The 60,948-nt window shown below is 48.1% G+C and overlaps 1 protein-coding gene across 1 annotated transcript; it reads left to right on the plus strand.

Annotated features, from left to right (window-relative positions):
• The first annotated feature begins 15,249 nt into the window (after nucleotides 1-15,249).
• LOC140898849 (antigen WC1.1) lies at nucleotides 15,250-60,049 on the plus strand. The gene is made up of 18 exons (XM_073313377.2): nucleotides 15,250-15,309; nucleotides 15,764-15,900; nucleotides 21,294-21,608; nucleotides 35,701-36,015; nucleotides 36,256-36,570; nucleotides 41,890-42,207; nucleotides 42,287-42,601; nucleotides 45,668-45,977; nucleotides 46,551-46,618; nucleotides 46,694-47,007; nucleotides 47,460-47,484; nucleotides 47,910-47,945; nucleotides 48,315-48,452; nucleotides 50,990-51,085; nucleotides 54,576-54,659; nucleotides 57,860-57,949; nucleotides 58,916-59,059; nucleotides 59,901-60,049. Exons 2-18 carry the CDS (start codon nucleotides 15,837-15,839, stop codon nucleotides 60,047-60,049), a joined length of 3,096 nt encoding a protein of 1,031 aa, XP_073169478.2. The 5' UTR covers nucleotides 15,250-15,309; nucleotides 15,764-15,836.
• The last annotated feature ends 899 nt before the right edge of the window (nucleotides 60,050-60,948 follow it).

A 60,948-nucleotide genomic window follows, 5' to 3' on the forward strand; every position in this document is an offset into this window, starting at 1 on the left:
ATTTTTTCTTATTCACATTATCCAGCACCTCCTGAGCAACAGAGTCTGAGGACGTTGGTGTTTCTGGGGGTTTGGCAGTCACACTCTGTTCCTCTTCCGGTATTTTCCCTTTGTCCACATTGCTCTGCTTCACATACGTTAGGTACCTTTGAAGCACGGCACTGTAAAGTTCAGCCTTTTTGTATTCGGCTAAGTCAGTTCTTTGAAGAACAGACTTCATTTCAGCATCCAGGAAGTGAGTTGTGGTCGTTCTGATATTTTCCTCCACAGGAAGGGAAGCCCTTAATTGCTCCAGCTGGTGGCTGGGCACCAGGTAATTTTTTTTTCCATACTCCATTATCAATTAGTCAAATGCCCCGTTATCAGAGAGTTAGCAAAACTTAACAGAGTTTAATAAACCCCCCACACTGCTTCACCAGATGCTTCTTTCTTTTAAGTGAAACCCTTTGATTACACAGATTTTTTATAAGCACACTTGATCTTGTGTCAAAGGTACGTTTCCTTTTAAGGTATTGAGTGCTATTTCTGAGATGGCCGCCACTAAATCGTCAGAAGCCGAACACAGTGTACCCCTCCTCTGCTGCAGGGACGATTTGCTAAGTAATTTTCAAAGGACCAGGTTTCTCTTCATGCAGCTAGACATGTTTTTGGTCAGCAACCCTGGCTGTTAAAAAGGGGCCTGCTTATAATTCATCTCTTTTTATACCTGGCTGTTGTTCTTTTCAAAGTATAAACCGCCGGCCAGTCTGGAGGGAAAAGATCGGTTCTTAGTCTCTACGCTTCTGGTGTGGAAGCGTTAAAATCCACCACCAGGTAGCCATAAGGTCTTTTGGTAGCATCCTCAAAAGCTTCCAGAAAGAACTGAGCTTTACTGGGATACAATTGCCGAGCTAGCATAGCAATTTGTAATTCATCCCTGGGGTTTTTGAACAGAACCATGGACTTTGTGTTTAGGTTAATCGTACGACTCTTTTTTCCCTGACAAAATACATTCTGGACTATATACATAATGCTCAGGTTCCTGTGATGCATGTACTTGGAAAAGACGTTCTCGATTTCATTGCTTTCAAAAGCAGAGTTCATCAGATCATCCGTGATAATCATATTTACTTTATTGGTAGGAAACAAACGGTCATCCTCAAAAGCATCAGGTAGCCCCTCCACAAAATTGATAAAGGGATATTTACAGAGCAGTTCCTTATACAAAGGTTGCGAACAACTGTAACATCGCACAATAGTCTGGAGGGAGAAGAGCTACCGTGTTAGGCTTCAAAAACATAAACCTGTACATAGCCATGCAGACAGATACCAGCATTATGTACCGGAAAGGACCTAGACACGGTTTTATCTCGGTGAATTTACCAGGGCCTTTCTCTACTATATTTCCCATCTCCATCATTTTCATAATCTCTTTTCTGTATATAACCCTTCTGCCTGTCAGAGTTGGCAGCAACAAGGGCCGGGTTCAATATCTAGGGGTTCCATTCCAATAACACAATGCAAACCGGCTCGAGCCCCCACCCAGTGACCTGGGAAAAATATATACCACCCCCACTGGGCGCCTCCAAGAGGCAATACTTCCCCTCTCGCAAGCACATAGTCTGAGTGTAGCAAAAAGCCTTTTAATAACAGAGAGAAACAATATGGCATTATCTTGGGGAAACACCACCAACAGGATTCATAACACAACCCATGAGCAAAAAACCCACCCCAAGCAAATTGGGGCATGTCCTTTCCCTTTGGTTCTTGAGTCCAGCAACCCAAAATCGCCCAAAGTCCCAAAAGTCTACGTCCCTGGTCAGGGCAGCCCCAGAGTTAGAAAGTTTATCTGCAGAGTTTTACCTCCCAACCTGGCGGGGGGCATGGGTGGTTTAAGGGGCACCTCATGTGGTCCAAAGCTGATGGCCCCACCTCTCCAGGGGCTCCGCTGTGCCAGCCACCCCATGAGCTGCTCTAGGCATCCGACAAACTGCTCTGTTCTGCTCTACAAGCCACTCTGCTCACCATCCCACAAACTGCTCCACCCTATATCTTCAGGCTCCCCCACTACTTTACACAACACTCAGTGATTTCAGCTCTTAGTAAGTTTAGCTTCTTTGTGACTTCAGCTTGTAGTAGGGAAACCTCGGTGCGGGTGCACCATTAGCCCAAAGTGAATTCAGCTCAGCAGCCTGTAACGAAACTCTTAATGAAATCAAAATTAGTTCTGATATTCCACAGTGGAGAGAGAAAGAAGTGCAATTAGCATGTAAGGCCCTCATCAAAAGGCCCATGCCAGGAAATATTAATATCTGTCCACAACCTGTCTTCATTCACAGAGTTTTGGAACTGATGTCCCTTGCCTAGAGAGTGCTTCTTAGTTGATGGCGAGTTCCTCCATCATAACAAAAGGCCAAGTACAGTTCCACTGTCCTTGATTCCCATAATCAGGGTAATAATTTATTCTTCCTGCCCCAATAACAGAGACACTGGGGATCCCACAGCAGCCAAAGTGACCATTTGGGCAGCTATGGGCTCATTCTAGGTAGGGTGGGTGTGCCTATGCAAATGAGATCAGCCCCTGAAGTTCTTTTCCACAACTTGCCACACCTCACCACCAGATGTCAGGGTGGAACTCATCCTGACTCTGCTTACATGTATAGGATACAGGCCTGTCTCAAAATTTTGACATCCTGCTGACAGGAATACGTGGGATCTTTCTGCAAGTCAAATGTCTCACATCTGTGGTCCTGATACCTGTCGAGAAACTCTGCTTTCTCCCTTGGCATTATGCTTTCTACACCATAGTGCTCAACACTGGGCATAGGCATAATTTTGATTTTCTAAAGTGCTAAAAAAAAGTGGAAAATACCCTTTACACCCTTCAAACGCCATCGCCTGCGGGAGCTTGCTAAGCTTCATGGGCAAGAAGTTATAGAGTCTATAAAACCAGTGCCCAGGGCCTTAACTTCCACAGACATTAGTTTACTACCCTAAGTGATGAGTTCTATGCACATCTTTTCCTTCAGTAACTGTCTAACGACAAAGTACACATTATAACCTTTGGAACTGTGCGCTAGGAACGTGTAGTCCCGGAACTTTTTGCCAATAAAGATCTTAACAAAGATAGAGAGACACTCACAGCCCTTAGATTCCCAGGATTTTTCCGGCTTTAGGGACATAGCAAAAATTTAATTGGGCACATGCAACCGCGTCTCCTGCGTGCATTCAAAATCGTAAAAAATATACTTTTGGGCTTTCTAATGCAATCCATAAAACAGAGATGGCTGTGTACATCACCAGCGATCAAACCCTGACGCTGCTTACAGCGCCTCCCTTTACACCCGTGCCGCTTGTCCACGTAAGACTGACACTTATCACACAAAGTTTTAGACAGGCATTTGACTTGTTTTTTCGATGCAGAGTCAACGTGTCCGTCTAAACTCTCCTTGGACCGACAATACAATCGCCAGCTAGGACACCTCAGCAACACACCCACGCTGTCTGAGCATGTTACGCTCAAGCAGAGGCGGCAACGATACCTGCAAGAGTGGTCGTGCCTGTACACCGTGTGGCAAAACTCACAATAACTTATTGCACCCAACAACTTTTTCACGTCCAGAACCCCATAGTAATGCTCATCATACAACAGGATCAAAAAAGTCTTGAGGTACACCGGACCCCCCAGTTTAAAAAAGCCCCATCCCCCTTTCGCCGCATAAAGCACCACCTTTATGTTGACTCCTAAATGCTGTTCAAACCTTGCTACATCACTGAGAAGAACCTTTTTTTGATGTGACCGCCCCAGTTTCTCATGCAACTTTCTCGCCCCCACTAACAATTCCGTGTCCGTAGGTTTACAGTCAGACATGATGGCCAAGAACCCACCCACAAAACACAGGTTGGTACCGGTGTAAGTCAGGTCTACTAAACATTGTCTCTTTTTATGGACGATTTGAGTACTGAAGATAGAATTTAAAGCTCTATGAGCGCCCCCGCCATGTTTTTACAGCTGTCACAACGAGACGCAACGTCCCATCAACATGAAGCTCTCTATTGCTCTGTAGCAGCTTTGAGGTCTCATTGAAGAAATCCTCAGCAGACAGCTCATCCCTAGTTCTGACCGAAAACAAAGGGTTAGTTAAATTACGGCTCTAAACATAACTGAACATCATCATCCGGGCCTACCCTACCATTAACATCATCGAGAACTAACTGTACCCCCTGTGTATGGCTTCAACAACCTGCTAAACTGAATTTATTCGCTCAAGATTGACACAACGAAATTCCTCACAATACACTGACCCCCCAAATCTAGGTCATTCACGTTGCCAACTTGCACTCTCTCACTATATACCTCTGCATTTTCAGGGTTACTTTGGGGTTCCTCTATGGGACTGTCAGTGGCATCTTATACATCACATGCTATTGACAGTCAGATACCCAGGGACCTCCATGAGGGTCATCAGGAGTAGACGGGGACCCATCTAGAGAGCCTTCTGGGGAATTTTCTAAATCAGACTCTGTGTGAGAGTCACCACCACCCCGCAGGTCAGATTCCGTCTCCCCATTTTCAGACAAGCCAGTCTGAGAGCCTCCTGTACGGGGCATCTCTTTGTTTTGTATTTTTCCTCATTACCTCTTTAGCCTTTTTAAAATTTTTACAGTGACCCTGGCCTGGAACGTTTTGGCAGCCATCTGTTTATACCCCCAGCGCTGTGCCCCCTTTTGTTCACACCTTAGCTGATGTGTACCCTTGAGGGTGCCCCTTTTACCCAAGCCCCTTTCCACGAATAGTCAGGCCTGCTCAGAGCCACCCTTTGGAAAAATTGAAGTATTTTTCAAAAAGTCCCCCACAAGAGCTTTTGGATTTTTGATGTAGTTTCCAGCCCTCCCTTCTTTTAGAACCCCCGAGGATACAGCGTCCATCAGTTTTCTGAATGACGCGTCATATTTTCTCCAAATCTTTTTAGAATGCCATTCTTTTAGAACCCCTGAGGATACAGCGTGTCATCAGTTTTCTGAATGAAGCATCAGACTTTTCCCAAATACTAAGAAAATGGGGGAGCTTATGGTGTTGGGAGAATGGTTTGTCAGTCCTTGGTTTTTTATTGAAAACCCCTAGAGCGTGTGCTCCACGTTTGTGAATGTGGGCGCATTCGCTCACAGTTTTCTGAGGGCTTGGTGTGATGGTGACCACTGAGGAACTGGAGTTGTGTTTGCATGGTTGCAATACCTCAGCATCGCAGCTTTCAGGCCTTGTTTTTTTTAATTCACAACCCCTAGAGCACGTGCTGAAGGTTTGTGAATGTGGGCACTTTCGCTCACGGTTTTCTCAGGGCTTGGTGCGGTGGTGGCCACTGAGGAACTGGAGTTGTGTTTGCGTGGTTGGTTTTTACCCAAGTCTTTTGTTTTGTCCTGGGGTTTGACGTATATGAGGTTTGGACTGCCCTGATGCTTCATCTGCACTCTTGTGCTGTTTTGTGTTGGTGTTGGTAAAGGTCTCAAAGCAGATTCCTGGCTCTTTGGCGGGTCTGCTGGAGGTGTCCCTCTAGCTCTGACTACAGCATTGTCAGGAGAGCTGCACATGCCTGATTAGGGGGAAAAAACATGTTACAAAACTTAACTTTACCATGTTTCAGAGTAACAGCCGTGTTAGTCTGTATTTGCAAAAAGAAAAGGAGGACTTGTGGCACCTTAGAGACTAACCAATTTATTTGAGCATAAGCTTTCGTGAGCTACAGCTCACTTCATCGGATGCATACTGTGGAAAGTATAGAAGATCTTACTATATACACACAAATCATGAAAAAATACCTCCTCCCACCCCACTCTTCTGCTGGTAATAGCTTATCCAAAGTGACCACTCTCCTTACATTGTGTATGATAATCAAGGTGGGCCATTTCCAGCACAAATCCAGGGTTTAACAAGAACGTCGGGGGGGGGAGGTAGGAAAAAACAAGGGGAAATAGGCTACCTTGCATAATGACTAAGCCACTCCCAGTCTCTATTTAAGCCTAAGTTAATTGTATCCAATTTGCAAATTTATTCCAATTCAGCAGTCTCTCACTGGAGTCTGGATTTGAAGTTTTTTTGTTGTAAAATAGCGACTTTCATGTCTGTAATTGCGTGACCAGAGAGATTGAAGTGTTCTCCGACTGGTTTATGAATGTTATAATGCTTGACATCTGATTTGTGTCCATTTATTCTTGTACGTAGAGACTGTCCAATTTGACCAATGTACATGGCAGAGGGGCATTGCTGGCACATGATGGCATATATCACATTGGTGGATGTGCAGGTGAACGAGCCTCTGATAGTGTGGCTGATGTTATTAGGCCCTGTGATGGTGTCCCCTGAATAGATATGTGGGCACAGTTGGCAACGGGCTTTGTTGCAAGGATAGGTTCCTGGGTTAGTGGTTCTGTTGTGTGGTATGTGGTTGCTGGTGAGTATTTGCTTCAGGTTGGGGGGCTGTCTGTAGGCAAGGACTGGTCTGTCTCCCAAGATTTGTGAGAGTGTTGGGTCATCCTTCAGGATAGGTTGTAGATCCTTAATAATGCGTTGGAGGGGTTTTAGTTGGGGGCTGAAGGTGACGGCTAGTGGCGTTCTGTTATTTTCTTTGTTAGGCCTGTCCTGTAGTAGGTGACTTCTGGGAACTCTTCTGGCTCTATCAATCTGTTTCTTCACTTCCGCAGGTGGGTATTGTAGTTGTAAGAATGCTTGATAGAGATCTTGTAGGTGTCTGTCTTTGTCTGAGGGGTTGGAGCAAATGCAGTTGTATCGCAGAGCTTGGCTGTAGACGATGGATCGTGTGGTGTGGTCAGGGTGAAAGCTGGAGGCATGTAGGTAGGAATAGCGGTCAGTAGGTTTCCAGTATTGCGTGGTGTTTATGTGACCATCGTTTATTAGCACTGTAGTGTCCAGGAAGTGGATCTCTTGTGTGGACTGGACCAGGCTGAGGTTGATGGTGGGATGAAAATTGTTGAAATCATGGTGGAATTCCTCAAGGGCTTCTTTTCCATCTTTCTCACCCACGCCTATGTATTTACTTAAAATACACAACCTCATAAAACAACCAAAACAATAAGCAAACTATATTTACTGGGCTTCATCCATCCATCAGTCACTGATACTGGTGAATTTTCCTTTTCAGCTGTCTCTTCCCTTTTTCTTTTGAGCTTGTTTACCCTCTGGTCTAAGGATCTTTCATGTTTTGACCATACTGTGGAGCAGACAACATGATTATTATAAAACACATGAAACTGTCTTGTAAACTTAAAAAATAAAATACTCATTAGGGTGTTTTTCTATTTAAAAAGTCATAGCTTTAAAACAAAATAATCCATTTCTGGCTGTACAACAAACACAGGTTTTGAGTTTATTTCTACCACTTTAAAATACATCTCATTTTGCAAAATGAAAACCAAACTGCTTTAAAAACCAATTTTTAAAATCTATTTTAAAACACATTTTGCACAGAAACTCCTGTTAGTTTGAAACACACCAAACCAATACTTTGCAGCCATATACATTTTTTAAAAAAAACCACTTACGTTTTGCACAAACTCAGTCTCACACCCACACCCCAGCAGTTTAAAACACCAAACCAAATACCTTTTTAAACACTCATACTTATCTCTAGCTTAGGACCCTGAATCACTAACAATTTAAACATTAAAGCCAACTGTTTTAAGAAGACAAACAACCCCATTTAAAAAAAATCTTATTTTTTTTGCAGAATAAAAACCAAACTGCTTTTAAAAAACTAACTTTTAAAAACCATTTTGCACAGAAAAACACTCTGTTAGTTTGAAACACACCATACCATCAGCTTGCAGCCATCAAATGCCAGCAGTTTAAAACCAACAGTTTGCAACAATATACTTTTCAATAAACTCACATGCATTTAAAAGCCAATTGCAGAAAATTACCTTCTACCACAGGACGAAGGGTTGCTACCACATGGTTGTTCTGTTTTCCCCCATGTGTGTTTGGGCCTTTGGGTTAAAGAACAAGCAAAAATTTTAGTTCATATTATTCCCTAAATGCATCAACCCGCTATACAACCTGTCTAATACCTGAAGTTTTTTAATTTAACAGTATTAAGCACAACTTTTGTTAAAAATGGTTTTTGGCTTTTACCACCTTGGTTTCGTGGTGAAATCAGCTTAAAGTTGCTAGTTCTATGCTAAACAGATCACACTGCAATTAAGATAGGTACCATTATCTAGTAAGGACAGCATGGCCAAAGAGTGACATTATCTACGTAACCTTCTGCCCACCTGATTTGGCAGCAACAAGGGCCAGGTTCAGTATCTAGGGGTTCTGTTTCAATAACACGATGCAAAACCAGCTTGAGCCCCCCCCCCCCCCCCCAGGGACCTGGGACAATTACATACCACCCACCCGGTGCACCTCTCAGAGGCAATACTTCCCCTCTCGCAAGCACAGAGTCTGAATGTAGCAAAAGCCTTTTAATAAAGGAGGGAAACAATGCGGCATTATGTTGGGGAAACACCACAAACAGGATTCATAACACAAATCATGAGCAAAAGACCCAGCCCCAAGTACGTTTGGCAGCGTCCTTTTCCCCTCAGGGTCTTAAGTCCAGCAACCCAAAAGTCACCCCCCCCACAGTTTCTGTCCTTGGTCAGTGCAGCCTCCAGAGTTCAGAAGTTCATCTGCAGAGTTACCTCCCAGCCTGGGTGCAAGTGGAGGGAGGTATGGGGGGCATCTTACATGTTCCGCTGCTCAGGTTGATGGCCAAGTACCACGCCTCTCCATGGGGTCCTGATGCAGTCTTCACCTCTCTGCTGCTATCCGCTCTGCACGCCTCTCCACCAGCCACCCTGCTGTCCACTCCACTCTGTGTGTCTCTCCACCAACCATCCTGCTGTCCACTCCTCTTTGCCAGCCACCCTACTATCCGCTCTGCATGCCTCTTCACCAGCCACCCTGCTTTCTGCTAGCTACTCTCTAACTTGTCCTCACACCACCCCACTTAACACAGCTCTCAACAAGTTTAGCTAATAGCAGGAGAGCTAGTGCACCACTAGCCCAAAGTAGATCTAAAGCTTAGACCTAGATATCAGTGGTTTCAGCTCTATAGCATAATATAGGACTCCTAACAGAGTCAAAATTAACTCTATTATTATATAACAGGAAAAGAAAGTTACAATAGTGTTTAGGAACCTCAAAAAAGCACCCACACTACCCAATACACTTGCTTATCCCCAATATTTCTCAAGTCATTGGGTTTTGGAACCCAGGTCCCTTGCCTAGAGAATACTACTTAGTGGAGGGCGAGTCCCTCCATCATAAAATGCCAAGCACAGTTCTACTGTCCCTGATTCACATAACCAGGATAACAACCCTCTATTACTCCTGCCCCAATAATAAAGAGACTGGGGATCCACAGCAGCCAAAGTGACCATTTGGGCAGGCAGTCCATCATGCTAGGCAGGGTGGGTGTGCCCATGCAAACGAGATCAGCCCCTGAAGTCCTTTTCCACAGCTCACCACCAGATGTCAGGGTAGAGCTCATTCTGACTCTACTTACATATAATATATATTTTCAGAGTTAAAAACAGGGAGCATACCTCCTCTTGCAGTCCAGCAGCAATTCAATTCAAGATAGTTTCTGTTGAAAGAGGACAGTCTCCAAAAAAATTATGTTTTTTATAGCATCCTAACTCTTTGTTTCAAACAGACTTCAAAAGTCTGTAGTTAGCAGGTTGATTTGATCACCACAACTCTGAATTAATAGATACTTAAGGACTTTATCCCCCCGCCCCTAACATTCCCTTTTGTGATCTGGTGTGGGGGAATTAAGTTCTCTGCACAACTGGGCTGCTTTTGGCTAATTTTTTTTCTTTTAGTTAAAATACATTTTTCTGTTTCAATGAAAAAAACAGTAAATCACCATATACAACAATCCTTAATGTTACTGTACCCCGTTCCCAAACTGGGGTTCCTTGCAGATATCAGTGAATATCTTTGGGCTTGTTTGTTTGTTTGTTTGTTTTTTAAACATGTTTCTTTCATGCTTAAAGTTTGGGGGTTGTTTTTGAAATAAAATGGGTGCATCACAACCATAGTAAGCACCCTACAAATACCCAGAGCTTTTAAATGTTTGATTGTCTTTACAGCACATGCTTGTTCTAAAGTATGGTGGAGGTTTGTGAGCCCTTGAAACATTTCAGTTTTGGGTTAGACCCTTGTTTATTTTTGTGACTATATTATTTTAATGACTTTGAGTTGCTAGAAAGAGTGACCCATAGCGTTCAACTAACTCCTGGGGATATATTTAAGCTGTCCAATAGCATCTGCGATTTTCTGAGGTTTTATTTCATTTCATATTAATCAGAGCTCACCATCCTCACCCACCCACCTCCCTTGCTGTGTGTATACACCCGTCAAATTTAATTACTGATCACTAATATGATTAACCCTGATGGCAACAAGGGTGGGTAATCTCAGTCACCCTGGCTATTCCGTGGGGGGTTGGTTAAAACTATTCAGTTCAATACAGTGGGTCAGCTCTATTGTACTCAAACACATGTCTGAACTATCCCTGTTTTTTTAAAATTGTAAATATTACCCAAAATTGAGCCAGCTAGTAAGCTTAGGGAGGACTAATGACCCACCAGAGTTTAGCATTAAGCAGCACGTTTATTATACTGATAGCTAGGCTCAAAAGAAGGGATGGGGGTGGGGTGTCACACTCATACTCTCATACTCACGCTCCCAGGACAGGCACGGCACTGGAGATGTCAGGATCCTTCAAGGTAAGTGTCCCACAGCGCAACGATGGACAGTGCGATGAAGGTAAGTCTTCCCGAGGCACGATGCAATGCAACACGGCGAACCACTGGCCAGGCGGTCTGGGTGAAGGGCCTTCACGGGAGGTCCAAGCTTGTAAGTGCACTCCTGAGCACATGGGCCCTTCCCCTTTTCAGGACCTGCTCCTCATGGCCTACGACTAGAGATGACTTTGCTGTGTCTGGTTGGTCACACTCCACCCAAGCCAGTGTCCATGCAGTGTCCATGCAGTGGCTGTGGGAGCGCTGCCTAATTAGAGTCCCGGACACCTTGTCTACCTGGGAGCTCTTCCGATCTTCCAGCTGTTCCAGCAACCCATTAATCCCACAAGCATTCCAGGAGGGACGGGGAGTGGGAAAGCCACTTCACGGGTATTCAGAGAGAGAGAGGAGACACAGGGGCCGGGGGGAGTGTAACAGACCTTTTGAGCATACAGATTATACGTAGCATAGCCATACAGAGCATACAGATCACTGCTGCGCCTACAACAGTAAACACATTTTTAGGGTCCCCCTGCCACACACAAGATTCTACAACATACATTTCAGCTTTTTGCTGTAAATGTGTCTCTTTTACACAAAGACACAAGAGCTAAGTTCTCACAAACTATTTTTTTTATTTAAAAGACATACAGCTCCTTGAAAACAAACCAAGATACTCCATTAAAACTATTAGCTCACTCAAGGGCCACAGAGACCTTCTAACAGAAACACAGATAGCCCCAAAGCCCTATTCAATAGATTTTTTTTTAAATTTACAGCTATCAAGTTTTATATGGCATGTTTGTCCCCTCACCATTCTCTAACTTAATCCTTTTAGATTTCTTAAGCAGGGTTCTGTAACATTTTGTGCGGACCAGATGATCAATATAATGCTTTATATATATATATATAAAACACATAGAATAGAATCATAGAATATCAGGGTTGGAAGGGACCCCAGAAGGTCATCTAGTCCAACCCCCTGCTCGAAGCAGGACCAATTCCCAGTTAAATCATCCCAGCCAGGGCTTTGTCAAGCCTGACCTTAAAAACCTCTAAGGAAGGAGATTCTACCACCTCCCTAGGTAACGCATTCCAGTGTTTCACCACCCTCATAGTGAAAAAGTTTTTCCTAATATCCAATCTAAACCTCCCCCACTGCAACTTGAGACCATTACTCCTCGTTCTGTCATCTGCTACCATTGAGAACAGTCTAGAGCCATCCTCTTTGGAACCCCCTTTCAGGTAGTTGAAAGCAGCTATCAAATCCCCCCTCATTCTTCTCTTCTGCAGGCTAAACAATCCCAGCTCCCTCAGCCTCTCCTCATAAGTCATGTGTTCCAGACCCCAAATCATTTTTGTTGCCCTTCGCTGGACTCTCTCCAATTTATCCACATCCTTCTTGTAGTGTGGGGCCCACAACTGGACACAGTACTCCAGATGAGGCCTCACCAATGTCGAATAGAGGGGAACGATCACGTCCCTCGATCTGCTCGCTATGCCTCTACTTATACATCCCAAAATGCCATTGGCCTTCTTGGCAACAAGGGCACACTGCTGACTCATATCCAGCTTCTCGTCCACTGTCACCCCTAGGTCCTTTTCCGCAGAACTGCTGCCTAGCCATTCGGTCCCTAGTCTGTAGCGGTGCATTGGATTCTTCCATCCTAAGTGCAGGACCCTGCACTTATCCTTATTGAACCTCATCAGATTTCTTTTGGCCCAATCCTCCAATTTGTCTAGGTCCTTCTGTATCCTATCCCTCCCCTCCAGCGTATCTACCACTCCTCCCAGTTTAGTATCATCCGCAAATCTTCCGGTTTGGTCATTTTCTTTAAAACACTTCAGAGTCTCCACTGAATTGCACAGCATTTATCAAGGTCACCCCTTGCACTAAATATTCTTGAGTTCAGCACAGACATTGCATAGCATCACCTATGGCAATAACAGTGTTTAAGAAGCTTTCCAAACACAGCTCAGCACACAAGCCCCGGAGCTTGCAGTTCATATCCATTGAAGTCCAGGCTACACAGTCCTGGTGCCGCTGGCCTAGCACGTCTATGACACAGCTCTCACAATCTTCAAAAATCTTTCCCTAAGACAGTGATTAAGGACAGCATAAACGACAATGCGTACAAGAAAAGTATGTCTTTTTTACGCTCACGACATGGCACTGGCTCAGTTAGTTCCATGCCAAGCCTCCTCTTAAACTTCTCATTGCCGTCATCCTCGGAGTCCTCTTCAACAATTTGTACTGGTGTTGAGCAAAAACAAGGTGGGCCTGGTTCATCTTCATTGTTTGATGCAACACTCTCCAGGGCCCCTAGAAAGGCATCGTTGAGCTGTCGAGAGTCTTTCAGAAAAGAAACAAGGTTAAGTTGCCACTGCTTGTTTTTAGATTTACACAACACCAGTTTCTAACCCCATTACACACATACACACACACAAATCCTCTAATGTTACCTCTAAATTGTTCATTTACCTGAGCGACATCTTTTCTGTTCACCTTGTCCGCCGGTGACTCCCCCCGAGCTGCGTTTGCCTTCCTCCTCCAGGGGGGTGGACGACGAGAGGCCAGCACACTTATTGGGGTGTCTCATGAGCAGCTGGGTTTCGGGGTCAGGTTCCAGCATATCCATCAATGGCTGGGCCAAAGGGATCCCCTTGGCTGTTCCCTCCTCCTCCTAGGAACTGACGCTGAAGTAGCGGTTTCTCTGCGGATGGTCGAAGGCCCTCGGTGCTAAAACAAAGTCCAAAGTTTTCATGGGGGTGGTGAAGGAGTCCATGTTTCCTCTCAGCATTTCCACGATTTCTACAACACGCATTCTTAGTAAGAGATGGCCATTTCTGCCCAGTGCTGGGACTTATGGGGTAGTGGTGCTGCACTCTGATTGGCAGAGGGTGGTGGGTGGAGTTGTTAGAGAGGTCACATGACCCTCTGCTGGGCAGTTCATTCTGCCCCAGAACCTGCCCTATTTTGATCAAATCTGTTCTTGTCGTGGTCCTCTGTGGACAAAAACCACCCCAATTGGTAGAGGGTGGTGGTGGGAGTTCTTAGAGGGGTCACACGAACCACTTCCGGATGGGTCACCGTGACCCAGAACTCCCCCAATAGGTCAAATATCCTCTCGGGGGTGGTCCCCAGCAGCTGAAACCCATCCTGACTGTTAGAGGGCGGTGGGCGGAGTGGTTAGAGGGGGTCACATGACCCACTTCTGGATGGGTCAACCCTCCCTGGAACTCCCCCTGATTGGTCAAATCACTTCTTGGGGCAGTCCTACCAGGGCAAAACCCATCCTGATTGGTAGAGGGCAGTGGGAGGATTTCTTAGAGGGGTCACATGACAGACCTGGCTTCTGGTCATGTGTCCAGAATGACCCCGGAGGTAATACCCCATAGGCGGGACCTTTGGTGACAAGTGGGCGGGGCTTAAGGGTGAAGGGGCGGGGTTAAAGTTTGATTGATGGTACGCCACTTATACTACTTTGGTGCCATTTCCTTTTTGTCATTACTGTTTGTTTAAGTAGTGGGAGGGGAGAGTGAGGGGGAATGGAAGGGTTGGGGCACAGAGTTTCTTAAAAATAAGGAGACAGAAGGAAGGGGAAGAGGCACATAAACACTTTCCCTTCCAAGCGAGTCACTCACTGTCAAGTGTTTTTCCAGAATCACAACACAGCAGAGTCTCAAGGAGGGATTCAAAGGAGGATCAGGTGTTGGTTGCACAGATTTTCTCAGGCAATTTTCTCCATACAGATAGGGCAGCAGGGGAGAAAATGCAAAGGTAAAAAGTTAAAGACGTTTCCCTTAATCCAAGTATTTGTAACAGTTCTCTTGAGGAAGAGCAGGAGGTAGGTGTGGTGCCAGCCAGTCATTATTCTGTGCTATTCCCTTGCCTTGTGCCTGTTCCTTGAATTGTCTGTGTCCCATGAATCAAGTAAGCTTGTTTCCAAGGAGCCCTCCTGCTGCTGATAGCACTGATGGGCATGGTGTGTGCAGGACCTCCTGCTACTGCAAGAGAGGGTCATGGCCTACTCAGGAAGCCCTATGCTCTGCCTCTACCACTAAGAATCATGGTCTAGACAGGAAACCCCAAGGCTGGGGTGAAGGTAACATTAAGCACTTACCAGTACAGGGGCCTGACTCTGGGCCCCTGAAAATGATGGGGCCTTGGGCAGAAGGGGTGGGGCTGGGGGTCAGCCTTCCACAGCCAGCCCATCTGCGCTCCCTGGCCTGTACTGCCCGGGGCTCTATCGGTGATTTAAATTTTAAATTGCTGGCCCTGGGGCAGCTGCCCCTTTTGTGCCCTCCTTTGGCAGCCTGAGCGGGGGGACAATGATGTTAAAGCGCTGCCTAACATAGTCTGTGTACGGGCTGCAACTGGCAGCCACTTTTTACTGGTATGTTGTACCGTCCCACTTTCACCCCTGCCCCAAGGCCTATTAATAGAAGAACTGTCAATATTTCAGATGCTGCTGAGTAATTCTTCTTCTATCAAGCTGATCTGAGCGACTCAACCTGGTTCTAGTGAGTTGTCCTTGTCTGAAATTGGGCATGTCCTATACTGGGAATTGGTCTTGTAATTATCACCTTTGGCACAAGAGATTTCTTTCCTAGTTTATAAAATAGCCTGCCTCTAATGTCTCCCAGTTCATGTTTAATATGATATAGAATCTATCAGGGCGAGAAACAGCACGGCTACAGTTTGTGCAGAACTTTTTCTTCCGGCTCCGGAGATTGGGGGTTACCCGATGATCTGAGGCTGTGGTAAACCTGACATCAGGAGGGGGCTCATCACTCATATATGGTGATGTTTGTTGCTTTCGAGTTTTATTGGATGTTTTAGCTGCATAAAGTCACAGATAAAACCACTGATAATAACTAAAAAGGCAGATGGGTTTGCTATTGGTTCCTTCCCGCAGCTGATGCCAGACTCTGAATCTATATATTTCCCTTCCACTGCTTTGTTGTTACTTGTCAGACACAGAGGAGCCCTGGCAGGTGTTTAGGGGCAGCCAGTGCAGTGAGTGAGGGGACAGCAAGTCAGGCTGGCAATGAAGGGACATCTCTCCACTCCGGTGCTGTGGCTTCTTCTCCTCACAATTCAGGACATTGCAGGTAAGTCTCCTCAGTGTTTCACCAGGGGAGCTGGGTCAACTGGAACAAGGGTGGTAACTTTTACAGTCCACTTTTTACCATCGGTACCTGGCTTGGACGTTATGACTTTTCCTTTCTGGATTAGACCTTGCCACTCTAATCAAGGCATTTGTAACCTTGAGATTGGATGATTCAAATGAGCCTAATGTGGGGCTGTACCTTAGAACCATTCAGAGAACGAAGCTGGTGCAAATGGCAGCGACTCACTGATCAGCACATCTGGCTGGGAGCATGTTACAGCCGTGCTGGAGGGTCTGCACTAGCTGCCCATCTCTGGGTGGAGGTTAAGGTGTTGGTGATGATTTATAAAGTCCTGAATGGTCTGGGATCAGCCTCCCTGAGAGATCCCCTCTATCCCCGTGATGTACGGCCACAGCTCTGGTTAGCGGGGGCACCTGAGCTGGTTTCCCCTTTTTATAAAGGAGAGGGGTGGCTGGCAGGGTGCTGTCTGTGAGGCCTCCAGGACTCTGAAACTTCTTGTCCCCTTTGGGCCAAAAGAGCCCAAATCTGGTGACCTTCTGGGTACACTACAACAGACACTTGTTTGGGAGTGCGGGTGGGAAGGACCCAGTCTGTGCGTCACATAATGAGAAAAGGGTGGGAAGGAGTTTCTGTGGGTGTCTGTCTGTCTGAGTTCCTGTTGAAATGGTCACTTCATGCTGCAGGGATTTGAGTGTTATCCATGCCGTCCGCATGCCTAGAGCCGTGGCTGGGCATTGCTTTAGTAATTTCAATCCCAATAAATACCTCAATAATTTGGGATCCAACAGAAATGTCTGTTTGGTCCAGAATCCAACAGCTCCAAGGGCCAAGTCCTGGCTCCTCACTGCCCCATTCACTCACTGAAGCCAGTAGAAGTTTTGCCATTTTGAAGTGAGCAGGATTTATCCAAATAAACCCAGAGCTGATTCCTCCCAGAGAAGGGGGGTGTGCATGTGTTGGGATGCAGTGTGCAATGCCCTGTTCCCATGGGGGTATCGGAAGCTCTGCCTGCAGGAAGATTTATCCTGCAGGAGCCCTGCCTCCCTCCCCCAGGGTTTCTGCTGAGCAGAGAAGCTTTGAATCCTAGTTGGAGACAAGAGAAGCTCGACCAGCACAAGCTGCATGGCAGAGGTGCTGCATCAGGGCCTCTCACGGAAACATTGGTTTCATTCCCTCAAGGCTGCCCCTGCCCAGTTTCAGGGCTGCTCTCATTCCTCCAGCATAGAGGGGGCTGCAGGCTCCTTGCCATGCAGTGTCCCAGCTCCAGGAAGACTTAACAGCAATGGGGGAGAGGGGAGCAGATCATGAGGTACATCAGCATGTGCTGGTACATCTTGGGGAGTGAATCTGGCCCAAAGACTCCAAAACTGATTAGCAATAGGATTCAAATTGAATGTGGGACCCAGATATGATTCAAATAATGCAGTGATTGGAACCTGCTGGGCTGGTGTTAGCAGCATGAGACTGATCCATGTGTCTGGCAGGGCAGTGAACTGCTCAGCAGTAGCTGGTTCATGGGAACCCGATGTGCTGCTGCGCCAGCCTGAGAAACTGACCCTGACCTTGATAATCAGCAAGGTCAGTCTCAATTATTGTCTTAGAGAAAAACCTGCCCTGATGTATATTTCACAGACAGCTCAGTCACTGTGCAGTGAGTAGGGGGCTGGTACCCAGAAAATCCTGACAAAACCAACCATCTACCAGGTGACTTGGACTTTATATTTCAGATTCCCAAGAAGTTCCTATATAATGTGCCGGGATTAGAGCCCATGACACAGCTGTACATGACCGGAAAGCATGGAATTCTGTGGTGACTTCTGCTGATCAGACTGACATTGCAGGGGATGGACAGTTATTACCACATGCGGGATAAATTACTGCACGATTGTGGGATGGTGTCATATAGTGATGCCAAGCACATGTTCAGCTCAGTGTATTTTTGTTGGATTTATGAGCAAATGTGCATCATCGCCTGAATATTTTTTATTTTCTATGGGAAATTTGACTGCTTCACATGATGCAGACACAGTGACATGGGGAGCATAAAATACTCTCCAGCTATTTGTGGTATAACGTCCTATAGTGATGCCAAGCACATGCTCAGCTCAAAGTATTTTTGTTTGATTGCTGAGGAAATGTGCATCATCTCTTTCATATTTTTTTTATTTTCTCTTGGAAATCTGAGTTTGCTTTACATGACACAGACACAGTGATGTGGGGGAGTTTACAATATAGGGGATATGACCATGTAGCTACTCTTCCATTTCCCTCAGTGCCCCAATTCTGCTCCTTGAGCTCTAAGAAGAGGCCAGGTCAATCTTTGCCAGAAGATCGTGTTTCACAATTATTGACCTCTTTACATTGTGTGGGAAAACAAACTTGTAAAATTCAGTGGGATTCAGGCCAACAAATGAGAATATATCAGGGATGGGCCAAAGCTGCAGGTTTCACTCCCAAACCCAGATCTGAGCTTCCCCAATGTTCAGAGTGCCGGGTAGGGTCATTATTCGGAGTTGGGTCACAGAAGTGGAGCCAGCATATGAGAGTGTTATCCTGAAAGGTGCTGATGGCTGCCATTGGGGAGTCTTCGATCCTAAGACAATCACAGACCTCATGAAAGCCAATGGCAGGGCGAGAACTCTCTTTTAGGCTCAACAGACGGAGCAATCAAGATCCTTTAGGTAGTAAAAACAGCTGCAGACAGTGGGGGCTACTGCCAAAGGCACAGGGCACATGGGCAGGGCAGAGCTAAGCCAGGGGTTTCCATTGTTGCCAATGCAGGGGCAGGATACTGGTCTCACACTGTGTCTGTTGCGGGGAGAAGCGAGTAGAAGGAGTTGTGACCCGGATCTTGGAAGCAGAAAGGAAACAAAGCCAGTTGGAGCTCACTGGAGGGGCAGGCTGAGGGATTTCTGAGCAAGGAAACTGCCGGCTGTTCTTAGTTTCTACTGGGTGCAGGGAAACAGAACTGTGTGTGCACTTAGCTAGAGCAGTGTTACAGCCTTGGGTCCTGCCACAAGTGAATATCATGGAGTTAACTCCATTGAAAAAAAGCCCCTATTTTTCTTAGTGCAGACCAGCCCCGTGGGTTCCCTGTGGGACTGCACGGAAGTGAGCTGTACCTGAATAAACACCCCTGTGGATTGCAGCAAAGTGAGTGTTTTGTATTTCCTTGGCATTAAAGGAGCAGGATGGTCTGTCCACGTACTGGTGTGAACTGCACTGTTCTCTGAGCTCCAGGGAGGCTCCATAAATACGGTGTCCCTGGCTCAGCCATCCACCGCTGCAACCAGCCTGTTCCAGGGGTCACAGTGGAACTCTGCATGCAGCTGTAACTCCTGGGCATTTTAACGATCCCCACACTTGCTCCCAGTCTCAGGGACAGTCCTGGCTCTTCACACTCTGTCCTGTGGACCAGTTCTCCCAGCCAATATCCCAGGATTGTGTGGCAGGCAGTGGCCCTTCCTCTCATTCCCTGTTCACTGCCTCCCTCCCAGCAGCCAGCTTTGCCTCTCCACAATCCCCAGAAATGCAAACAGCTGTAGAGACAACTGAGGGCAGGGGTGCAGCTCAGAGCTACTGGGAGAAAAGCCAGTGTCAGGGAGTGGGGGCAGAGTCTGCTTCTCATGTGGGGCAGGAGCAGCCTGTAAATGCAGGGCGGAGAGGCCAGGTAGAAAGGGGAGAAGAGAAGGGGGAATAGCCCAGGGGAGGCGGGTGGGAAGAGACCAGTGGAAGAGGGAAATGTGTGGGGAGAGGAAACTCCTTTGGGGAGCACAAGGCTGTAATGCCAAGCTCCTCAGAACAAAAATTACGGGGTTATAAAAACCATCCAGTCATGTTACTCAGTCTGTCTTTGGACTGTAGAACCCCCCCCTATTCCTCGGCCAGCGTGGGGGTGAGAATTGCAGACTGAAAAGTCACCATTTAATGCACCCAAACTGCACGACTCCCCCTGGCTGCTCAGCTGGAGACTGTGCTTACTCTCCCCTCACCCCTGAGATGGGGAACTGCCGTCCATTGCCCAGCACTGCCTTCGCTCTCCCCTCCTGGTTCAGTTCCTCCAACAGACGAAGGGCTGACTGGGAAATAGCTGGACAGCCACTGAGCTAATTCATGCAGCGTAGTTCACACTCGCACACAGAACTTCTGTTCCTGTTCAGGGGCGAGTTACAGATATTGGAGACCTTCACACTGACATCAACCATTCACATCCACTATAATGTCACCGTAACGGGACAGGGTTGATTTAGCCATTTACAAACAGCAACTCTTCCCAAGCTTCCCCCACCCCACCCCTGCAACTTCTTTGCCTGAGGCGGGAAAGCACTGCCCCCATTCTAGAGCCCCCTCCCCTTCTCTCCTTTGCTCCTGCCCCCTCCCACTCCTGACCCCATCCCCTGCCTACTCCAGACTCCAATACTCCCTCCTGCCCCCCTGCTCCAGAACCCCTCCCCTACCTCCTGCCTACCAGCACCAGACTCCCCACACTCCATCCCGATTCTTCCATCCTCCCCAATTCTCCCTCATCTCCCCCTGCTCCAGGCTACCTCCCCTCCCTCCCATCCTCTGCTCCACACCCCGCCTCACCCTCTTGCTGCCCTGCTTCAGAGTCCCTCCCTCCTCTCTTACACATGATCACCCCTCCCCACCCCTACCTCCTTCTTCCCCTCTTTTTAGAACCCCTCTTCTCCCCCTGCCTCCTTCTGCCCCCTCTCTGCTCTATCCCCCTCCCCCTCTCTCCCTCCTGCCCGATTCCTCACCCCTTCCTCACTTCTCACTCCTGTCCCCCACTCCAAACCCCTCCTCTCTCCACCTCTCCATGCAGACCCGCTTCTCTAAACCCCCTTCTCCTCCCTCCTGCCCCCTGCTCAATAACCACTCCAGCCCTATGCTCCCTGCTCCCCCATCCAGACCACCCTGTGCTCCATCTCCACTGCTCCCTCCTGCCCCAATTTCAGATTCCTGTCCCCTCACCTCCCTTCCGACTTTCTCTCCTGCCTCCCTGTTACCCCACTGCAGACCATCTCCCCATCATCTCGCTGGCTTCAGCCCCAGTGACAGTGACAGGAGATGGTGCCATTTGGAATAAGGGAAACTCCATGAGTTGGCGCCTTCCATCGTGTTCTCACGAGACAGGTAAAAACTCCCCAAACCACCAGAGTGGGGATAAAATGGGGAGAGCTGCAGCAGTGACAGCCCCGAGTGCGAGGCCCTGAGACGTGAGAAGGTGGCGCCATGAGGCAGCTCTGGGCAGGTCCCATTCTACTGGTTCTGGGCGCGGATCCCCTGCTGTCGAGCGCGGACTCTGCTGTGATAATGCTGAGGAGGGGGCTCCCTGCTGCTCTGACCCTGCTCTGTGTCTGTCTTTGAAGGTGCTGAGGAGCTGAGGCTGGCGGATGGAGGCAGCCCCTGTGCCGGGAGAGTGGAGGTTAAACACCAGGAGCGGTGGGGGACGGTGTGTGATGATGGCTGGGACGTGATAGATGCTGGGGTTGTCTGTAAGCAGTTGGAATGTGGAGCTGCTGTCAGTGCCCATGACCAGGCTCATTTTGGAGCAGGATCTGGACCAATTTGGTTTGATTACGTTGCCTGTGCTGGTACCGAGTCTGCTGTCTGGCAGTGCAGGAACAGGGGATGGGAAGTGCATAACTGCGGTCATGAGGAGGATGCTGGAGTGACCTGTTCAGGTAAGAATCAGCCAACTCTGTCCTGAAAGACAAATCCCCTGAGAGAAAAGGGCTTGAACCCAGAGGGCATCGTGTGCCTGTGACCCTAAGGAGAAATGAATAAAAAGCAGAGCAAGTCCTGTAATTATTGTTATTACTGAACTGTAATTATTACTGTTCATGTCTCTTGCCACTGAGGAGCCCCCTGTGTGACTGTGAAGCGTTTTCATTATCTCATTTCCAGTTGTTTCAATGCCACGTCGTTCCTTTCCCTTTCCCTCTGAATGGGTCTAAAAATGCAGATTTTGAAAGTGTCACTTAGGCTCCTAAGTCACTGAGGCACTTTTGAAAATGTTACACTCATGCTAAAATCCAGACCCAGACACCCAACCTCAGAGGTACAGAGGCCTCATAGGGTGACCAAGGAATGGGCAGATTCTCCCAGCTTGGCCAGAATTAGATTTTGCCGAAAGCACTCCCCTGTCTGCTCTGTTACTTCTCACATTTTGGACCAACCAGTAACAGAAAATTTCACAATCTCTGATACCCTATAGATCAAGAGTAGAATAGAGAGCTCAGCCAAAAATATACCTCAATCCTACACAGCACAGTAATATCGTATTATGGAGGCATTTGTTGTAACTGAATCGTTAACATTACAGCTACAGACCCATTATACGTTTTATTTTTAAGTTCTCTCTTCTTAACAGTTAGTAGGAATAATATCTTCCCCTGAAATAGCACAAGGAAGAGTAGAATCTTTTCCTATAGTTCCAAAAGTTTTAGCAGCTCCCCTTGGCGATGGGAGCTCAGGGCAGTGTTTAATCTCAACCCTTTCCTGGAGTTTGAGTATTTCAGTGACACACCTAAATATTCTTTTCACACGGTTCGCGGGTGTGTGTGTGTGTATGTGTCACCCTTCTGCCAGGTGGAGCCAGCAGCAACCAGGGCTTGGTTCAATACCCAGGGGTTCCTTTTCAACAATATGACACAGAACCAATTTGAGCCCCAACCCAGTAATCGGAAAATTACACACCGCCCCTGGGTGCCTTAGAGAGGCAATACTTCCCCACTTGCAAGCAGAGTCTGCGTATAGAAAAGAAACTTTTAATGAAAGGAGGGAAATCAGCTGACTTTAATTAGGGAAAATGCTGCAAACAGGATTCATAAACATAAAACTGTGAGCAGGGCACCCACCCCAGAGTGCATGGGACAGTGCCTTCCACCTCATCTTCTTGAGTTCTACAACCAAAAGTTCCTTTTCTGTGCCCCTCTCTGCTCTCTTATCACACCCTAGTCACAATGGTTGTCCTTGGTCGGTGAGGACCCAGAGTTCAGAGGTGCATCTGTGAAAATTCACCTTCTGCCCAGGGAAAAAGGCACCTTGTTTGCTCTGCTACCTGAGCACTTGCTCTAGCTACGTAGCTCACTAGCCACTGTTCCTCTCTGTTGGACACCTGGTCTCCCTACTATCACCTGTGCATATCAGCGTTCTGAGAGTCCACCCAGCTCTTAGTGATTATCAGCTCTCAGTAAAGCAGGCTGGGCAGAAAGACTACCCCACCACAAAAGTTTTCAGCTCTAATAAGCACTTAACATAGTCAAAAACTCCTAATAGAACTTCTTTAGCTCTATTTTTAAACAGTAGAAAGAAATAGGTTAAACCAGACCAAGAACCCTTCAGAAGAATCCACACCCTCTGGTTAACATACCTGTCTTTGATTTACAGGGGTCTAGCATTCAAGTCCCTGACTTAACAAGTTCTTTCAGCTGAGGGTGACCCCCTCATCTGGGACAGGTTAAGCACAGTTCTGCTCCCCTTTACTCATACAGTAAAGACAACAACACTGATAACAACATTTCACTACCCCTGCATTCAGTACTAAGGTGATTTGTAACCCAACACTCACCAAGTTGATCACTTTGAGCAACATGGCTCTATCTGCTGATATCTAGGCAGAGGAGGTGTGTTCATGTAAATACAGTTTGCTCCCAAAGTCTCTCCTCTTCCCAGCAGCTGCTAGGGGAGAACTCATTCAGACCCTGCTTACAGCTGTCATTTCCGAGTATTTTTAAATAATAAAAAGCTGGGTTGGGCAGGAACTTTTCAAAAATGAGCTCCATTGTCAGGACTTTGAAACTGCAGGAAACAGATCGACCTTCACCAATGTAAACCCCCTAACCTGGAAATAACAACTGCACAATGCCTTGTGCTGCCCACCTAGCAAGTACTTCGTAAAGAGTTTTTCTTTTCTAAATTTTACTAGAAGGATGAGGGAGTTACACACAAACAAAGGGGTATTAGAGCAAAAGTTCTATCTGTGAATCTTTCTGTAAAACTGTATCTGCATCTCAGCTAGAGTTGCATGTTTGCAGTAAGAATAAAGCTCAGGTTTGTAACATGGTCCTTGAAGGGCTACGACTGCTGAGTGGTTAGTACTCCTAATTTCTAGCTCCTTGTTTTGATAGTCAATTTGTCTTAATCTTTTGGGCAAGTAAACCTAGGTTCTTTCTCTCCACCTGGTCCTGCATGTCTCTACCCATGAATAGGGGAGATCTTCCAGCAGAGAATCTAAATCCCCTGCCCTGGGCTACTTCCTACCACTGTCCTTTTTGTTTAGAGCCTGGTCCATCTAGTGCTATTTGCTAGGTGGTTTGCATCCCATAGCACCCTCTTGTGGATCTTGGGTGGCATCATGCTGCAGTCTCAGGCTCCTTCAGATGGGGAAGCTGTAAGTTTGGTGAGACTGAACCCCCACCACGTCTCTGGGCTTCAGGGACCCAGTTACCTCAGTTGCTGGAGGCTCCTAGGTCTCCTCCACAGTCCCCCTTGGCTGGGGAGACTGTGATTACTCCCTGGTGGCTGCCCCAGCTGGCAGGTTAGTGACCCTTCCCCTCAGGTAGGGAGGCAGATAGCTCCTGCCTCTTCTCCAGTCAGCCCTCAACTGAGCTAGGCTCTCTCCTTTTCTCCGCCCAGGCCTGGCATTGGCTGCATATACAGCGGTGGTGGGGCTAGCTGGGCCCAAAGGCTCCCTTTAACACCTGCCGTGCTGGCAGGGTAGCTCCACAGGGGCTTATATAGTCTTTCTCTTGTGGTTGGTAACCCCCTTGTACTCCTGTGTAAAATCCCCTGCACAAGATGGAGTTTGCAGTCACCTGGGCAAGTCACGTATATGAATGATTCAGCTTTTTGCAGGCCGACGCCATTGTTTACACGTTAGTTTGAATGTTCCCAGGAAAGCTCAGATGTGGATTGGTTTCTCCCAAAGTCCATTGTCAGTTAAGTGTTTCTTGATTGGGCACTTACTGAGAATAGTCCTTTCTCCAGAAGCCGACCAAATGCTTCACTGAGGCTACTTAGAATCAAATAAGTACATAGCCAATATTCATAACTTCAAATACAAAAATGATACACACATTCAGGCAGCATAATCATAACCAGCAAACTACAACCTTCCCCTAGACAATGATCTATACGGTCACAGTTCATGGCAATAACGTCACAACTGTAATGTGAGTTTGCGTTGTACAGACTGAGTAGAAACAGAACAAAGGACTCAAGATTGGGTCCATTCAGAATTATTCCAGAAATTGCCAGTCATCTGTCGACAAACTGCCCTGTGCACTAGATATCACTGAGAACAAACACCTACGGGAGCTGTGATGGTTCTGCACCAAGCGATTTTTGAGAGATGCTGTCCTGGCAGAATACTAGAAAACTTTCCCAAAAGTGACAGTCGTCTTCTGATATGCAGTGTTGCTGTAGCCGTGTTAGTCTCAGGATATTAGAGAGACAAGGTGGGTGAAGCAATATCTTTTATTGGACCCGTTTCTGTTGGAGAGAGAGAAACGTTTGATCTGACAGAGAAGAGCTGTGTGTCAGCTCAGAAGCTTGTCTCTTTCACCAACAGGAGAGGGTCCAATAAAAGCTGTTACCTCAGCCATTTTGTCTCTCTCAATCCCTTCTCGTCCAGTTTCAGTTTTCATTTCTGGTTGGATTAATACCAAACTTTGCCAAAACATTCTCCTCTGCCAAAGTCCTTGCCTCAGTCAGTGCACAGGCTGGATGGTGCCCAGAGAGTGAATCAGGGATGCACAGTGACAGAGGCTGTTGTCTGTAGGCCCACAGCCTCATTGATTGCAGCAGCAGCATCACCATCATGGGCGATCCCTCCATTCCAGAATGATCTCTACCACAGATTTACATCTGGGTCCTGAGACGACTCAGGAGTCCAATCCTGGAGTCATAGATCTGCCCGCAGTAGGTACAGATGTTTCCTGACGGGTCAGCTGTCTGCTGGGAGAAAGTTCTTTTTCTTTCCTTCCTTCCCTCTCTCTTTTCAACTTCGAGGGCAAGGCACTTCTCCTCAAAGAGGGCCACTGCCTTTTGGAGGATGTGGAATTACTGAGATCGGTTGGTTGCTTGCTCCTCCCAGCTTGTGATGCGTTTTCTTGAGATACGCTTTTAGAGTCTCTTTGTAGGGTTTCCTGTGACTACCACGGGATCTCCGACCATGGGTGAGCTGAGAGTAGAGGGCTTGTTTTGGGAGGTGAGAGTCTGGCATCCGCACACAATGTCCAGCCCAGCGGAGTTGGTGAGTGAGGATCATTGCTTCAGTGCTGGTGACATTTGCTTCAATGAGGATGCTGGTGTTAGTACAGTGATCTTCCCACTTGATGCAAAGGATCTTCCAGAGGCATCGTGGGTGGTGCCACTCCAGACTCTTGAGGTGCTGTCGATAGGTCACCCAGGTTTTGCGTCTATAAAGGAGTGTAGGAATAACAATTGTCTCCCAGACCTGGATCTTGGTTTCCTCCCGTAGGTCACAGTCTGTGAAAATGCACCAGAGCAGTTTTCCAAAAGAAGCACTTGCGCACTGGATCCTGTGCTGGATCTCACTGTCAATTTTTGCATTTTGAGAAAGTTGGCTACCAAGGTAACAGAAGTCCTCAACTCTCTCCAAAGTCTGTCCCTTGATGGTGATTTGTGGTGGCTCATGTGCAAGACCTTAAGCAGGCTGATGGAGCACTTTAGCTTTCTTGATATGGAGCGAGAGTCATAGGCTTCGGTAAGTGTGTGCAAAAAAATCCAGTGTGGACTGAAGGTCATTCTCAGTGTGTGTGATGATGACACAGTCATCAGCGTTTTGAAGATCAGTAATGGCAACCCTGAGGACTTTAGACTTTGAGCAGAAATGTCAAAGATTAATAAACAGCCCATCCATTCTATATTGAATGTCAACTCCAGTGGGGAGGAGGTCTTTATCAAGGACCAAAATGACTGCTAAATACATGGAGAACAGGGTTTCAGCAATAACACATCCTTGCTTAACCCTAGTTTTGATGATGAAAGGATCCATCTCCAGGCCATTACAGAGAACGGTGGCAGTGATCTCACCATGAAGATGCCTTAGGCCCTTTACTAGAATTTGGAGGGCAGCCAAATCTGGCCAGCACCTTCCCACAGGGCTTCGCGACTGACAGAATTGAAGGCCTTTCTCAAATCGATGAGAGCTATGTACAGGTCCTGATTTTGCTCCCGAGACTTTTCCTGGATTTGGTGGGCAATGAAGATCATATTGGTTGTCCAGCAGGATGGTCTGAAACTGCACTGAGATTCCGGCAATATTTCCTCAGCAAGGGGAAGTAATCAGTTTAAGAGGAGATGAGCAAGAATTTTCCCTGCTGCAGACAGCAAGTCAATGCCACAATAATTTCCACACTCCAATTTATCTCCTTTCTTAAAGATTGTAACAATGTTGGCATTTCTCAAGTCTTCCGGAATCTTCTGCTTGTACCAAATTTGAAGAAAAATGAATCTCCCTGCAACATAGCTCTGAGGCTCATTGGAGCACACAAGCCCCTTCACCGCAAGAAGGTGACGGTCCCCCAACAGGGGCTGCAGCAGTGGCAAGATATGTAACCAATAAAATTATGCTGAAATTATGCTCCTGGCTGCTGTGGGCCAGAGTGGCACCAGGCACTAGAATGGAGATGAGGGAGACTATATCCACCTATTGGGCCTCGGCAGTGTGAGGAGGAAGCTACCCGAATTGAATGCAGACCGGGGTGGCAGGGGAAAGTAGAAGAGGATAAGGATGCAGGGGGAATATTCTGAGTCTGGAGGTTGGTGGATGGAGAGAAACTGGGACTGGGAGAGAAAGCGGGAGATGGGGACTGGCTGGGCAAGGAGCCTGGGACTGGGAGGAGGGGGCAAGAGACTAGGACTGGCTAGGCAGGGCAATTAGGACAGGGATTGGGTGGGGAGAGAGAATGTGACGTACTGAGCAAGGAGCTGTGGAGCTGGGGGAGACTGGGACTGACTGGGGGAGGAGTCTGGGACTGGGAACCAATGAGGAGGAACTGGAGGTGAGTGAGGAAACAGACCAGATGAGGAACCAGGGTGTCGGGGGAGTCTAAGACTAACTGGGTGACGAGACTGGAATAAGCAGCCAGAGTGGGCTGTGGGAGACTGAGAGCAGATCTACATGAACATTTAGTGCATGGCAAGCTGGGGTGTAAATCTACCCTTCACTGTCCTGCCATGCACCGAGTGTCCATGTGGACGGTGTGGCTGCACACTGAGGCCTTGTCTACACTACTGCTTACGTTGATGTAAGTTACATCGCTCAGAGATGTGAAAACAATCCCTTCCCCCCGAGCAATGTAACTTACAGGGACTGCTCGGAGGGGATGGAGCAGAAGGGGTTAGGCTTCAGGGAACAGGGGAAGACAGGTCTGTCACTACCAGAACACACACCACTCCAGAGCCTGGAATGGAACCAGGATCTCTGAGTTTTGCCATTCCCCTGCTGTCAGCAAATATCTGTCAAACTCTCCAAAAAACTTTTCTGATCCTCCTCTAGTGCTTGTCCACAAAGAGGACGACAACCTACTACTACTGTCAGTAACGCCGTTAGCTCAAGTGGCAGTGGTTTCTGTGGTGGATCTAAAGGTTCCAACCCTGCTGATGACCCATGTGGGTGTCACAGGGTTGCCATCTTTCTCATGGCTGGTAACCGGATCCTTGAGGCTCTACCCCCTGCCCTACCTCTTCCTCCCAAGGCAACGCCCTTCCCCACCGCTACCCCAAGGCCCCGCTCCTGCTCCACCTCTTTCCTCAAGGCCCCGCCCCTTCTCTGCCTCTTCCCCTCAAGGCTCTGCCCTCATCGCTCACTCCCCCTCTCCCCTCGTCACTCGCTGGATCGTCTCAAGCAGCCGGCCTGCAGGTACGAAGCCGCCCTGGCTGAGCAGGGGCTGGCACAGATTAATGACCCGGTTTCCCGCCGCCCCCCCCATGGAAACCAGATTTTTGGTTCAGGTGTCATTTAGGTCCCTTTTCGACCAAACTTTCCAGTAGAAAACCAGGCACCTGGCAAACCTAAATGACACCTGGACACAGAAGCCAAAAAACGGACTGTCCGGGTAAAACTGAGACGGGTGGCATCTGGAGGGTGGCAACATGATTCCGCATCTTGGAACTTTTGTTTTTTCAGTTTGATTTTTTAAAAACTTAGGAAATTATGCAGAAAACATTACTTTTAAGGAACGTTAAGTTTGCAAAGTTGAGCTGTAAAAAATAACGAAATGGCAGAATTAAAGTTGTCTTTGTAACTTTATTTTGGCCCACTTGTACATCTGCGTTAAGATACCGTCTTTAATTACAGGATAAGAAGCTATTTTCTCCATGAGACCTCTGCCTCATTCAGTGCACAGGACAGACAGCATGGGCATAGTTTGGGAGGGTGCAGGGGGGCATTGGCAGAGGAAAGGCATGGGGGGGGCACGCGGGGTTGGTGCAGGGAACGGGGGCAGGGGGGGTGGAGCCACTTCTCCTGAGGCGGAGAGTAGCTGCTCCGGGTTGTCGCTCTGCAGCTGTGCACAGCTGCCTGGCTCCTAGTGCCTGCCCGTTTCCGTAAAGCGGTGAGTGCCTGCAGCCGGGCAGAGGACACTGGGAAAGGGGGATGGGGCACGGGGCAGCGGGCAGGGGAAGCGGGTGGGATGGGAAGAGAAGGAGAGAGAGGAATGGGAGCGGGGAGCGGGAGCCCAGCATGTGGCGTCCCCTCGGCAGCAGCAGCCCCAGCAGGGAGGCGGCTGCAACGGCCCTGGGAGGCCCCAGAGCAGCAACATCTCTGCAACAGCCGGTGCTGGAGTGGCCACAGCTCCCAAGCTCAGGTCGCTGCAGCAGACACCAGCAGCTGGGGCTCACCCATGGAGCCATCCTGCCCCGCCCCCAGCCCTGGCAGCCCAGAGACCACTCCAGGGTGGGGAGCGGGAGGGAGAGTCAGTGAGCCAAGATAACTGGCTTCAGCATGCACGTGTGTGTGCGTGCGCATGTGTGCGTGCGTGTGCGTGCGTGTGTGTGCGCGTGTGTGTGCACGTGTGTGTGTGTGTGCGTGTGTGCGTGTGTGTGCGTGTGCGCGTGTGCGTGTGTGCGTGTGCGTGCGTGCGTGTGCGTGCGTGCGTGTGCGCGTGTGTGTGTGCGCGTGTGTGCACGCGTGTGTGTGCGTGTGTCTGTGTGCGTGTGTGTGCGTCTGTGTGTGTGTGTGTGTGTGCGCGCTCTCTGTCCCCCCAGATACAGCAGTCAAACTACGCCTGTGCTAGACAGAGTTCTGGATCAGGGTTGGTTGTGGCGTGAAGGAGGCTGGTCTGTGTAGGACCCTGCCTCATGGTTGCAGAAAGTGCAAAGTGTGCTGTGTGTGAGGCAGGGGATTGCAGAAGGAGAAAGGAGGGTCTCTTGTTAAGGCAGCTGAATCCTGCCCTGGGGAACTGGATTCTCTCCCTGCCTCTGCCACAGAGATCCTATGTGATGCTTGGCAAGCCTCTGAAACCAAATATTTCACAGGTGGTCATTAATTGTGTGTTCCTCATTTTAGGGGTGGCCCCTTGTAACCGTGGGGGTCTGGTTGCAGAAGTGCTGAGCATATGCTGCTGTAAACTGAAGTCAGTAGGTCAGGGGTGCGCAAACTACGGCCCATGGGCCGGATCCGGCCCCTCAGGGCTTTGGATCCGGCCCATGGGATTGCCCCCCATGGTGCCACAGGCCCCGCAGAAGCAGCCAGCACCACGTCCCTGGGACCCCGGGCCGGGGGGTGGTGGGTGGGCAGAGGGCTCTGTGTGTTGCCCTTGCCTCCAGGCACCGCTCCCCAACGCTCCCATTGGCCAGGAACGGGGAACCGCAGCCAATGGGAGCTTCGGGGGAGGTACCTGGGGGCGTGGCAAGGGCAGCGCATGGAGCCCTGTGCACCCCCTCCCCCAGGGGCCGTGCAGGGATGTGGTTCCGGCCACTTCCCAGAGCGGCGCGGCGTGGGGCCAGGGCAGACAGGCAGGGAGCCTTCCCTGGCCCCGGTGCGTGCCGCTGCCACCCCGGAGCTGCTTTAGGTAAGCGGCGCCAGGCCGGAGCCCGATCCCCTCCTGCACTCCGCCCCCGAACTCCCTGCCTGCACCTCGCACCCCTCCTGCACCCCAACCCCCTTCCCTGAGCCCCCTCATACACCCGCACCCCTCCTCTGCCCCAATCCCTTGCCCTGAGCCCCTTCCTGCACACCGCACCCCCTCCCACACTCCATACTCCCTCCCGCACCCCAACCCCCTGCCCCAGCCCTGCATACAATTTCCCCACCCAGAGGTGGCTCTCGGCCCAAAAGGTTTGCCCACCCCTGCAGTAGGTGTTCTGCTCTGAACATACTAAGTGCTGTATAATGCTAAGGAATCTGAAAAATCAGGACCTGGGTGTCTCAAGTTGGGCACCCCAAATCAGTTGACACTTTTGATCATTTTGGCCATAGTGTCTCTGGGCTTCAGTTCCCCATGTGTAAAATGGAGATAACAACACTTCCCTGCCTCCCAGGGGTGTTGTGAAGAGAAATTCTTTAATGTTTGTGAAGCTCTCAGCTACCATAGGAATGAGCACCACAGAAAAGCCTGTGAGGAAATGAACAATTCTGTTTTAGGAGTTCAGTTTGGATGACGTGCAGTACATAAGGGCTGGGGCCACACATTGCACAATGAGTATAAAAAGAACGATTGACCATCCACCCATTCAGTCAGCACCACGTGTCCTGTGCAACGAGTGAGGCAGGGGTCCTGGGGCAAAAATAGCATTTGATCGTGTAATTAAAGACAGTATCACAATGGAAATACAAAAGGGGCTAATTAAGGTTACAGAGGACAGCACGCATCTGGCATTCTGAATGTTTGAGTGCTTGACTTCCTTTTAGATACATAGCTTTATAGATTTTAAGGGCAGAAGGAAGCATTAGATCATATAGTCTGGCCTCCTGGGTAACAGGCTACAGAATTTAATCCAGTTACTCCTGAACTGAACCCAATAATTTTTGTTTGGCTAAAGCACATCTTTCAGAAAGGCATCCAGTCTTCATCTAAATACTTCAGGAGTGAATAATCTTCTGCTTCCCTTTTTAGTTTGTTCCAATGGTTAATTGTCCTCGCTATGGAAAATGTATGGCTTACTTCTAATATGAATTTCTCTGGCTTTAACTTCCAGCCATTTGTTCTTGTTTTGCCTTTCTCCACTAGAATAAGGAGGCCTCTACATACCAGTGTTTTGTCCCTGCGCAAGTACTTCTACACTAAAGTACTTATACAGTATAATCACATCATCTCTTGGTCTTCTTTATTAAAAATAAACAGACGGAGCTCCTGGAATCTCTCACTACAAGGCGTATTTTCAAGCCCTTAAATCATCTTTGTGGCTCTTCTCTGCACCCTTTCCATTTTTTTTTAACATCCTTCTTAAAATGTGGACAACACACTGGATGCGGTATCGGTCTCACCATACTGTATACAGAGGTAAAATCATGTCCTTGGTCAGAAATTATCCAACAAAATAGAGCTTCATTGGAAAATGCTGGTTTGTTGAACTGGACATTTCCCATGAAAGTGAGTCGGGTGCAATGAACTTTCTCTAGACCACAGGCAGGGTTGTGGCAGAAACCTGCATGGTTAAGTGCCAGCTGGCTTGGGGAGCTCCAGCCAGCCCTGTCATGCAGACTGCCTTGGGGCCAGGTATTCCAGTCTTCTCAGGTCAGCTGCTCTGGGATAGCTGCACCATGTAGACTGCCCCAAGACCAGAGACCCTGGTCTTCTATCGTCTGCAGCTCCAGGGCAACCCTGCCATGGAGAAGGGAGTCCCGGCTTTAACCAGGGCTCAGCTCCCAGCTCCACAGCAGGGAATTTAGAAATCCTGGGATGGGATCCTGATTCCCAGGGTCTGCGGCTCTGGGGCAGCCCTGCGTTGCAGACTACACCAGACTGGGGACCCCAGAGCTTTGAGACTCCCAGGCCAGCTGCCTATTTGGTACACCAGCTGGCCCAGGAGTCTGGAAGCCCAGGGGTCCCCAGTCCAAGGCAGTCTGCAATGCAAGAGAAATTGACATATTTGTTTTTCTCTTAGCACTGGTGAAACTGACAAGAATGTCAGTGTCACTCAGCATCTGCTGGTGTCCCTGGGAGCAAATTTCATGTCCGACACACCATGTGTTGGTTTTTCCAGAAGAAATTTTGGAGGGGATTTCTGGTTCACAGGAAGTTTTGAAATAGCAAAATTTCCTGTGAGCTGGAAATCCTGCATTTCAGCCAGCTCTTCTCACTGCTCCTCTGCTTAAACCTCCAAGGATCACCGTAGCCTTTTCACAGCATCACCCTGGGACCTCTAGTTCCATTGCTTGTCCACTACGACCCCTGCGAAGACCATGGGAAATATCTGTATGTTTACATATATTATGTGTACCTCTGTTTCTTTTATTGCTGATTTGCCATTTCCTACCAGGGTTCAAAGAGTAACTCCTTGCTTGGATCTCCCCACATGTCCCAGCAAGGCAGACAATGGCTGCAGAGAACCCAGTCACTGGTACTTAACTGACAATACGGGTGTCAAGGCCTTTGAACTTTTGCCTCTGACCAAGCTGGGCACAACCCCCCTAGCTTGGGAGAGGGGAGGGGCCCTTCAAGTGGGAAAGTTAAACAAAGAGCTTGGGAACTATGAAAAGGAGATCCCTGATGAACAGAGAGGGAGAGGCAGGGTCTGCAAGGAGATTGAAACCCAGTCCCCAGAAGCAGGGGTACCTGGGATAGGTTGGGCCAGCCCAGGTTTTGAGGGAAATGCTGAGGATTAGGTAAGACATATGCCCGTTGGCCTTTAGTTGCCTTAACACTTTTCTCTCTGGTCACTGTGTTCCTATGGATACATAAATAATATCACTCTCCTGGGCCTGGAACTATTCAATATTTTCATTAAAGATTTGGATGATGGAGTAGAAAATAAACTCATAAGATGTGTGGATGACACAAACCTGGGAGGGGTCACAAGCTCTTTGGATGAGAGTATTAGAATTCATAATGACCTTGATACATTGGAGAATTGGTTTGAAATCAGTAAATTAAAATTCAGTAAAGACAAGTACAAAGTACTAGACTTAGGAAGGAAAAATCAAAAGCAAAAAATCCAAAATGGGGAATAACTGACTAAGCAGCAGTTCTGCAGAAAATGTTCTGGGGTTATACTGGATCACAGACTGAAATGGGTGATGCTGTTTTGAAAACAGGAAATGTCATTCTGCATTTTATTAACAGAATTGTCATATGTAAGACAGAGGAGGTAATTGTCCTGCTGTACTCAGCACTGGTGAGGCCTCCGCTGCAGCAGTGTGTCCAGTTTTGGGCTCTCTCTCTACAATGGGTAGGTAGGACAAGAAGTAATCCACTTAGATTGCAGCAAGGGAGAGTCAGGTCAGATATTAGGAAAAACTTTCAAACTATAAGGATAGTTAAGTACTGGAACAAGGTACCAAGGGAGGTTGTGGAATCCCCGTTGTGACATTGCACTCCATATGTTTTATGGAAATATGCTTATGAGTGTGAATATGATGTAACTGGAATATGTTTTATGCAAAAGGTCTCATGTAATGTATCATAACAAAAGTTATAACCTACTGAATATATTCCTCCTATTTGTATGTATGTATCATTCTTGTATCTGAAGCTAGACATACGAAGTATGACTCTGAGGTCCGATTGTAATAATGCAAAGTGTGGGCCATTTATGGTGGTTTAGAATCTTGATGGCTCCGATTGACTGGGACAATTGGTTGTAGATTGTTTATTTACCTGCAAGCCTTCCTGTGTACGTGTGGGCCAGCCTGTGGGTAATGAACAATGAGGTCTCATATGACATCCATCTTAAATCTGGTACTGCTGCTGAGCAGTTTTTGGTTGAAGTCTGCAGCTTTTGGGGTGTGGACCAGATCTGGGTCTGTGTTGCAGCAGGCTAGCATGTCTGGCTCAACAAGGCAGGGTTCTGGAGTCCCAAGCTGGCGGGGAAAATGGGCTCAGAGGTAATTTCAGAATGTGAGGTGACTGTCCCAAGGGGGTGTCTGTGACCGAACCCGTCACACACATCATTGGTGACTTTTAAGAACAAGTTAGACAAACATCTATCAGGGATGGACTAGGTATACAAAACCTGTCTTGGTGTGAGGGGATGGACTAGATGACTTTGTGAGGTTCCTTCCATTCCTACATTTCTATTTATTCCAAGATTTTATAAGATATTCAGGCCTGATGATTTTTTAAAAAAGTTTATCCCTACTAGATACTGTTTAACATCCTCCTTAGTTACCAACAGACTGCAGAGTGGTTCACCCTCTTCACATACTTTGAATACACATCCTGCTTCTATTCAAAACCGGAAATGTTTATTAAACACTTCTGTCTTATTTGCATCATTATAAACTATTTTACCATCTCCATTTGTAATGGGCTACACCTTTGTTAGGATTTGTTTGTTTGTCTTTACTCCTAATATACTGAAAAAAAGGGTCATTATTGTTCCTAGCCCTGCCAACTGTGGAGTTTTCCCTGATAGCTTTAGCATCCCTTATTGATTTTCTACATCTCAGAACTTCCAATGTATATCGATTGCTATTAAATTCCCCTCTCTCCATTTGCTGTACTTTGTTTTTTTAAAAATGTCTAATTGCCGCCTGCACTGTCCCACTGCACCAGGACGGGCTTTTGGCCAAAGTTCTAAGGCAGCGGAACACCTAACTCCCTAAGGCCCCTTTGTAATTTTCATCCTTCATTGGCTTTCTAGGACACCTTGAGCTCCAGCTGGTTGGAGGGAACAGTGCCTGCTCAGGACGTGTGGAAGTAAGACATGGAGACACCTGGGCTACAATCTGTGATGCACACTTTGATCTCAAAGCTGCCAGTGTTATCTGTAATGGACTAGAGTGTGGAACAGCTCTATCTATCCCAGGAAGAGCTCATTTCCGAGAAGGACATGGACCAATCTGGACTGAGGAATTCCAGTGTGTAGGGAATGAGTCACACCTCATGTACTGTCCCAGGATATCACACGGAAGTCATACGTGCTCACATGCAAATGATGCAAGTGTCATATGCTCACGTAAGAATTTGGCACAATGTCTCTAAAATCCCAGTGGTGTGTATTCTAGAATAGGGTGCAGCAAAAAAAATGATCTCACTCTGTAGGGAGCTGGGATAACAAAGCTGCTATCAGCTTCCAGTAAAACCTAAACTCAATGTAATGGGAATGGGTTCAATCCCCCCAACTTTCCTTTCCTTTATTATTTAATATAAAATATCTTAAATGCTCCCTCTCTAAAACCTTCTCCCTTCTCCCCAGGGCTCACAGGGTTCCGGCTGGTGAATGGCAGCACAGCGTGCTCAGGGAGGGTGGAGATCCAGGTTCTTGGTGCCTGGGGAACCCTCTGTGACTCACGCTGGGATTTACCAGACGCCAACGTTCTCTGTCGTCAGCTCGACTGCGGATTCGCTGTATCAGCCCCAGGAGGAGGGTATTTTGGGAAGGGAACTGGCTCTGTCTGGACAGACACATTTCACTGCAAAGGGACTGAAACCCATTTGGGCCATTGCCCTGTTACTGCCCTGGGGGCCTCTCCGGGCTCACACGACAATGATGCCGGTGTGATTTGCTCAGGTAAGTGCAAGAGAGATGCTGGATTAAGGACACCTGCCCCTCAGTGTGTGATGCTGCCCCAGAGCAGGGGAACCTCAGGACACAGCAAGGGGAGGGGGAGCTAGATCCTAAAGCACAGAAAATAACAGTAAATGTATTAAAGATAACATTTAAGTCAATAATATCATCAGAAAAGAACAGTTGTGACTGGGGAAAGCCCTGGATTCTCCAGTAAAAACATCAGCAACTCTGTCCTCACGCAGGGCAGCGGAGCAGGGGCAGCACTTTGTCCTTTGGGTTACATCAATGTCACCGATTCATTGTCCCCAGCCTTCTCCAATAGTAATTAGAGGGGGAGCTGGTGGTGACTCCCAATATGGAGCTTGCTTCACACTTTCTATGATAAAATATTCTCTGCACCTTCTTGAGAAGCTCTCGCACCTTCCTTGATGGCTGGAGCCTTTGCAATTTGGGAAGGGGTCAGTGCTGGGGCCAGGGAGGTGCCTTCTCCTCCTGCAGTGAGATTCCTTCCAGGTTTGGCTGAATTATAAACTGCTGAAAATCAGCATTTCCCTTCTCTCACGTGAGTTCCTGGGGGTATTTTTGGTAGCCCACCACAGAGAAAGTAGTGCTTTCACTCACTGAGGTTTTTTTTACTTTTTTCACACTTTTCCAATTGAAAAAACTCCAAAGATTTTTTCCCCTGCTTTCTTACTTTCTTACACATTTTTACCTTTTTCTAACTTTTTACAGTGGAAGAAAAGATGAGCAGGGGATTGGACTAGATGACCTCCTCAGGTCTCTTCCAGTCCTAATATTCTGATTGTGTGAAAAAATAGAAAGGGGGTGGAAGTGGCAAACCTGTACATCCAAAACCTGGAATGGAAAATGGAATGTTTCATTTACCAAAAGTTGAAATGAATCAATATTTTAGTTAGAGTCCAAACAAAATTTTTCATTTCATTTCCACATCCCAGTATCTCAGATCTGTTTAAAAATTGAAATACTGCACTCAAAATACTTCACAGGAAAAATTTTCAGTTGTTGACCCTCTCTAATATTTAGCTTTTATAAAAATAAATAAACAGCATTATTTAGTTCATTTAGTCAAAGCCAAAGGCACAAGAATTAGAAAATACCAGAATTAAGGTTATCTATGTAATGTTAATTCAGTCCCCCACCCTCCCTTCTGCATATACATTATGATACAGTCTAATTGCATCAACATATTCTATTATTCTCACCTCCCCCAGCTCCTGCCTCCTTCAGTGCACAGGGAGGGTGGTGCTCAGGGAATGGAGGAGCTGTAGAATATTTCTTTTTATCCTCCTCATTCAACCTGTGACCCAGGGCCTTATTCACTCTACAGACCGTACAAATACTGCACTGAATACAGAATTATTAATTTCTTCATTGGCTTTTCTATTGTGCTCATTACAGTAGTGTGAGAATGCACCACAAACATTAATGAATTTGTCTTCATAACACCCCAGGAGATAGCAGACTCTTATGAGGTCCATTTCAAAAGTGACTTAGGCACTTAGAAGCCCAAGAATAACATTTTCAAAAGGCCTAAGTGACTTAGAGACTTAAATCCTATTTTCTCTAGTAACATAGGAGCCCAAGTTTCAGAGTAACAGCCGTGTTAGTCTGTATTCGCAAAAAGAAAAGGAGGACTTGTGGCACCTTAGAGACTAACCAATTTATTAGAGCATGAGCTTTCGTGAGCTACAGCTCACTTCCTCAGATGCATATCGTGGAAACTGCAGCAGGCTTTATATATACACAGAGAATATGAAACAATACCTATTCCCACCCCACTGTCCTGCTGGTAATAGCTTATCTAAAGTGATTTCCAGCACAAATCCAGGTTTTCTCACCCTCCACCCCCCCACACAAATTCACTCTCCTGCTGGTGATAGCCCAAGAACCATATAGACTTCTCCCTCTTGCTGCTTAAGTCACTTCTGAAAATGGCACTTAAGCTCCTACATCATTTAGCTGCTTTTGAAAATTGTGCTTACAACGATTAAAGCCCAAATTCCCAACTCACGACTTATTTGGGGTGATTGGGCAGCAACCTGAGACCCTCAGGGCCTGATTCTCCAGAGTACTCACCATTTCTGCAGAGTTTTATGTATTCAGAGTACTCTCCAGACATTAATAAAGCCTCACCAAACTCCAGGGAAGTAGGTGGGGAAGTATTATTATTAGCTCCTGTGACAGGTTGGATCACAGAAACCCCTTGGGGGCTGCCACCTGATGTGCCAAGACTACTTCTGCCCCTGCTTTCCCTGCCAGCTTAGGACTCCAGCACCCTGTCTAGCTGAGCCAGACATGCCAGTCTGCTCTAGCACAGACCCAGGGTCTGAAGCACGTGCCCCAAAGCTGCAGACTTAACTGAAAGCCATTAAGAAGTGTTCCCGTCTTTAACACTCAGATGCCCAACTCCCAATGGGGTCCAAACCACAAATAAATCTGTTTTACCTTGTATAAAGCTTATACAGGGTAAACTCATAAATTGTCCGCCCCCTATAACACTCAGAGAGGGATATGCACAGCTGTTTACCCCCCGCCCCCGGTATTAATACATACTCTGGGTTAATTAATAAGTAAAATGTGATTTTATTAAATACAGAAAGTAGGATTTAAGTGGTTCCAAGTAGTATCAGACAGAACAAAGTGAATTACCAAGTAAAATACAATAAAACACGCAAATCTAAGCCGAATCCAGATAAAATCTCACCCTCAGAGATGTTTTAATAAGTTTCTTTCACAGACTGGATGCTTACCTAGTCTGGGCACAATCTTTTCCCTGGTACATCCCTTGTTCCAGCTCAGGTGGTAGCGAGGGGATTTCTCATGATGGCTGCCCAGTTTGTTCTGTTCCACTCACTTATATATCTTTTGCATAAGGTGGGAATCCTTTGTCCCTCTCTGGGTTCCCACCCCTCCTTTTCAATGGAAAAGCACCAGGTTAAAGATGGATTCGAGTTCAGGTGCCAAGATCACATGTCACTGTAAGACTTCATTACCTGCTTGCCAGTATACAGGAAGATTTAGAAGTAAAACAGAGCCATCTACAGTCGATTGTCCTGGTTAATGGGAGCCATTAAGATTTCAAACCACCATGAATGGCCCACACTGTGCATAACTACAATAGGACCTCAGAGTTATATTTCATATTTCTAGTTTCAGATACATGAGTGATACATTTGTACAAATAGGATGACCACACTAAGTAGATTATAATCTTTGTAATGATACCTTACAAAAGACCTTTTGCATGAAGCATATTTCAGTTACATTATATTCACACTCATCAGCATACTTTCACAAAAGCATACAGAGTGCAATGTCACAGCTCCATTTTACAAACGGTAAAACGGAGAGAGAAAAGCCAAGTGACTTGCCCAAGGCAGTGAGTCAGCAGCGGAGACAGGATAAAACTCAGTGTTTTGACTTGCAGCCCTGTGCTCATTCCACCCGACCTCGCTGCCTGACTGCAGAAGAGCGGAGCAGCCACATCTTGTCTTGAGCCTAGCGGCAGTTGTGAATACTCAATACTTCTGCAAATCAGACCCCATAAAAACTGGCTTCAGAGACCTGCTCAGCATCACCTGTGAAGTCTGCAGCAGAGGCAGGAACAGAACTGAGCTTGGCAGGCACCCAAAGCTGAGGCTGCCCGGGGCACACAGGCTGCGGGGCGTGCCTAGGGTAACCAGATAGGAAATGTGAAAAATTGGACACGTGGTGGGAAGTAATAGGCACCTATATGAGAAAAAGCCCCAAATATCAGGACTGTCTCTAGAAAATCAACACATCTGGTCACCTAGAGGTGCCTTTTCTGCAAAGGGGGGTCCCACTAGGGCTCGAGTTCTACTCACCCTTCCAGACCCTGGCTCAGTGTCCGTCAGCCCAGCCACGTCCCTTTCCTGCCGGTGCCGGGAGCTGCTGCCCCAGTCTCCAGCCCCAGCACTAGCCCCACGCAGACCTGCCCTCAGGAGGCACACCCCACGCGGGGCTAGTGCTGCGGTCAGAGACCAGGGAAGCAGCGCACGGCGCCAACAGGAGAAAGATGCGGCCAGACTGACGGACACCGAGCTGGTGGTGGGAGTCCCAGCCTGTGGATTCGGGGAGCTCCGGCCCTGATTTGGGTGGGTCTGGATACTAACCGGGTGGACCACGGCCCACCCGTGGCTACCCCTGCACTACATTAGCTGCATGCAGGCAGTCTCCTGGTCCAGTCTCTGGGCGAACTCCTGGCTCCATTGAAGTCAAAGGAGGTTTTACCATTGCCGTCAGTGGGGCCAGGATTTCACTCTTAGCCTTGAAATGTTATTTGGCTACTGAGATCCTTGAGCTGGTTGGATCCAGTGCGCACACACTGCACCCGTCAGGTCGCCATACTAGTACATACTGTACCCGGCACAGCCAGTGGGTGTGCCCTGCACTGACTCTGCTGTTGTCTTTTAACATGGTCAGTCTCTCCTGGCTGCACCTGGGTCTGAACTCGGGGAGTAATTCCTAGTTTACCACCTTGCTGTAGGACTCTCTGATTCTGGGACACACACAAATACCGAGATTCACATCCCAAGGGAGTCACAATATTCATGAAGAGAGCATGTCTCCTTCTCTGACCCACACACAACGTACTTAGTGTGGTGTGAATTGATCAGCTGGAATCTCACGTTGGACTCAGAGATGACACCACACTTCAGGGGACAGCTCCAGTCAGAACCACCAGTGCCAGGAACTATCTAACACTAGGAGCTCCTGCACTGGATCCACGTGAACCAAGAAAGTTGCTACTGAACAGATATCAGAGGGAACTAAGGGAATTTACCAAAAATAACCTGTTCCTGGCCACCATGAACACTGCTCTTCCATTGGCCAAACTCCCTCAAGGCAAACTTGCCTAAATCATTCACAACCCACCCACTCAGTGCTTGTGCAGACACCATTCACTGGCTTCCAGGCATTTAAGCCTGGATAAAGTGACTACAAACCTCAGCAGCCATTCCACCACCACACACAGAGACTATTTTCCCAATCAGTAATCGGCAGGAATTCCCTTGCTCACTCATTTAGAGAGTCCGTTGGCAAGCCCTTGTGTCAAGCTCAGAGTTTTACAATCCTCATAGCACCTTCCACTTATAGATTCATAGGAATAAGTGTCTTCTGACAGAGGTTGTTCCCTTTAACTCTGTGACACACTCTGATCACTGGCTTCTGCCTTCTTATTGAGAAACAGTCCATAATTTCATGCACACTCTGTATTATTTCTAGTGTATAACAGAGCGTGTTCTTCATTGTGTTTCCCATCTCTCCTGAGCCCAGGTCACTCTGAATCACTCAGACTTCTGAATGGAGAGAGCCGGTGCGATGGGAGAGTGGAGATTTCCCTCCGTGGTGTGTGGGGCAGAGTGCTGGATGACCAGTGGGACATGAATGATGCCAGCGTGGTGTGCAGGGAGCTCCAGTGCGGAGTCGCTGAAAAAGCTTATACCCCCCCTAAGTCTGAGCAAGGAACGGGTGCTGTGGGGCTGAGAAGGGTCCACTGTGCAGGAAATGAGACTCGTCTGACTCTCTGTGACAACTCCACATCTGAGACAGCCCAGACAAGAATTGCTGAGGACATCGGTGTCATTTGCTCAGGTGATTCATTTCCAAATCTCACAAACATTTTCTGTTTAGTTCGAAAATACATATTAACAGCTGCAATCTATCCCTGCAGGGAGCCGGCGGATCAGACTAGTGAATGGGACAGGTCGCTGTGCCGGGAGAGTGGAGATTTATTACAATGGCCGCTGGGGGACGGTCTGTGATGATTCCTGGGATCTATCAGACTCCGACGTCGTTTGCAAACAACTGGGATGTGGACGTGCCATCAATGCAACTGTCTCTGCTCATTATGGGCAAGGATCCGGGCAGATCTGGCTGGATGATGTGAACTGCGCTGGGAACGAATCCAGTCTCTGGGTGTGTCCTTCCAGGGGCTGGGGCCAACATAACTGCAGACACGAAGAGGACGCGGGAGTTCTCTGCTCAGGTCTGTTCTGGGAATGCTCTCGTGAGCTGTGTTACCGGGCAATGTAATGGAGGGTGCAGATGTTTAAGGAGATTGCTGAGAATGACACTCTCCCTGACTGTCTCTGCCTCCCTTTCCTTTGTGTAACTACCTACCAGGGTCACCATTAGAAAGTCCTCAGCTCTCACCCAGCAGTACTGGAGATATTGCAAGATTTCCTAATGTTAGAATGCTGCATCTCAGGTATCTAAAGGAGATTGTATCACAGAAAGCAATGACTGAAAAGGATGTAGGATCCTAGTGGAGAAATAACAGAACATGACTCCCAGTGCCGTGTATGGCAAAACGGGGCTAATGCAAACCTTGGATGTATAAACAGGGGAGTAGTGAGGAGCGGTGAGGACTAGATTTTACTGTTGTATATGGCACTGGTGAGACAAATGCTGGAATACTGTGTCCAGTTCTGATGTCCACAAAAATTTGAGATGGAGCAGAGAAGTGCCACAAAAGTGATCTGAGGGCTTGAAGAAAAGCTTTACGGTGAGAGATTTAAGATGCTGAATCTGTTTAGCTTATCAAAATGATCAAGAGGCAACTTGATTACAGGGCATAAGTCCTGTCACAAGGAAAACATACCACTTACTAAAGAAAAGGAGTACTTGTGGCACCTTAGAGACTAACCAATTTATTTGAGCATGAGCTTTCGTGAGCTACAGCTCACTTCACCGATGAAGTGAGCTGTAGCTCACGAAAGCTTATGCTCTAATAAATTGGTTAGTCTCTAAGGTGCCACAAGTACTCCTTTTCTTTTTGCGAATACAGACTAACACGGCTGTTACTCTGAAACACTTCCTAAAGGGCTCTTTAATATAATGCAGAAAGGCAGAACAAGAGTCGATGGCTGGAAGCTGAAACCAGACAAATTCACCTCAGAAATAAGGCCCGGGTTTTTAACAGGGTGGGTGATGAACCATCGCTACAAACTACCAGGGAATGGTGCATTCTGCATCTCTTGAAGTCTTCCTGTCTAGACTGGATGCCTTTCTGGAAGCTATGCTTACATCAAACTCAAGTTATTAGGCTCTATGCAGCTGTTTTACAGACAGTCAAATTATTTGATCTCATGATCCCTGTCACACTTTGTGAAGTGGCTCACGGCACTGAGTGCCCACCTCAGGGCAGATGGTGAGAAACAGGGCAGTACTCCAAACTGCTGGTGTGTTCTATAAGTAGATTTCACCAAGCTAGGAACAGATGTGAACTCCTGGACCATTGTTCCCTCTACTTTTTAAATCCATGTGTGGAATGAATTTTTTTCTGTGCACCAGCCTAGAGGTGATGTGTGGTGGGGTTGGGGCTGAGGGGTTCAGCATGTGGGAGGCAGCTCAGGGCTGGGGCAGAGGGTGGCGGTGCACAGGGTGAGGGCTCTGGCTGGAAGTGCGGGCTCTGGGGTGGGGCTGGGGATGAGGGGTTTGGGGTTGTGAGGGGGCTCAGGGCTGGGGCAGAAGGTTGGAGTGTGGGGGCTGAGGGCTCTGGCTAGGGGTGAGGGCTCTGGGGTGGGCCTGGGGATGAGGGGCTCAGGGTGCAGGAGGGGGCTCAGGGCTGGGGCAGAGAGTTGGAGTACAGGGGGGAGTGAGGGCTCCACTGGGGACGGGGCTATGGGGTGGGGACATGGATGAAGGGTTTGGGGTGCAGGCTGCCCTGGGGCTGCAGTCGGGAGCAAGAACTCCCCCCAGCCCTCTCCTGCTGCAGCAGCCTGAGGCCAGGGGAGAGGCGCCTCTTTCCCTCCTGCAGCAGCTCCAGGGGACAGGCGCCTCTCCAGTCCAGGCCCGGGTGGCTGTGTGCCCTTGATAGCCTGCGGTGCGGACACATGGCTGTGCAGCTGAGAGGAAACTTAGCCCTGGATCACTAAATCTATCTCACCATGGAGTCACAGACAATCCCCATAGACTCTCCAATCTGTCTTGTCACCCAGATGAACTGGGCTTAGTGATAATTGGTCACTTACACCAAAAATCACACCACATTCAGGTTTCTTTCAATCCCAAGAGACCAGTCACCTACTCAGATCAGCTGGTACCTTAGATCTTACACCAGAGACGATGCCTGTCGCCAATCCTGTAATAAACTATAGACAGGTTTATTCACTGGGAAAAAGAACTAAAATGGCTATTTACAAGGTTAAAGCAAGCAATCACCTACACACAAATGAGACACCATTTACACCAGAGTAGTGACAGAGTTGTAGTGATCTGTCAATTCCAAATGTCCTTCAGCGCTGACCCAGGGGTAACCCCGTGGGATCTCGGACTTCAGTTTGGTGTCTCTAGCCCTGTCACAGTTCAAAAAACCAAAAGGATGAAAAATTGTCACATTGACTATTTTTATTTCCCTCTTCCAGCTTTCAAAGCGATGGGACCAGGCCATCTGCAGGTACTGCGCCCTGGGGGGAATAAGGCCATTAACCAATCCTTTATATTGTGATGATCCTTGATGGTCCTTCTGATTTTGATAGTCTTTGGGGATGGAGAGGGGGGGATGATTCCTGTGCCTGAGTTCACAAGTTCAGAGCCAACATTTTCAGTTATAAAGCAACATTTACATTTTTTTTTTGTAGCATGGACCACTGAGATTACAAGTGAGATTAATGCCTGCAGCAACTAACCACCATTTCATAGAGTCGAAGCACAAAATACATTCTTACAAGACTAATACCTGTTTTGAGCAAAACTAACAAATAAGTGACCTGGCCTGGTCTCCAGCTACGAGATTGTCAGTTCTCAGCTAATGCCTGCAGCCTGGGCAAGAGCTGGCATCTGGCCTGCCAATATCTCAATCCTCTCTGGCCTCTATCAATTAAAATCTGTATGTAGCTGCTGGTAAATGATGGCCTTCCGGAGATACCCACTGTATTTCTAGGGGGCCTGTGGTGTCGAAAAGAGTCTCTGATTCTTTGAATGCTTCTGAGACTTGCTCCTGCAGAATGATGCACAGGATTGTTAGAAATTGCTGGGATTTCACTCTTCACACCCCATTTCATTTGAGAATCAGATGATTTAAATTCCCCTTTTGTGAATTTCCTTCTAGAGTTCACAGATCTGAGGCTGGTGAGCGACAGTAACTGTGCTGGGCGGCTGGAGGTTTTCTACAATGGGACGTGGGGCAGTGTTTGCTCCAATCAGATGTCTGGAGTCACCCCAGCAATTGTCTGCAAACAGCTGAACTGTGGAGACGGAGGGCAGATTGCAAGAGACTTTGAATATGGACCAGGTTCTGGTCCCACGTGGCTGGACCACGTTGCATGCAGTGAGCAGCACAGCTCCCTCTGGCAGTGCCCATCAGAGCCCTGGGATCCAAAGTCATGTGATAACCGAGCAGAAGAGACCCATATTTCTTGCACTGGTAATTCTGAAACTACCTGCATGCGCGTGTACAAACACACATGTACGCGATGTGTTTAATTAATTGAAGGGTTATGATAGATCTTTTGTTTGTGTTCACATCTCAGTGGAGGTAGATTTAAATTCTCAACACAAGATACAAACATATTTTCACAGTCTTTTATAGGAATAACCATTTGTCTGATTAACAACAAACATGGAAGTTAATCAATTAATTTTAAAAGAGACCGGTGTTAGACACTGCGATAAAGTAGTCTGAAAGCCGAGAAAAGCCTCTCCCTAGAGACCGTCATGAGGCAGCTCTGTGGTTATTAATCCTTTTGGGATGAACAATCAGAGATGGGCCCAGGCTGTGCAGTTTGGCTCAGAACTGGAATCCCCCACAAGTCTGGGTGCATGTCGGCCTGTGTGTCTGAGTAACAGCTGAATAGCAAATTAATTAGGTATTGAATGACCCAGAGTTCACATTTCAGTTCAGATGGTGCTGAAATTAGGGGTTTAAAATACAGATAAATTCTCCTCCCACATCACACACACAACCCAGTGCATTCACCTCTGCACTTTCTCTCCACTGGAAAAAAAACAAAACCAACTCAGACCCTGTTTGCCGAATGCCCGAACTCTGCAAGCTGCACAGGTATCTCTGCTTCTCTCTGTCTCCCTCTTGGTCCCTAAGTTGTCCCAGTAACATGTGAGGTTTCTGCATTTCTAGACCAGGACAAGTTACGTGTCGCGGTAGGAGAGCACAGATGCTCGGGGAGAGTGGAGGTTTGGTACCGTGGCTTCTGGGGAACAGTTTGTGATGACTCCTGGGACATGGCGGATGCTAATGTTTTGTGTAAACAACTGGGCTGTGGCTCTCCTGTACCAGTCCCAGGCGAGGCTGCATTTGGCGAGGGGACTGGTCCCATCTGGGTGGAGACGTTGAATTGCAGAGGGACAGAGTCATCTCTCTGGGACTGTCCTGCCAGGCCCTGGGGTGAGAGCAACTGTGGTCATAAGGACAGGTTTCAGAGTAGCAGCCATGTTAGTCTGTATTCGCAAAAAGAAAAGGAGTACTGGGACCCTGTGGAAAAGCCCTGGTATTTAGCTCCCTTGCTGGGTCCCAAGGCCGGATGGGTGGGGAGGTGGACAGGCTCCCACTCCTGACCCCAACATATATGTCTGTGTGGAGTTTCCTGCGGTCAGGCCCCTGGGACCCCCAGTGGAAGCGGAAGGTGATGGTCAATGGGGAGACATTACTGGGGTGGTGAGACCCTGGGACAGAGACAACTGTTGTCAGGCCCCTGGTGGTGCAGCCTCAGAAGCTGAGGGTCTGTGTGAGCTGGATGAGGGTCCCAGGGAAGAAGCCCCTCGCCCTGCCTATGGCCCAGATCCCTGTGCAGACCCAGGAGGGGTGGAGCTGGCTGGTCGTTGGGGTTCTCCAGGATACCAGCTGTGAGAGCCACAAGTACTCCTTTTCTTTTTGTGGTCATAAGGAAGATGCTGCCGTGAATTGCTCAGGTGAGTGACAGGAGATGTTTCTGCTACATGCTGTAATTTTCAGGGAGGAGAATGGATCACCCCTGCCCCCCGCCTTTTGTCCCACACCAGGCCCTCCCATCTCCTGTGTGCTGGAGCATCCTGGATGTTGTGTGTTGGATCCTTTCTCATGTCAGATTGGCTCAGACATCAGCCCACAAGCACCCTGCATCCATCACAGGCCCCACTGTGCTGGTTTGTTACTAAAGTCCTCATTTCTGCACAGAGCACAAGGAACGTGGGCCCTAAATCACTATCAAACAGGCCCTTTGCTGCTGTGAAGGAGTCTGTGATGGTGACAGCTGCACAGTGCCCCCAGGGACTCTCAGAGTGAGATTCCCCCAGGGAACAAACACGTCACCTCCCCCTTGCTCCAGACTCCAACTCTCCTCCCTTTCCCTTTGCAGGTCTGACAGAGAGGACAGATTCTCTGAGTACCCCAGGTAAAGCATCTCCCTCCTCCCATCAAGGGTTAAATTTCCCTGGGGCTGGGTCACAGAGGAGGAGCTGCAAGCTGCAGCCTGAGGGAAGGAGCTCCTTTCCATGGCCTGTGACATCTGAGGGCGAATAACACCTGGGTGGGAGCTGCAGGCCCTGCTGAGCAGGAGGATTCCTGTCTGTTGGCTCCAGCTGACAGGGCAGGGCCAATGATTTAAAGAGCAGCCTGTGAGCTGCCCCCATGGTACACAGACTCTGTCCCAGCCCATTATCCTGCTGTCCTGGGCTGTGCAATGAGTGACTGGGGAGCTCCCTGGGGCCCCCCTGACTCTCACAGGCTAATCTCTCCCTGTTGCATGTTCATTTCCATCCAGCTCCCCTACGCCGTCCTGCGACCGACATTGGGAGAGTCACAGTACCCGTGGTCGTCTGCATTATCCTGGGGGCCCTGCTCTGCCTGGTCTTAATCATCCTGGGGGCGCAGGTGCAAAGTGCCAGGGCACAGCTCAGAGGTGGGTCCTGACTGTGTCACTGTGTGAAATGCCTCTGCAATAGCAGGGGAGCTGCAATGTGTCAGGGTGAGGGACGATACCAGGCTGGGTGGGGTGGCCGAGAGTGCCTAACTCTTCTCTCATTTATTATTTCATTAACTGTCTGGCAGTGGAACTCCCTAGCCATCAAATCTGGAGATGATACTAGCTAGGAAGGGTCACAGTTTCAGGGAAGCTGCACCTGTATCCCCCCACCTTCCGGTGATCCATTCCAGGAGTGCCCAGTCATGCCTCGGGCCTCCAGACCTCACCTGTCTCTGGGTAGAACCCCCCATCTCACCTCCTACTGACCAGGAGGCTTTAAGGCTGCACAGCCCCCTGCCTTCCACTGTGATACCCCCAGCAAACCAGTCTGCTTACAGGCCAGCCCCATGCTGTGCGTTCTCCCCAGGGCCTGTGAGCAGTGTATTGCCAGCAATCCCAAGTCACCACCCAGCTCTCTCTCAGCAGACTGCACCTTGTTAGTAGGATAAAAGCCTCGCAGAGAAAACATAAAAAGAAAAGGAGGACTTATGGCACCTTAGAGACTAACAAATTTATTTGAGCATAAGCTTTCTTGGGCTACAGCTCACTTCATCAGATACATGCAGTGGAAAATACAGTGAGGAGATTTTATATACACAGAGAACATGAAACAATGGGTGTTACCATACAGCAATGTAACAAGAGTGATCAGGTAAGAGTGATCTCCTGTTACCAGCAGGAGAGTGGGGGTTGGGGAACCTTTTGTCGTGATAATCAAGGTGGGCCAGGGGAAGTTTTTGTAGTGATAATCAAGGTGGGCCATTTCCACTAACTGCTTGATTATCACTACAAAAGGTCCCGACCCCCATCCCTGTCGTCGTCCCCCCCCCCCCCCAACCCTCCCTCCTGCTGGTAATAGCTCACCTTACCTGATCACTCTCTTTACAGTGTGTTTACCTTTCTGGAGTTGTTTTCAATCTCAGTGATCTATCTTAATCACCCTTCACCTCCCCCGGTCCCTCGCCCCCCCCCCCCCCCCCCCCCCCGAGACTGTTTTTCCTTCCCGGAGGAGCTGTGGAAATCCTCCCAGGTGCAGTAGAACACAATCATACACAAACCATTCACAAATTTACTAGAGTGGTTCCCAAAGATCCTGTGTGGGGCTGCAATATCTGTCACAGAGAGGGGTTCTGAATATCAGTGTGGTGAGACATCACGGAATGGGACCAAGAGAAATTGGACATCTTGTCAGGGGGAAAAAAGGTGTATAAAAATCGAGTTGTGGTAAATAGTTGCGAAGAGAGAGATCCAGTAGAAAGGACAATCTTAGGAAGGAGAAATGCTGGAAAGGAGTATTATACTATGTTGTACTCATAGGTGGCATTTAGAGGATTTTTTATCTATAAAACACAGAACAACATTAGCTACCAGCTGCTTGGAAAGAGGGAAGGGAATGAGATTGCCATCAACATACATGTAACATTGACAAATTTGCTGCAAGACAGTGATTCAAATCAGATCTCATGCTCCAGGGCTTCAGCCAGTCACCCGCAGGGGTCAGGAAGGAATTTGGGGAAGCCCCTATATTTGTTTTTCGTCTTGTTTTGTTTTGTTTCTTTTCCACATGCTCAGGGTCAAACCAATCGCCAGTTTTGGGGTCAGGAAGGAATTTTGCCACAGATCAGACTGGCAAAAAGGGACCTTGGGAGATTTTTATCTTCCTCTAAAGCATGGAGCCTGCCAGGATTATCTAAGCATCTCTCACCTCGTCAGTTCCCTGCCATTGTAGGGACCTTGGGCATCGGTGGTACCTTAGTCTCCAGGGTTGTCCCTATGGGGGTGCAGGGCCTGGGGCGGAAGTGACAAATCTGTCACTTTCGGGACCAACCCGTCAATTCCGGGACCGACTGCCCCAGCCAATCAGTCTGCCCTTGGGGGCCTCCAAAGCACGGGGTCTGGAGAGGTTACCCCGATTCGCTGTACCTAAGGGATGGCTCTGTTAGTCCCTCGTGTTTTCTACCTGTGGCACACAAGAGTTTATTCCCCTAAAGAAAGAAATGCTTTAGTCTAAGTGCATCTTTGGGCTCAAACCTAGGGGTATCTGGGTGAATTGCAGTGGCCTGTGTTATACAAGAGGTCAGACTAGATGTTCTAATGGTCCTGTCTGGCCTTAAAGTCGATGAAAAAAAAAAAGGTTATCATCATTTTGCAGATAAGTGTAAACACCAGTGTGGGGGAAGAATTATTTAAGCTGCTCCAAAGGGGAATAACCAGGAATAATGGGATGAGATTGAAAAGGGAACAGTTAAGATGAATGAGAGGAAGCTTTCTGACAGTGGTCTAGCCCTGGGAACCATCGTCAAAGGGATGCTGTGGAGAGGGACATTGTCCCTGTCACCTGGCTCATTTAAATCTAGCCTGGACACAGCAGTGGGAATGTGCTGTAGGGTTCAGGGGAGAGGGGTTGAATGAGCCACAGTGTTTCCCATTTCTGGTTTCTCTGACCCTGTGCAAACCCTGCCCTTTGTTTTCAGGCTCCAGAAGACCCTTGGATCCCTTCCCTGAGGCCGTGTACGAGGAGATTGATTATAACCTGATGAGAGAGAAGCAGGAGATGTTCAGTCGCTCAGGTCCGTGGGTCTCACTCTTAACAGGCAGCAGCTATCTAATGCCCTGTCCATCTGAGGCCCTGACCCAGAGTTAAATCACTGCAGCGTCAGCCCTGTGAGCTTGTCGCTGGAGCTGGGCACAAGTCTCCATTGCAAAATGTTTTGGTGAAAAATGCAGATTCAGAGACAGCGAAACATTTCACAAATTCCTGTCAATTTCACCCAATTGTTCCAAATACACACAGAACGATTCATTTCAATTCAACACTTTCTAAAGAAAACATTTTGGTTTTTTTCAATTTGATGTTACTTTTCCATCAGACATTTCCTTTAATTTTATCTGTCTGTCTATCTATCTATCTAAACCCCACATATCCAAAAGAACATCAAATGGTTTCATTCAACATAACACCTTTTTTTTAAACTTTTGCACTTGCCAAAATTTTAAAAAAGTCATTTTTGGCTCAACCCAAAACATTTTTATTGTATTATTATTATTGTTATTTTTACAATTGCCAAAGAACCAAAACATCTGTTTTTTGCCAAGCTCTAGCATCTGAGGTGAGACCAGCAGCTACTCATGTAGACTAACGTTGCCAGGAGTCCAGTTTTTAACCAGAATCCCCAGTGAAAAAGTGACCCTGGCGGCTCCAGTCAGCATTGCTGTCTGGGCTGTTAAAAGTCCAGTCGGTGGCACAGTGGGGCTAAGGCAGGCTCCCTGTCAAGATTCCTTCCCAACTCTGAACTCTAGGGTACAGATGTGGGGACCTGCATGAAAACCTCCTAAGCTTACTTTTATCAGCTTAGGTTAACACTTCCCCAAGGTACAAATTAATTTTATCCTTTGCCCTTGGAATATCCACTGCCACCACCAAACTCTAACTGGGTTTACTGGGAAACGTAGTTTGGACATGTCTTTCCCCAAAAAATCCTCCCAACCCTTGCACCCCACTTCCTGGGGAAGGTTTGGTAAAAATCCTCACCAATTTGCATAGGTGACCACAGACCCAAACCCTTGGATCTTAGAACAATGAAAAAGCATTCAGTTTTCTTACAAGAAGACTTTTAATAGAAGTAAAGGAATCACCTCTGTAAAATCAGGATGGTAGACACCTTACAGGGTAATTAGATTCAAAACATAGAGAATCCCTCTAGGCAAAACCCTAAGTTACAAAAAAGACACACAGACAGGGATAGTCATTCTATTCAGCAGAGTTCTTTTCTCAGCCATTTAAAGAAATCATAATCTGACACATACCTAGCTAGATTACTTACTAAAAGTTCTAAGACTCCATTCCTGTTCTGTCCCTGGCAAAAGCAGCATACAGACAGACCCAGACCCTTTGTTTCTCTCCCTCCTCCCAGCTTTTGAAAGTATCTTGTCTCCTCATGGGTCATTTTGGTCAGGTGCCAGCGAGGTTACCTTTAGCTTCTTAACCCTTTACAGGTGAGAGGATTTTTCCTCTGGCCAGGAGGGATTTTAAAGGGGTTTTCCCTTCCCTTTATATTTATGACAATCCCTATCTGCCCTGGCTCCATGCAGCTCCCAGAAGTGTCTGGCATGTCCCTGTGGCCCCTAGGCACAGGGGCACCCATGGAAGCTCCGCACGCTGCCCCTGCCTCAAGCGCCAGCTCCATTGCTCCCATTGGCTGAGAACCAGCCGGATCCCACACCCCGAATCCCCTGTTCCAGTTCGGAACCCCGCTCCCACACCCTCACTCCCTCCCCGACCCTGCACCCTCCACCCGCACCCCAACCCCCTGCCCAGGCTCTGAGCCGCCTCCCGCACCCAAACTCCCTCCTGGAACCTGCACCCTGCACCCCCTCCTGAACCTCAACCCCCTGCCCCAGCCCTGATCATCCTCCTGCATCCCAAACCCCTCATCCCTGGCCCCACCCCAGAGCCCACACCCCCAGCCAGAGCGTGCACCCCTTCCCACAACCCACCCCCCTGCTCCAGCACTGAGCCCAATCCTGCACTCCAAACCCCTTGGCCCCACCCCAAGCCCGCACTCCCAGCTGGAGCCCTCACTACCTCCCATACCCCAACCCCCTCCCACAGGTCAGAACCCCTTCCCACATCCGAACACCCGCCCACATCCAAATTCCCTCCCAGAGCCCGCACCCTGATCCCCCTCCTGCACCCCAACCCCCTTTCCAAGCCCTGAGCCCCCTCCCACACCCAAAATCCTTCCCAGAGCCCACACCCCAAATCCCCTCCCACACCCCAACCCCTGCCCCAGCCCTGAGCCCTCTCCCAGAGGCCGAACCCTGCACCCCCCTGCACCCCAACCCCCTACCCCAGCCCAGAGCCCCCTCCTGTACCTCAAACCTCTCACCCCCCACCCTACCCCAGAGCCCCTCCCACACCCCAACCCCTGCCCCAGCCCTGAGCCCCCTCCTGTACCTCAAACCTCTCACCCCCCACCCTACCCCAGAGCCCCTCCCACATCCTGAAATCCTCATTTCTGACCCCACCCCAAAGCCCACACCCCCAGCTGGAGCCCTCACCCCCTCCCGCACCCCGACCCCCTGCCGCAGCCCAGTGAAAGTGAGTTGAAGGTGGGGAAGAGTGAACGAGAGAAGGAGTGGGGCTTGAGTGAGTGGGGGGCAGGGCCTCAGAAAAGGGGAAGACCGGGGCAGGGCTGGAAAGGGGCGGAAGAAAGGTGTTTTGTTTTGGCTTCCTTCCTACCATGCTCTACGAGCCGCAATTGTAGGGACAGTTAATGTCACCATGCCCGTCCTGCAGTCTTGGAGTGTAACCAGTGAAGGGTCAGGAAAGTGACTGTCTGAGGCCAGGCTAAACTATCATTTGAAAATTGCTTCGGAGCTTTGCGGCAGGGGATGTTCTGTGTCCCCCTCCCACCACAGCCACTGGTCTGCTGGGTGGGATCCTTCCTGACCCCAGAGCAGAGAAATCAGCCCAGGAGAGCCTCATGGCTTTGAGTCCCGGCCCTTTTATCCTTTGTGCCCTTTTGTCTCCATGTCTGATGGGAACATCCTGCCCCAGGGCTCTGCTGTGGTGGGGCTCTGGGAACATGCTCAGGGCATCTCCCAGCACCACTGCCAAGATAATGAGAGTGAATCACAGACTCTGCTCTGGGCCTGTCTTGGCCTAATCTGGAAACACCATGGAGAGCTGATCAACTGATTCATGGGGGAGGTGGATATTTACCGTTAAGCAGGAGGAGTCCCCTCTGTGGCTGAGGTGGCCAGGACCATTGTGGAACTTCCCTGGACCAGCAGCCAGACATGTGGCCTTCGCTCACCCCAGGATATTTCAGGTCAGATTGTAGAATCCCGTCAGTCACATTTACCCCAGAAACATGGAGATTTCTCTTGGGAACGCTGTGTCAGCCTCTCACCGCTCAGAATCGCTGTGATTCAGCATCTTCTCTGGAAGGAGGAATAGACTGAGACTGTAAATCTCACTCCAGGCCCCGGATGTGTTCCCTGTCCCTCAGTTCTGCTGTTCTCACTGTGATAAATTTCTGGTTCTCGTCTCTCCAGGCTCCTATTCAGATGACTCAGTGACGAAGCTGCAGTATTACACTGGGGACAGCGAGGGGGAAAATGATCCCGGATCAGAACAAGGTAATGAGGAGTAGACTTAGGCTGAGATACCCAAATCTGGGCAGAGAACAGAATTTCTATGACGCTTGCTGCAGTCGCAGCCATTTCCCCCCCACAGTTCCCATTTTACACAGTCAGGTCTAATCCCATTGAACAGGATTTCTGTCAGAATCTCAGGATGGAAACATGTGACCATCTCCTGAGCACAGATCCCTCTGAGTGGCTCCCAGTGACCTCCCCAGGTGAGGAGCTGGAAGAGATGGGGTCTTTTCTTGGGTGTCAGGCATCAGGGCCCAGCAGGGTTCATCTTACACCCATGAAAGAGAGGGGAAGATTGTCCTGTGTTGTTATTACAGATGGGCTCAGACAAACTCACTGATCCGAACCCACCAGAACTTTGTGGGAGGGGGGATTTGCAGATTCTGACCCAGCTTCGGATCTCAGTTTTGCAGCTGGCACCTGTCACTATATCAAGCTGAAGTAAAACCCTAGTTGTGAACTTCCTGGCTGGGCCCATCTCTAATTATAAATGGAGCGGCATTTCTACCCCAGCTGCTTTCAAGGGAGTCCATGAATTTGGGCCCTTTGGGAGTTTAGCCTGTGGCTGGGAGAGGAGACACTGAGCAAATGAGCTAATCCCTGAGAAGCTGGAGCACTGCCAAGCTGAGCCCTGGGCTGCCTGAGAGGCTAGTGGAGAGCAGGAGCTCGCAAAGGATCAGGCCAGTCCCCTCCTAGCAGGAGATTTAATTCCCATGCATAAATGCTGACTTTTGGTTTTCCCGGTGGGTGCTTCCAAAGAGGCATGTGTTGGGGGGCGGATGGTGGGAGGGAGCACTCAGCCAGTTTTTGGGGGAGGCTCTTTTCAGCATGTTTAGACACTTCTTTCATAGTCTAGTTATTGAATGTGTCTAGCATTGGTATCTTTACTATTTTAATAATGTTATGAACATTCAGTTGTTATGAACTACATAATTTCTTTAGCATGAATTACAGTATAGTAAAATCATTGCAATCACCTACAAGCTGTCTTCACTAACATCCCAATCTTATTTACATCTCGTTCCCTGGTATTGTCTTGATGCATGTTAGGGACAGCTACATTCTTAAGTTGCATCTGTCCCATTGAGGACTGAAAATAATTTTAAAGTCTTCTGAAGCTGGAGAATGAGTTCAGGATGACACAGGCACCGTGAGAAGGATTCTTATAAATTTGCAGTACTCTGGAAACATAGTGCTTCCAGAGTACTGCAAATGACTCCACGATCTCTTTCTTGAGGGGTAACAGCTAATTCAAGCACCATCATTTTGTACATATAGTTGGGATTATATTTTGCCATGTGCATGACTTTGCATTTAACATTGAATTTCATCTGCCATTCTGTTGCCAAGTCACCCAGTTTTGTAAGATACCTTTGTAACTCTTTGCCATCAGCTTTGGACTTAACTATCTTGAGTAATTTTGTATCATCTGCAAAGTTTGCCACCTCACTGTTTACCCCTTTTTGCAGATTATTGATGAATATGTTGAACAGCACTGGTCCCAGTACAGACCCCTGGGGGACACCACTATTTACTTCTCTCCATTTTGAAAATGGACCATTTATTCCTCCCCTTTGTTTCTTATCTTTTAACTGGAGTGCCTGGGAATGCTTTCAGGATCACCATCAAGCAGAGTGCCCCAGGGGTCAGTCCTAGGGCCGCTTTTGTTCAACATCTTTATTAAAGATCTGGATGATGGGATTAATTGCATGCTCAGCAAGTTCGCAGATGAGACTAAACCGGGGGGAGAGGTAGATACACTGGAGGGTAGGGGTAGGGTCCAGAGTGACATAGACAAATTGGAGGATTGGGCCCAAAAGAAATCTGATGAGATTCAACAAGGAGAAGTGCAGAGTCCTGCACTTAGGAAGGAAGAATCCCATGCACCGCTACAGGCCAGGGACCGACTAGGTAAGCAGCAGTTCTGCAGAAAAGGACCTGGGGATACAGTGAATGAGAAGCTGGATATGAGTCAGAAGTGTGCCCTTGTTGCCAAGAAGGCCAATGGCATTTTAGGCTGCATTAATAGGAACATTGCCAGCAGATTGAAGGAAGTGATTGTTCCCCTCTATTTGGCACTGGTGAGGCCACACCTGGAGTATTGCATCCAGTTTTGGGCCCCCCCGCTACAGAAGGGATATGGACAAATTGGAGAGAGTCTAGTGATTAGGAGGCTGGGGCACATGATTTATGAGGAGAGGCTGAGGGAACTGGTCTTGTTCAGTCTGCAGAAGAGAAGAGTGAGGGGGAATTTGATAGCAGCCTTCAACTAGCTGAAGCGGGGTTTCCAAAGAGGATGTAGCTCGGCTGTTCTCAGTGGTGGTAGATGACAGAAGAAGAAGCAATGGTCTCAAGTTGCAGTGGGGGAGGTCTAGGTTGGATATTAGGAAACACTATTTCACAAGGAGGGTGGTGAAGCACTGGAATGGGTTACCTAGGGAGGTGGTGGAATCTCCATCCTTAGAGGTTTTTAAGGCCCGGCTTGACAAAGCCCTGGCTGGGATGATTTAGTTGGTGTTAGTCCTGCTTTGAGCAGAGGGTGGGACTAGATGACCTCCTGAGGTCTCTTCCAACCCTAATCTTCTATGATTCTATGATCTAATTATTCTTAATTAATTAAATTTGATTTAATGAGAAGCCTTTTGTTGTCTTCATCCCCCTGCCTCTGTTTATAATCAAACTCCCTGAGCCAAGGGCAGAACTCATCACTTTCCACGCTCAGGCTCGGGCTCCTGGGTGCTGAGCAGCCACTATTTTTTCCCATGGGTGTTTGAGCCCCAGAGCACCCATGGAGTCAGCGCCTATGTGCAGAGAGGAGGTTCCCCCTCCCCAGTGTAACAGGAAAATTCAAACCTGTCTGCAGAGATCAGCTGGATTCACACAGGCCGGCTCTGGCCTGGCAGCGCCCATGTTCCAACCTGTTATCTCAGCACAGGCCCAGATCCTGCTCCCATGGAAACACATGAAAGAGCTGCTGTTGGATTCTGCAGGGACAGGATTGGCCCTGAGTTATTTCTGGGACTCCTGTTTTACTGTAGTTCTCTGACTTGTGCCCCTCTCCCCATGGGCCCCTGCAACTTCCCCTCTCACGTGCCATGACAAACAGCTCTAGTTAGAAGGGTCACCTACGCTGAAGAGACGCTGCTGGTGTCATGGGCTGAGTGTGGTGTTTGCTGTTCCAGAGGGAGTTTCCCCAGGGGGGTCTCAGTTGGATTACGATAATGTGGAGGAGCCTGCCTTGAACGACGTCCCCCAGACTCCAAACGGCCAAGGTGAGCAGTGAATCCGCCTCTTGGAAGCAACGTCACCCTGACAAAAAACTAACTGTATTTTCCAGTAGGGACAATAGTGGTTTGTTAAGAAAACCAGGGAGTTCACCCACCAGTATTGTGTATTGCCGTAACGCTGGGGGCGCTGACCAGGGGCATGACAAGAGCTGTGTGGAGGCCCAGGGGTAGGGAAGCATGTGATGTCCTAGGTCATGACAGAGGCCCATTGCAGGGATGGAAGGAGCAGTTCGCTCAGCAGCTGTCCATGCTGAACTTGACTCAGGTCACTGCCTTGTGACCCTCACTGCCAGGAGCACTAGGGTTACTCACTATTTATAAAGACAACCCAAATCAGAGATCTCTACAGTGCAGCAATGTTCCCTGAAAGCCTTTCCTGGCATGCAGCTATTGCAGCTTATATACATCTGTGTCAGACACGCTGGGACAGGGGGTGGGTGGGACATGGAGATTTTAAACCCAAGGGCCCATGTCCCACCCTTATTAGCTGGCCCAGTGGTATCAGTAGGTTGGAGACTGATGGCAGTTTATGGGGTGAACTGTATCAGGAGAACACACTGAAAAGACATTATCTTAAAATGTCAAGTTTAGGAAGCCGGGAACAAATTCTGGGCAATTCCAAGTTATTTACATTTGTAATTATTATAATAGCATGCCTTGTGGAGCAATCCCTCTGGACTAGATCCCAGTCACCTCTTTCTATAACTCCCGCTCTGCCTCGTCATCTGGGAGCTCTAGGATCCACTCAACCAGCAATTGAAATGTATCAAATCAGTGTGATATGTGAAATCCCCCAGTCTAAGGGTTCCAGAGGGGGCTCCTCTTCCTGTCCTGAGGGTGGAAGTGCTGAGAGATCCCCAGGGACCGGTGAGGCTGGTGCATCTGCAGCTTGTAGTTTATTTCTATCTTCACTGTGAATATTCTCTTAATTACTTCACATCTTCACGTCAGATGCCCCTGCCCTGCCTGGAGATGTCCCAGGGGATGGTTATGATGATGCCAGAGAAGTGTCTGACCCTGAAGGTGACACTGGCTTGGGGCAGAATGAGGAGGAAGGCACTGAGGCGAGTGAGAGGAACAGGGATTCACAAGGAGGTGAGTTTGCATTTCACACTGTCTCTGCAGAGTGGGAGGGCTGGAAATGTGAGGTACGCAGCAAGGGAACAAACCCGGCCAACCCCGTGCCTGTGAGAAAAACTCTCCTTCTCTCTTCTTTTCATTCCCTCAAAGCAGAGGCTTCAGTGCCTGCAATGGTGACAGGAAAAGTGGGGTCCTTGCTGAATGATATTTCATGGTCAAACCAGCAAGATCCCTCAATCCCTAGGTTCAAATCCTTGTGTGGCTGCCACACCCTGGATTACTGGATTGCGACCAATTTACTGCGCGTGTATCTTTTGGGCAGAATCTTATAAACCAAAGTCCTGTTAATGCTGCGCAAATGTTAAAGAGCTTGTGAGGCTTCCTGTAAAAGTCGGGCATTTGCCCATTATCCTTGGCCAATATCTCCCCTCCCCTCCCCATTGTGTCTTCAGCAGAGACACCACCAGCCACCCCAGAGGAGGTGCAGTGGTGATGAAATGTGCATTGCTTCGTACTTGATCAGAATTATGTGTTCATGTTTGTTGTTAGGGCAGAGTGAATTATACAATGTCCTTAACTAAGAGCTCCTTGCTCGTAAGTGATTGGGTTTTGTACATGAAGTGACAGGTAAATACAGTTGTCACTTGGCACCTTTAAATGGTCTGGAAACCAAGGGTTTTACTTCCAGAATACGTACAGAGGTGATGGATTAAAACTTGTCATGGACCCAATCAGAAGAACGAAGAGGGAACATTTTCTAACCCATATTGCAGAGTGCACTCCACTCTTGCTATGCAGCCAGACCTCGCTATAAAATGGATCCACTGACTGTATGTGTCTCCCTTGGTATTTTCAGGTTGGAATCTGCACTCACTAAGGAATGAAGGTGTTTCTGGGATGGAGAAGGATACCCCATTCCTGCCTCTTGGAGACACAACTTACGATGATGTGGGACATGGTGACTCTGGGAGATCAGTATCAGAACAATGTTATTGGACAAAATAACCTTGTGATGATGTAAAAGCTTTGCCTTTTTCTTTGAGAAATGTTTCCTTTGGCCTGATGCCCAGAGACAGACCCTGCCTGGTAGATAGACAAAGCAGGTGTTTTTATAGAATTTGTAAGAAGTTGCAGGAAATTCAATGGCGAGTGGGAAAAGGTTCACAAATTTCCACTGTATAACTTCCCACTGATTGGCCAGGATGGACTTTTCCTGATTTTTTATCCCTGTAATTTCTTCAGCTTCATTTTGTGCCTTTTTCTTATTAAATCCTTTCTGAAAGTTTTCCCCATAGTGGAAGTTTTTCTTGTCAGATGAATTATGCAATTTCCAGTGTTCACGACTGGGAGAGGCTGAGATTAAACAAACCAAGAGACAAGGATGGGCCACCTCTGGGTATGGCCGGCTGTTTGATGGGAGGTGAGTTTACACTGAACGTTCCGTCAGGCATGTGGTAAAAGTGAGACACCAGCAAGAGAACATTATGAGATGAGCAACAAGGTTATTCCGAAACTGAATTCAGATTTGAAACTTTCATTGAATCCAAGGAGATAAATGGGAAATGCTCCTTGGATAATTCACACCTGAAATTAAACAAATGGTGAAAAGAATTCCCCATTAGTGATAAATAGAGAGGATGAATATTTCTGCTCGGATGATAAATGAATTTTATTGACAATAGTGACAAGGGGAAGGTTAATCAGAGTCTGGATTTCCACTGAACCAATAAGGCTACAACAAGTAACAAGTCACTGAGTTCTCACTGGAAACCCCATTAAAACTAATCATCTTCGCACAGTGGCATGTTCATTTCCATGACAATCTACAAATACAGTTTACAATCAATGCTGAGCTGAGTACTGACCAGTGCAGAAGCCAAAAGTGTTCGAATTAATCCTCAGAG

This window comes from Lepidochelys kempii, chromosome 1, assembly GCF_965140285.1.
Source record: "Lepidochelys kempii isolate rLepKem1 chromosome 1, rLepKem1.hap1, whole genome shotgun sequence".
Classification (NCBI taxonomy): domain Eukaryota; kingdom Metazoa; phylum Chordata; order Testudines; family Cheloniidae; genus Lepidochelys; species Lepidochelys kempii.

Coding starts and splice junctions, on each gene's coding strand:
- LOC140898849 (XM_073313377.2), top strand. CDS start 15,837: ATGAAGGGACATCTCTCCACTCCGGTGCTGTGGCTTCTTCTCCTCACA. Junction 36,016..36,255: donor TGCAAGTGTCATATGCTCAC/GTAAGAATTTGG, acceptor CCTTCTCCCCAG/GGCTCACAGGGTTCCGGCTG. Junction 47,008..47,459: donor GGTTTCAGAGTAGCAGCCAT/GTTAGTCTGTAT, acceptor TGTGGTCATAAG/GAAGATGCTGCCGTGAATTG.